Source organism: Triticum aestivum, chromosome 6D (assembly GCF_018294505.1).
Source record: "Triticum aestivum cultivar Chinese Spring chromosome 6D, IWGSC CS RefSeq v2.1, whole genome shotgun sequence".
Taxonomy (NCBI): domain Eukaryota; kingdom Viridiplantae; phylum Streptophyta; class Magnoliopsida; order Poales; family Poaceae; genus Triticum; species Triticum aestivum.
This window is the reverse complement of record NC_057811.1, coordinates 450,316,767-450,385,998: the sequence shown is the minus strand read 5'-3', so window position 1 is coordinate 450,385,998 and position 69,232 is coordinate 450,316,767. Positions and strand designations below refer to the sequence as shown.

Below are 69,232 nucleotides of genomic sequence, written 5' to 3'. Positions count from 1 at the left end.
CAGTTTGTATGTGTCAATTTTTTTTGGTTGAACTTTGACTGAAACCAACTGGATGGCACCTCAATCTGTACATACACATGAATCAGCACCACCCTTGGTTCAGTTTTGTATGTGTCCATTTGTTTTTACTTTGACTAAAGCCAACTTGATGACACTTGCATCTTCTGTATATACATATATACATATGAATCAGCACCACTCTCTTTCTCTTTGAAGCTTGCCTTGAACAACAACTGATGCTTGATAGATACAACCGAAACTGGAGCATCTCTGTACTGTATGTATTAGTAGTATTGTTCGGTTCAAGCACCAACATGACAAGTTATCTTCAGCAAAAGCAATAATTTTCTGCCTTTTTAGTTTGATGCCCCTGTTCTAGGCGATTTTCTTTTGGTAAATTCAATGTATAGATTACATATTCATCCTCATATGTAGGATCTTCGGTTTGTTGTACTGACTGTATGCCACCTCCATCGTTGCAGCCTTGTCTCCCCCACCACCGCCCCTCGGCCTCCTATAATGTTGTTGTGGATTCTTAGAATGGAAATGTTATGTACATAAAAAATATACTATGTTCTGTGGTTGCAAATCCATGGCTGTTGAATCATGTTTGTATAAGCATTTGTAAATAGCTAGCCTTGTTGGTTAATCTTTTTTTTTGGTTCTGGTCAGCAAGTATGCCGACGGCAATGCTGTAGGCATAGATGGCTGTCGTGACACCAGGGGCGCGCCACGTGGCAGGGCTATGCCTACGGCAAAACACGTGGGACGGCTATGCCTACGGCAAAGCCGTCGGCCTAGGTTCCATCTATGCCTACGGCTTTGCCACGTGTTTTGCCGTAGGCATAGCCCTGCCACCAGGAGGCACCAGGGAGTGCCACGTGCCAGAGGTATGCCGATGGCTTGGCCGTCGGCATACCTCTGCCACGTGGCTTCCCGTGAATCATCAGCGCTTTTGACGGCGCCGTCCGTTGCCGTCAGGCGAAAAACACTGCTGACGGCTAAACTATGCCGAAGGCTGACGCCCGGTCGTCGGCGTAGGCCCCTATGCCGACGGCTATACTACGCCGACGGTCTGACAAGACTACGCTGACGTGATCTACGCCGACGGTCCTATGCCGACGGCAGCCGTAGGCATAGGCCGCGAGTCCGGTAGTGTCTTGTACTCTATGTCAACCGGAGACACAACCTTAGTAGGTCATGTCTCAATCATACCAGCTCTTATTGTAGGGAGTACTCTCGCTAGTGCATATGTATGTATCCGTACGTGTGGCTGCCTGTTTAATTTGGCATGTGATCGATCAACCTTGACAGCAGCCAAAGAAAAACGTTTGCTCTCTATTTGGTGTAACTTTTGCAACCTAAATGAGCTGGCCTTTGTGTTGAGATTTCAATCGAGAATATGAACTTTTGATGGGGGAGTGCTTCGGTACACCCCCCCTAAAACGTATAATGGATAGTATGGTCATTTCACATTAGGTATAGGAATACCCACCCGATGCTGTACGTCCGCGCGCGACGTTGTACGCCCGCCCGCGTATGCCGCATCCGTCGTTGTACGTACGCCCGGCCGCGTACCCGCACCCGTCGCCGTCGTACGCCCGCATGTCTCCATGTTGGCGTCGACAGTTATTGGAGAGAGAAAAAAGACACGGTAGCCGCCGACGCCCGCCGTTGAAACCCTGAACCCTAACGCATCCATGCCGTCTCCACGTCGGCCCCCGTCTGCACGAAGTCGCCGTCGCCCGGGTCGCCGCCCAAACAGGCCGCCGCGCGTGCCCCGGCGCCGTTGCCGCCGCGTTCCATTCCCGTCGCCCAGATGGCCGCCCACCCGTGATCTACGTCGCCGCCTCCCTCCACGCACTACGCCTGCTACGACCAGCCATCGTCCTCACGCCGTCGACACCTGCCTCCGCCGGCCAGCAACGTCACGCCGTCATCACGTTCGTCATCGGAGAAAATGGATCCGGCTGAAATCCTCGCCGCCGTGCAAGAGGTTGGTTTGAGACATCGTTGTGCTTGATGAACTAATTGTTTTAGGGATGATGTTACACGGTGTTTGATTGATCTTAGAATTTTTTTAAACATGTATAGTTAGAGGAGGAGGGCGATTATGATGGCGATGATTACGGCGAGGACAACGAAACCTCGTCACTGAATATGGATGAACCTGCTGAGGAGAACTACATGAGTTTGGATGAATCTTATAGTGGCAATGTAAGTGTGATCAATGTTGATAAAAACAATAAATATGATAAACCGCACGGACAATTACATGTTTTTTTGCATCATGCAGCGACATGGCGATGATGATGATATGGATATAGATGATTCATTTGCTGAAAGTGCACTCCGGGTATGTTTTTAAAAAAATCAGAGAAGAAATGACATAATAACCATATGAGCGCTTACATGTATTTTTTTGCAATGTGCGCAGATGGACGAGGACGGGGACTTTGTGAGGAATATTGTGGACGATGAAAGTGACAAATCGCACGTTGATGCATCTCATGATGACAGCTCCAGCAAAGTAAGTTTTGAAACTTACATACATTACATATTAAAATAATAACTGACTGACATAAATGGTTTAATGCATTAATTTACAGGGAGATGTAGATGGTACAAGCGGGAAGGATGAGCATGTTGGTGATGATCTGTTTAATTTTGACATCGGATTTGATGAATATCAGCAAGAATCATTGGACATGCATTGGAAGGTCATGAGGAAGACGTTCAAGTCACTAGGAGAGGCTTACAATTTCTATAACCAGTATGCTTACGAGCGTGGTTTCAGCGTAAGAAAGGACTCACTGAAATATTCGAAAGGTCCTGAGGGAACTAAGCGCTTGAGAAAGTATATGTGTGCGAGAGCTGGGAAACGACAGGCAAAACTTTGTACAATGGAAGGCAGGACCCGCAGGCTGAGAGGGGAGACTCGTTGCTTCTGCGATGCGCATATAACTTTGAAACTTGATAAAGAGCGTGACGTTTGGTATGTCAGCAGTTTCAGTGATGATCACAGTCACGTTCTAGCTAGACCGGATGAAGTCACGTTTCTTCGGTCTCATAATCAGATAAAAGAATATCAGAAAGCTGAGATCTTAACTATGGCAGGTGCTGGAATCAGGAAACATATGATTTATGATAATCTCGTCAGTAGGTACGGGTCATATGCAAAGGCTGGTTTTGGGAGGAAGAAGCTTTATAACATGTGTTATAGAGAAAAAATGAAGTTGCTTGCACAAGGTGATGCAGACACTGCCATTGGGATCATGATGACCAGAAGAGAGAGGGATCCAGATTTCTTCTTTGAGCACACCGTCGATGATGAAGGAAGGCTGAAAAACCTATTCTGGTGTGATTCTCAATCACGTCGAGACTATGTTGACTACGGTGATGTGACCGTCTTCGACAGCACATACATGATGAATAGGTATGGCATGCCATTTATACCTTTTGTCGGTCTGAACAACCACCGTTGCACCACGGTATTCGGTTGTGCTCTTGTGTCTGACGAGACGGAAGATACATATGTCTGGCTGCTTCAGACGTTTTTGAGGGCTCACTGTCAGAAGAGGCCCAGGTCAGTAATTACTGATGGAGATGCAGCTATGATTAAGGCCATCAGAAAGGTACTTTCAGAGGTTTGGCATCGTCTTTGCTCGTGGCATATTGAGAAGAACATGCAGAAACACCTTCATCATAAGTCTCTAAAGGAGTTCAGGTCTCTACTTTATTATGCCACTTCAAAAAAAGTATTTGAGGAGAGATGGGCAGCGTTTACCGCCAAATGGCAGTCGGAGAAAACAAAGACATGGTTACGTAGGATGTACAAGAAGAAAAGGCTTTGGGCTGCATCATATCTGTCTGGTGGGTTTTTCCTAGGTATGCGAAGTAACCAGCGAAGTGAGAGTCTGAATTCATGCCTTCACTTGCATCTAGACTCCGGTATGACTATTGTTGATATGATTGTGCACTATGAGAACTGCATAGTTCGTCTCCGTGAGAACGAGGCGCATGACGATTACACAAACTCACAGACAGTCCCAGTACCAGTATTGGACGAGTGTAAAGATATTGAGAAATCAGCTGCCCGTGAGTTCACTGCGGCAAACTTTTATATCTTACAGGAAGATATGAAGAAGGCACGGGAGCTTGAGGTCCTTGAGAGACTGAGAGGAGCGGACACTCACAGATTCATACTGACATGGAAGGAAAATGGGGATATCAGATTCACTGTGGACTACACCCCAGGTAACTCCGAAGAAACCGTGAAGTGCAGTTGCAGAAGCATGTATCACAAAGGACTTCCTTGCAAACATATTCTTCACGTTCTGATTCAGCTACGCTTACGTGAGATACCTAAGTGTTTAGTACTGCGGAGGTTGAGCCAAGTTGCAAGGGGTGGACTTCCCGTGAAGCGCACTAGCGATCTGTTTGCGTGGGGATGGGCAGGTGCAGGGGACAGAGCTAGGTACAGCGAGTTGACTATCTTATCTGCCGAAGCAACTCATAAAGCATGCCATAAACCATTTTTAGTCGACAAGTTGAAGGCGGCTCTGAGGGACATAATAGATAATGATTACACTGAGGAGGATGAGCCTGGTGCGGAGGTAAAGTTTGTGAACGACGATGCATTTGAGCCTAATCAAGATCATGGTCTTGTTCGTGATCCCGCAAAAGTTAACACCAAAGGCGCACCAAAACAGAATGTTAAAGGCCGCGGTAAGGATGGTCCTGATGTCACTAAAAATGGGCGACCTAAAGCTTTTGATGAGAAAAGCAAACGTCAATGTGGACAGTGCGGTCTTACGGGTCATTATAAGTCCACGTGCCCTCAAAATCCTAAGTATGATTTTCGTATGTTATTGTAAATCTTATTGTTCAAACCAAATTTATTTGTTTATTGTGAATTAACACATATCTTACTGTTTTGGTATGTAGGAACTTTGCTTGAATTATGGAGTATTAAAGATTGCTTCGCCCTTTGATTCAAGACAGTTTTTTGATGGATTGCTATGGAAGATTGCTTCACCCTTTGATTGAAGACAGTTTTTTGATGGATTGCTTCTATCTATGTGATCTTTTATAATTGTTACATTATGTTATATGGGACTTATTGTACTTTGTTGATGTCAGACTATTTGCTACGATACCGACATAAGTATTTGTTTGATGACAGACTATGTAAAGCAAGAAGTATTTTTACTATGTTTATTTTGATGTGCTCATTATGCACTGTAGTGCCGTCGCTGTTTACTGTTGATTTTCTGCACTGTACGGTCGCCGTCGCTTACAACCCCGACGTTTTTCTTTAAAAAAAAGCCCGACAAGTGCGCCGGCGGCACTGTCCCACAGGGCAGCGTCGGACGGCGGCAGCAGAGCGAGTTAATCAGAGGAGTTCGACTGCCTATGTGCCGCTGTGTATATAAGCCGGTCGTCGCGCGCTCCGTCGGGCAAGGTGGGACTAAACATTTCCCGTCGCCCCGCGTAGTACTTGGGCCGTCGTCGCGCCGCGTGGTACTTGGGCCGTCGTCGCTCCGCGGGCTGTGCAGTGTTATTGGGCCGGCCCACGCGGTCACGCGCGTCGCTGCAGGCACGGCGGCTGCGATAGAAAAGGTTTAGTCCCACCTCGCCCGATGGAGCGCGCGACGACCTGCTTATATACCCGGCGGCGCATATGCAATCGAACGCCTCCGATTAAATCGCTACGCTACCCGTCGTTCGACGCTGCCCTGTTTGACAGTGCCGTCGGTCAAGTCTGACCTCAGACTGGCCGGCGCACTTGTCGGGCTATTTTTTTTAAAGAAAAACTAAGAATGTCGGTGTTACAAGCGACGGCGGCAGTGCAGAAAAACAACAGTAAACAACGACGGCACTACAGTGCATAATGAATACATGGGCATTTTTTTTTAACATTTACCAGTACAGGAAAACATGGACTGTTATATCCAAACAATTTGACGACGGCAGAACTATGAATATGAATAATTCAAATTTAAAGACAACGGCATGAAGACAAAATAATAATCCAAATGTCATTCTCGACTTAAATATTCAAAATAGTAGTGTCTTCTTCGTCACAAGATATCAAAGTCGAAATAAATGTAAACATTATTTGAGCCTACAAAATTTTCTAGTACATAAATTTTGCCACATTTATTTCTTCTTTGCAAGCCGGGTAACTTTGTCCTTCACATCGTTGAGCGTATTTCTCTCCGAAAAAATAAGCTGCGCAATCATTAAGTCCCTCGATTTATCAATTGACCCCTGTTAGAACTTCATATTAGTACAATCCAAATAGTATTACATAATGAATTCAATTGAATATAAGCATTTGAAATAAAACCAGACCTGGGAAAAATGGCTTGTCCATTTTTCACCGTTCCAATATTGAAAGCATCGAAGAACAAATATTCCACATGAATTGCTGGTCCATACAAACAACGGTTCATAAGTTCGCATTTCAGGTAAGATATTAAAATAATATGAAAGTATTTACTCACCCGTCTTCTTGTTGTAGCATCGTATACGTGTTGATAGGCCAGGTAGACACATCCGGATAATTCACAGCACCGCTCGCATTCGCATCACGTATGTCATATCCAAGTTGTTTTCTCTGTTCATATATATAAAGCACGGAAAGAATTTAACATAGTTCAGTTACTAAATGATAGTTTCAATATGCTCATGAAAATTTATGCCGTACCAGCTCCTCAACTTTGTCTCTAATTTCACTGTCAAGTTCGGGTCCCATCAAAGAATCAAGAACCTGGAACTCTTCCTTCGGGCGATGCATGACGACCGAAACCCAGTGGGTATTTCCCTTATTAAGAGGAATATAAATCTGCATCACAACGAAAATATGATGTAATCAACACATACTCTCTTATTATTTATATCCCATATATGCATACATTAAGGCAGTTGAACTTACCTTATCTTTTTTAAAATACTCATCGGTGCATCTATTCACGGGTCCATTCTTCTTCGCCACAACTTCGTTGTCATTTTTTCCTGGCTCGGTGTCCGGTCTAAATTCAAGTAACCAATTGACCAGCCAGGTCGGCATTATATGACGATCGTCACCAACAACTCCCAACAGATACGACGAATAAGCATTGATAACCTGAAAATAATTTAAATGATGTATAACAATTCCAATTTGCATTGAATGCTAATAGAAAACACAACAATAACTTACATCACCGGTTAGCCATTGATGGTCAAGAATCTTACAAGCCCTCTCTGCACTGAGACCTTCGCGCATGCCATCATTGAATATTTCCTTCTTTCTATGTTTTGCTGACCGCTCATAAGCACGAACAAACTTAACACTAGCTTTAATCACATCGTATTCATCTTGAAAGACTTCTTTCTCGAATAGTTCTGCAATACATGACGGTAATATGTTAATAAGTCAATGATAAGTAGTAAGTTCAGCTCGAAAACAATATGATAAAACTCACTTGCTTTTGCTGAACGTTTTGCACGCTTTGTCGGTATAACTGGCACATAAGGAGACTTTATAAGGTTTGATACCTTCCGCTTCCGTTTCCCTACAACCTCCTCCTGTACCTCATCTTCTCCAATAGAATCTACGGATCCACGTGATGCGATTTCATATGTTCCTAAAGATGTAACGGATTTCTCATCAAATACCTCAGGAACTTCGATAGGATCTTCTTTATCACCCTTGAAACTATCCAAATATTCAGGTGTGCAATAATAAGGTCTCTTCTCTTCAGAATCATTAATATCATCTTCATCATCCTCTTGCACATTCTTTTTTCCTGGTGTTTTGAAATTGTCCATGTCAGGATTATATACAAATTCTTTAAGAGGTTTTCCACCATAGTTTCTAGTTTCACTATTTTCACCATACTCATTCTCTTCTTCTTTTTCAATATCACCGGCTTTGTAGAATACAGCGCTTTTGTTCAATTTCTCCATGACACTCTGTGATTAAAAATTAGTTGTAATTAGTTATGTGACACATCAAAAAACAAAGTGAACGGCAAAATAAGAAAACTTGTACCTGTATGCATAGCTCCGGCATACGAGGCATGTCCTTACGAATGTGCTTCAGCTCAGTCAAAATCCGATCCATAATAGGGTTCCGGGTAGCTGAAGCCTTAGATGTACTCACACCTGTTCTCCTTCCAGTAATGCTAGACTTTCTCGTACTGGATTTCTTGTTATTTTCAGCCTGTTCCATTCTAATTTTGTTTAATCGGTACTCTTCAGTAATGGTGTCATCGATCTACAACATAAATAAGAATCATACAATCATATTTAATTAATATTTAATTGCAGACTTAAATGAAAAAAAAATATTTAACGTATTACCATTCCAACACCACTACCATATTGAAAGTCGTACTTGTCTCTTTTCTCTGCTGCCGCTTCTGTCCAATTCCTCATCAAGGGGCTCAACAGCGCTAAAGGATCATACCGCGGACCGGTGCTTGGCTGCACCTTCTCCCAATATAGATACTGCAAAACAAAAAAACTACCATTTAGCATGTGTTACACTATTATTACATAATACAAATATTCAATTTAAAAAATAAATCATACCTGCAGAAGTGCTAGGTTGCCACGTGGCCATTCCCTAACACGGCCGGGCTGCAAGACCATACCAATCTCCGACAAACAAAACCGCAAAGTGAATGCGTTCCAGTTGAACTTTTTTATCTGCCTGACATCTTGCACTAGTGCATAATAATTCTTCGGAATGTACTCATCAGACACTGGTGCAATTATAGTCCCTAACAGGACGAGAAACGCCATCCGAACAAATTCATCGTCCGCGTTTTTATTTCTCTCAATCTTCTCAATAAGATCATCAATCAATATTTTACCATTCTTCTTGTTAACAAAACTAGATGGAATTTTTTTATTGCTTTGCCTTGGTCCATACTCAAAAAACTAGAAACATCCACTCCTTCATTCTTCAAACCAAATATAGCGAACACATCATCAGGCCTCAGTGAAATCAACCCTTTTTTTTCAGCTGCCTCTTGGACCATGAATTTTTTACTACTAGGATTGTAACCATGAATCATAAGTGCAACCAAATTATCACGCATCTTGACCGAAGGTATTCTTAACATGCCCTCCATCTCCGTTTCGTAAAATGTAAATCGCTGACTTGGTGTTAACTTATTAACAAGACTAACCCACTTTTCTACGGAACATGCAATCACACCATCGATGTCCATACTGCATATAATAATATCTATGTGACGTTGCATGCAGCTAATGTGTTATATTATGATAAAAATAATAAAAGAAATACCTACCCGACGACGACTAGTGCGGGCGACGGCGACCACAGCGGCTGACGGCGGCGTCTGACGGCGACAGCTGCGGATGACGGCGGGCGCTGATGGCCGGCGCTGATGGCGGGTGGTGACGTCGACTAGTGCGGGGTGACAACGGGCGTTGACGGCGGGGCGACGCTGTCGGGCGGGGAACGACAGTGTGGGCGGCGGCGGCCGACGCAGATCAGATCGGGCGCGTCGTCGGCACGTACGAGGCAAAAGTGCATGCGCGACGTGATTGGGCGATGTGCGCGATTGTCGGGAATATTCCCTCACCTAGCGACAGCTCGTGCAGATATTTGCGGCGTCGGGCCCGCGGCGAATATTAAGTGGGCGACGGCCCGTTGATTTTAATAAGCATATGTCTACAGTATCAGTGTGGGCGACTGCTAGTTTAGTCCCACCTCGGCCGCTGAACGACGCCCCGACCAGCTTAAATAGCCGCGCCAGTTAACCCATACATGGTCATATTTAATATTGTGATATGGCTCTACATAACTGCCTGGCAGTACAACTGCCCGGGCAGTTAGGTAAAGTCACATCGCACTATTAAATATGTATTTATTTATTTCTAGAATTTTGTCATTTTGTGTATTTTTTTAAATTTTACACGAAAAACAAACATGTTTCTAACATTTTTTTACTCCGTCAAACGTCACGAAACTTTTTTCACACGTTGGCATCACCATCCATAGCACCCACGCCAATTTACATATTTTTCCGACGCTCTACGGATTTTCTATGATTTTCCGGGCCGAAAAACCCGAAAACACTGCCCGGACGTGACGCAACGTGCGTTCGTAGTCGGATTTCGTTCATCTCTGGCGTGCGGTACCCGGGCGGGTCCCCACACGCGCTGGCAAAAGTTGGGTGCATTTCGGCAAACCGCACGGGCACTTGCTGTGGAAGCCGGTGGTTTCGGTATGGGTGGAGGGGACCCTCGGTCGTACGTCTCTCCGTCGCATCCGCCAAACTCGCTCATTTTTTTCCACGGGCCACAGTGACCATGCAGGGCACGCACGCCAAAATTTGTCGCGTTTCGACGCTCTACGGATTTTCTATGATTTTCCGGGCCGAAAACCCCGAAAACACTGCCCGGACGTGACGCAACGTGCGTTCGTAGTCGGATTTCGTTCATCTCTGGCGTGCGGTACCCGGGCGGGTCCCCACACGCGCTGGCAAAAGTTGGTGCATTCCGGCAAACCGCACAGGCACTTGCTGTGGAAGCCGGTGGTTTCGGTATGGGTGGAGGGGACCCTCGGTCGTACGTCTCTCCGTCGCATCCGCCAAACTCGCTCATTTTTTTCCACGGGCCACAGTGACCATGCAGGGCACGCACGCCAAAATTTGTCGCGTTTCGACGCTCTACGGATTTTCTATGATTTTCCGGGCCGAAAACCCCGAAAACACTGCCCGGACGTGACGCAACGTGCGTTCGTAGTCGGATTTCGTTCATCTCTGGCGTGCGGTACCCGGGCGGGTCCCCACACGCGCTGGCAAAAGTTGGATGCATTCCAGCAAACCGCCCACGCACTTGCTGTGGAATCCGGTGGTTTCGGTGTGAAAAGATGTGTACGGAACACCTTTTTTTCTGTTACCTTCAAATATGCCCAAATTTTTGTATCGCATTGTATCTACATGAGATTCATGCATGCCAATTTTCTGTGCATTTTGGGTCTGTTTGCATTTTGCATTTTCTACGGTTTTTGGCGTCGACAGTTCAAAAACACTGTTATTAATCAAAATTATTTCATACTATTTTTTTTTAAATTACAAATTCCTTCTTCTAATTTCGTTTTTTTCCTTTTCCTTTCTTCCTCTCTTCATCTTTTCTTTTATCTAATTTTTATTATTCGTTTAATTTTACCGGTAAACTATTTAATTTTCATTTCTTTCGGGTCACTTTTATTTTATAAAATGATTCGCTTTTTATAATAATTTTCATTCCAACATAACGATAGTTCATTCAACATTACGACAGTTCATTTTACATTAAAACATAAAAAAACTTAATTAAACAGGACTTAACCGAAATTAATTAAACATAACGACCTAATCTACTCGTCGTTGTCGGAGGCGGCGAGGTCGACGATCTCCCCCGCACCGACGTCACCGTCGTCGTCATCGTCACCGTCGCCGTCGTCCCAGTAGCTGCCTCCGCCGTCGCCCTCCTCCGGAGCCACCTGCGGCTGCACCGCTTCGATGGCCGCCGCCGCATCCAGTGCGGCCTGCAGCTCGGCGGCCTCTGCTGCCGCCGCCATAGCCGTCGCGGCGTCGAGTGCGGCCTGCAGCTCGGCGGCCTCTCTCGCCTCCGCGGCCGCCGCTTCTGCCTGTGACTCCCGCAGTGCGATGAGGTAGCCGGGGCAGTCGTCGGGGTCGCCGTCCTCACGCAGTGCAAACTGCTCCGGCGGGATCTCGATGACGGGAGGGGAGGTGGGCCGGGCGAGGGCGGGAACCGGACGGCGGGACGAGCTTGGAGACGAAGCGGCCACCGGAGGGGACGGCGGGGCCGGCGCGGGGCGGAAGACGAGCCGCGCGGGGCAGACGACGAGCCGCCCGGGCCAGACGATGAGCCGCCGGTCCGTGACTCCCGACGAGCCTGCGCGACGACGGCCCAGTAGTCTTTGCCCTCCCAAAACCTAGCGCGGCCGACGATGTTCCACCGGCCGCCCTCGTGCCGGCGGAGCTCATCCAGCGACGCGTCGGGCCCCCTCGTCGGGTACCCGTCGGCGGTGATGCGAAAGACGTGCGGCAGACGGCAGCCCGGCAGCACCATCATCCCGAGACGGATGAGCTCGTCGGTCTCCGGCGTGCTCAGGCTCGTCGGACACGAGCCGCCTCTGCCGCCGGACGCCATGGGGGCCGCCGGGAAGGGAGCTCGTCGGCGGTGGAGCGCGTCGGTGGATGGGGTGAGCAGGGCGAGGCGCGTCGAGTGGAGTGGGGGGGAGGCAGACGGGAAAGGAGCGGCGTTTTAAAGACGGGCGTCGGTGGTGGGGGAGGCAGTCCGGTAGGTGACCGACGCCCGGCGTAACGCTGGCATTAATGGCGCATCGGGCCGGCGGCCGCCTCGGGAACCGCCCTTGACCGACGCCTAGACGGCACGCAACCGCCAGTCCCACACGTCGCGTCGTGTTTTTTATTTTTTTCATCTAGCCGACGCCACGTCGCCACGAGTACGTCGCTCGACAGGTCGCGTCGTGTTTTTTTTTCTTTGGTCGTCGTCGTACGTACGCGGACGGCGGCGTGTACGGGGAGTCGACGTACAGCCCCGTCGCGCGGGCGGCGGCTTTTTAAGTGCTGGGACGATCCTACCCTTTTTAATGAAGGGGTACGGAGCGATCTCAGCCGTTGTTGTATTTAGGGATTGTACCGAAGAAGTGACTTTTGATGTCCTTAAATATACTGCAATGAATATGTGCACAAAAAACACGGGAGGGCAGTTTGTTAGATTAATGTTTTTTTTTCTCTTGTCATAAACTCGCAAGTACGTATTGGATTTATAGTTTATATCTATCTATTTTGTGTCGTTATTCTTTCAAGATGAGATAGACTCCACAGCAATGTATCACTGTAATCAGGCTAGATGCACCATTGCAATGGACAAGTTCTCTATTTCGCAAAATAAAAATACGAATGGACAAGTTCTCTGGGTCTTCTTGTGTTTCCTGATGTTGACATTAGATACTCTTCAACTGCTCACGTACGTTTGGTAGTACTCCCTCCGTTTGAAAAAGTTTGTTCTAAGCTTATTTCTCAAATGGATGTATCTAGCATATACTTGGTGCTAGATATATCCATTTGAGGGACAAGTTTTTTTGAACGTCGAAAATCTATTTTACGGTATAGGCGCTTATGACCTCCCCCTCTATGCCTTGCGGTAATGATTCCTCTGAAATTACGACCTTTACCACAACGGTGCCGTCCATGGATCAAATTATTTCGTGGATTGGATTTCACTTGCCGAAGTATTTGGATATGGTAGCTTGAAAAGCAGTTGACACAGTAGTAATGCTAGCTGATAGAACACAGTGTGCTGCTCTTCCAAAAATGCAGGAAAGATGTGATGACTGAGCATACGGATATGCTGAAGTGGATTGGAAATAGCCAAGTATATGGATGATTCTTTGAACATATGTCTAGTGATTTACACCCTTGCATGTTATTTGGATAATTATACCCATAATTATTACATTGCTTTTTCAGGACAAGGGTGAGGTGGTTTTGTCCCATGTTCTGGTTACTGAAAAACTCCAGAACATTTAAAGGGGTGCAGTACCCATTCATACTCGTTGAGAGCGTTCCGATCATGGTACGTGAAGCACATGGCCTTGCTGAGAGAAAAATGAGGTAGGAAATTGGTAGAGTCATCACTTCAGTGTTTGAATGATCATAGCGCCCGGCTCAACGCTGGTATTGCACTTTGGTCCAAACATAGCTACACGCATACTATGGTCATATCTTTGATCAAATCAAATCATAAGCATTAGTGTTGCTATGGAGATGGATGCAAGAATATGGAGATGGTAAACCGAAGGTCACCACTATGTTTTCTGTTTTTCCTTCTCAACAGAGGATTTTTTTTTTGTCGGGTGTGTTTAAGATGTTGGTTTGTGACCCATCATCGCTGATCAAGTCAAATGATTTGATATATTTTATGGTTTACAGTCCGCGGAAAATGTAGATGAATAAAGTGGGATCAAATAAGCTAGTGAAACTTCAATTTCACCAACAGCTTATTTTCTGTACTGCTGTATGTACGGTGTACTTGTTCAAATAATCAACGGGCATCACCATTATCGACAATAATATTGCATTTCTTAAGCATGCCAACACGTGTTGGAAACACGATCATGGTGTAGCAGCGAGGCTCCCGGGCAGCTATAGCGCAGCTATCGCGGCTATTTTGCGGGAGATTTAATACTATATATGGTTATAATGCCTAAATAAACGATCCATCCGGGACAAGTTAGACTTCTGGCCCCAAATGCTTAGTAAGAAAAAACTGTGTATAATTTTTCTATCGGGCACGGGCCGATTAGGAGGCGGTCCGTGATGTCAGCCGGTGGAGGGAGATACCGAGTGACAAGTGAATTCTTTTCTCTACGCACCGCGGCCATGTACCCGTGAGTTAAGTTGAACTCGTTTGACAAATATTGCTTAGTCTTTTAGTGGATTATTAAGAGCATAGTGAACTTCTGTTGTTGATGCGGCTATGGCGGAAGCTTTTGCGTTGAGAGAAGGTCTCCTTCTAGCACAACATGTGGGTAAAATTCCTTACTATTCATATATATTGTCTTCGGGTAGTTCAAATTATGAAGGATGGAGGTTTCTCGGCTACTTCAGCGACAACCGTGTATGCTGATTGCTATATGATGCTTATTTCTAGTTTTAATTATATGCTCGCGTGAGCCTGCTAGGAATGCTCCAGTTTCGACTGATACCTGTATCGGGGACGATGACGCCCCCTAGCTTTATTTTAGAGAGTCTTCTGAATGATGTAACCATTTTATATAATCAATAAAGGCCATGATGACTTTCCTTAAGAAAAAAGAGCATAACGTTCCTGGATAGAGTATTACAAGAACAAGAACAACAATTAATGGGCCAAATGCAACACTTGGCATGGATCAACAACTCAAAGGAGAAGAAATTTGCACTCGATAGCATAACATTGTCATTTTTCTGGATGGAATACTAGTGTTGAGCCACCCACTCTTATTACATAGAGACAGTGTTACTACTCATTCATACCAGCCTCATCACCCAACATTTTCTCTAAAAAAAGATAAGTCACTGGCATTAAAGCCGAGTTTGTTGACTTGACTTTAGTCCCGTCAATCCTTTGCAGACACAAACAAACATGCAACCAGATTCCTTTTACAACCACATTTGCTTTTCTCACGTAGAGATCACATTTCCAACCACTTGAACATTTTGTAACAAAGAAAATAAATCTATGTACACATTTCGCGCTCTGTATGTACGTATATTAAAGAAAAAGAATTGGTGTACAACATCAAACTAGCTTCATTCATATCAGATCAATGGCTTGGACGAATGGTTATGCTTTATTGACTATACAACATCTCATCTTTTACTGTTTGTCTCGCATCCCATGTACTATCTTTTGCACACCACTTTTGTTACCTCATTTTCCTCTAGCAAGGTAATGTGCTTCACGTGCAGTGATCCGAATAGGGGATTTTTTTTATCCTCACTACGTTCTAGCCTTGCTACTACCTTGCTGCGGTGGTGGCTGCTGCTACCGCTTGGGGAAGCTAAACACGAAGGGTCGAGAGAAGCATCACAAGGTGAAGAACTAACCCCAAAAGGCAAATGGCTTATGCTATTATTGTTTTTTACCATTCTTTGATCTTCCGTGCAACAGATTGCACATGGTAGATCGTCTGATCGTGACTTGGTACTGATCAGACTGCAGAAAGCATGCAGAATTGCATTACCGGATTTTGCACTAGAAGTATCCGTGGGTGTAGCCAAGATGAAAACAGTTGTAATCATCCGTGATACAAGGGTAAGTTGCCATGATATTCCTGGGACACAAGCTCTTTCGTTAGCCAAAGTGCAGCACACACGCACAGTGAACTACTGAACCAAAGAACGATAGTTATACCCAGAAAGAAAATGCAGAATCCTGATCCCTCTCACTCCCAAAAGGCCAGGCGAGACCATCATTCTGATCATAATAAGTTCAACTTAATAATTGACCCTAGTATATGTCTTTATTATTCAACTATATTTTGCCTTTCGTATGCTTCACTTCCTTCTCGTGACTATGAAGGGATGCTCATGGCGTTCCAATTTGTAGGTAGTTGGTGGTGGCCCACGAATACTTAAAGCTTGTCTTTGTTTATTATTTAATACGAGCACTCTATAGTCACTCCCTTGGCCTCAGCAAACCAGTTGCGTTGTTATATATGTTGTTGATCACAAATCCAATTACTAAGTTGTACTGTATAGAATTTAAGACTTTGGAACAACCTCTCTTTAAATACACACAACCACCATATATATGTAAATGACAAAACACACAACCACCATATATATATGTGTGCACGCTGCACACAATCAAAGACATTATAAGAGACACCGTGTCTCACTAGATGTAGAGGCACACCATATACAACCTAACATATACTTGTGTCATCTTGGAACTGGAACCTGGTGAGAGAAGCGGAACAACCAAGTTCCCAACGCTAGGCAACATACTCATATTTATTCGTTTGAAAATTATAGTTGATGCATTATTCAAGTCTCCAGTTAGTAATATGCTACTAACCAAGCTCTTTTGGTTTCATGTCTTTTGGGAAATTTAGGAAGTGCCCAGCAGTTATGCTACTAACCAAGCTCTTTTGGTTTCATGTCTTTTGTGAAATTTAGAAAGTTTCGAAGCGTATCCAAACTACCCAGAGAGAAAATTATGTCTTTATTGTGCTATCAACCATACTATATTTTAATTAAAGTAAAATGTAAATAAATATGGGGAGTTTTGTTTTTTACTTGGGAGTCGTTAGATAACTTTCATCGATGTGATTTTTTTAACATGAAGAGTCCTTAGATAAGGGAGGGTAGTACCCATTCATAGTGGTTGAGAGGGTTCCAACCATGGCCTTGATGAGAGAAAAATGAGGTAGGAAATTGGCAGACTTTGGATAATGTGATGAGGCAGGAGGTTGTGATCACTTCAGTGTTTGAATGAGTATGAGTGGCTAGCTCAACACTTGTATTTGTAGTTTCACTAGTAGGAAAAGGGTCAAATGTGAAGCACATTAGTGCCGGTTTGATTTTGAGCCGGCACTAATGTGTCGGTTCCAACGGCTAGGCGGGCAGAGATCATTAGTACCGGTTCGTGAGCAACCTTTAGTACCGGTTCGTGTCACGAACCGGTACTAATGAGGTTGCGTCAGGCTGTGGTCAGGCTGGGGCCCCACGGGCACCTTTAGTACCGGTTCGTGCCATGAACCGGTACTATAGTTTTTTAGTAAGCTGTTTTTTAGTCCCACCTCACGAAGAGAGAGGCACTAGGAGCGGTTTATAAGCCCTGAGTGCAGAGACGATGGAGGAGAGGCGCAATACTCATCTGCACGTTGCTTAGCTTTAAGCCTTGAGGAATAGTGTAGACTGCACGAAGCTATGTGCAGTGCAGTTTGCACTATTCCGAAAGGCTTGAAGCTAATTAACGAGCATTGTGCCTCTTTTTATCTTTAATAACTTATTACAACTCCGGACTTCTTGTGTTACGGCAAAAACTGGACGCACTTCGTGTACAAACTGGACAATCTCTTTCGAAGTATCAGGGTTTCTGACGAGAACTCATATGTTACATGGGCACTGCATTTTTTTAAACTTATTACAACTCCAGACTTTTTTGCGTTCCGTACACACCATTCAAAGCGACGTCATCAATTTTCAAAACTTTCTGACATCATTTGCTATTTTTAGTCATTTACCGATTTGTTTAGAGAGCTAAATGACCGTGAAATTGAAAATCACTACAAAATGAACTCTGAAAATGTCGAAACTTGGCATGGTATCATCATTTCACCCACATAGTATGTGCAAAAGAGTAGAAAGGGTTACGGCAAAAACTGGACGCACTTCGTGTACAAACTGGACAATCTCTTTCGGAGTATCAGGGTTTCGGACGAGAACTCATCTGTTACACTGGCACTTCATTTTTTAAACTTATTACAACTCCAGACTTTTTTTGCGTTCCGTACGCATCATTCAAAGCGACGCCATCAATTTTCAACACTTTCTGACATCATTTGCTATTTTTCAGTCATTTACCGATTTGTTTAGAGAGCTAAATGACCGTGAAATTGAAAATCACTACAAAATGAACTCTGAAAATGTCGAAACTTGCCATGGTATCATCATTTCACCCACATAGCATGTGCAAAAGAGTAGAGAGGGTTATGGCAAAAACTGGACACACTTCGTGTACAAACTGGACAATCTCTTTCGAAGTATCAGGGTTTCTGACGAGAACTCATCTGTTACACTGGCACTTCATTTTTTTAAACTTATTACAACTCCAGACTTTTTTGCGTTCCGTACATACCATTCAAAGCGACGTCATCAATTTTCAAAATCTTTCTGACATTATTTGTTATTTTTTAGTCATTTACCGATTTGTTTAGAGAGCTAAATGACCGTGAAATTGAAAATCACTACAAAATGAACTCTGAAAATGTCGAAACTTGGCATGGTATCATCATTTCACCCACATAGCATGTGCAAGAGAGTAGAGAGGGTTACGGCAAAAACTGGACGCACTTCGTGTACAAACTGGCTTTCAAAGTATTAGGATTTCTGACCAGAACTCATCTGTTACATGGGCACTTCATTTTTTTAACTTATTACAACTTCAGACTTTTTTGCGTTCCGTACACACCATTCAAAGCGGCGTCATCAATTTTCAAAACTTTCTGACATCATTTGCTATTTTTTAGTCATTTACCGATTTGTTTAGAGAGCTAAATGACCGTGAAATTGAAAATCACTATAAAATGAACTCTGAAAATGTTGAAACTTGGCATGGTATCATCATTTCACCCACATAGCATGTGCAAAAGAGTAGAGAGGGTTACGGCAAAAACTGGATGCACTTCGTGTACAAACTGGACAATCTCTTTCGAAGTATCAGGGTTTTTGACGAGAATTCATCTGTTAAAATGAACATAGGAATTAATAGAACATGTATTTATAAGTCCTCTAACATGCAAAGCTACAAAAGAAATCTTGTTCAGGTAAAATTTCCATGCATACGTATTCACTGCAAAGAATGTTCAGACAGAGAAACTCGGGCTGGGATTTACATTGGTATTTAGGTTTTTCTTTTGAGACAAACATTGGTATTTAGTTTTTTTTTTGAGGATTACATTGGTATTTAGGCCCACTGCCAAAATGGACGGGCCCCTATTAAATTTACACGTAAACGACGTCTTCGCGAACGGGCCGGCCCAGCACGCAGAGGTGGAACGCGGCTTATCAGTCCCGTGCTGAAAAAAAAAAACTCACGCGCACACACACACCGGGGAATCGAAACCCTCGTCTCTCCTCTCGCCCGACCAAGGGGCGACGCCGCCTCCGCCGTCCCGGCCCGACCTCCTCCCCGTCGCCGCGCCCCCTCCAAGTTCAACCGCCGGCGACGGCGACGGCGAGGGCCCCGTGAACCAAGTGACGTCTTCCTCGCCCTTTTCGTCATCCCTGCGGCGCACCCCGCCGCCGCCCTCCCCGTCGCCGTCTCCAGATCCAAGAAGGTGAGCTCCTCTTCCTACTACTACTCCCGCTGCGCTTGTCAGCGGTATCTTCTGGGAGATATATGGCCGGCTGCTGATGGAGTTCTGGGTGATTAATTTGACTCTGTATTCCAGATCTTTGGAAACTGGGAACGCTATAGTCTACTGCGTGCTGGCTTGCGGTTTATGCGTCGATTTGGTTTTCATGCCGTGTTAATTTGCCGGTACAATATGCGTAATCTTGGCTGTTAGTTTGTCAGCCATCTATTCTGGGGTTTAGGTTTAGTTAGCACGGTAGAGGGGATTTTTTTTTTTGCCCACCCACTTCAAAGTTGAGATCTTTAGATGTCGTGTTAATTTGCCGGTACCATATGCGTAATCTCGGCTGCAAGTTTATCTTGTATCTGTTCTGGGGTTTAGTGAGAGGGGGTTGTTTTGTTGTTTGATGAACTCAAGTGCGCCCCAAAGTGGAGATCTTTACGGCTTGGTCTCGGCAACGCAATGGTTTTCGGGTTAGCGTGAGATAGTTCTGTGAGCTGCGGATGGTGGGCTAAGTCTTTCCTTCTTTCTTTGTAGGTATAAATCACCTGTGAATAATGTTGTTTATATATATTTGGATTAGGTGACGTGTTGCGGCTGTGTGAATGTATTGCTGAATTTATTTAGTTTGGGGTGTGGATACCATATCGTGCATGTCTGTAATGGGTCTTTAGCCTTCAAATGCATGGGCAACCAAAAAGTTGTTTCGTTGCCCGCAATGCGGAGTTCTATATGTACAATGGTCCTATTGAGAGTGTTCTTTTACTGTTTACATAAATGTTTGAGGTATAAGTGTCTAAATTTTGCCCATGATCAGTTCTGTCTATATTCCGCTTGTTTAGGTTGTTAGTTTATCAGTTCCCCTTGTGGCTTATGTTGGTCGGTTGGCAGTTTGTGTATGTTATTCCCCTTAGTGTTATTTAGACCCATCAAAGGAGTTGTTTTGGGTTTTAACAGTTTTTTTCTTCTCTTTGTCAGATGGAAAATAAGTTGAATATAGTTCAATGATTTCTGTTGGGACATCAGACGCTCTGGAGCCGTTCTGTCAACTCAGGACAACTTGGGGTACAGTTTCAGGTATGTACTTCAGTGTCACATCTCATTTTATCCTTTCTCTAGGAGCAAGCGTGGATCTTTTTGTTATTGTTTGCACACTAGCATGATTCTGTGGGCCACCATAATTAACTTTGTTTGCCATCCTTCCAATAAATTATGGGTTTTCTACGAGATATATAAATGCCAAACAAATGCAACTCAGCTGCATATTTTTTGTTGGTGTGGTTTTTCTTTTGGACCTTCCCCCCCCCCCCCCTTAATTTGTGATGCATTTGTTGTTAGCAGAACACAGCTGCCACGTTTTAGTCATCTGTGATATGCAGAGACTGTTTCCTTAGAATCTGACTTAAATGTGCAGTTAAAGATGACCCAAACTATTGACAAAGTTGCGATAATGCTTAATCTTGCAACCAAAGGTTTCTTTGTACCTATAGATTACAAGAAAACGTAATTTACTTGGTTGACTTTTAGAAGAACCAGCAACGGTGGTTGTTTGGTACTTGGGTACTTTAAACAATGTAGGCTTAGGGTTCCGACGTGCCTAGAAATCACTGGAAGACAATTGCAGTAGGGAGAAAACAATAAAGGAATTCATGGGAGCTGATAGTTATCTTTCTCCTATGCAGGATTATGTAAATGCCAACTTTTGGAGTTTGTGCCCTTTTGGTTTAGTCATCAAGACACTAGCTAGCGATTATGTAAAGAGAGAAATGAACTGTTAATTGCCACCAAGTTGGCGAAATCAATGGAACACAGCAATTGAGGGGAGACTAATGTCAGTGCCCAAGGTCTCTGCAGTCGGAGACAGTAAAAATTAAACTTTAGTATTCATCAAGTTTGGCAAAACCGCTGGACCAGAGTAATCGAAGGAGAAACTTCGACTCAAGTTGTTGATGCCGAAGATTTCTGTTATTGCTGCTTCAAACATCCGCTTGATAGGAAGCCCTAGATTTTTAGATTTAGCATTCTTGCAAGTGTAGAAAGAAAGCAGTGTTGTCCCTTGTTTGCCTGTAAAGTGTTGTTGTAATGAGATAATTTTACATCAGAGTGTTATTTGTCTATGGATCTTGATCGTGACTTGTTCTGAACGAGTAAACAAGTAAAGATAATAATAAAGCATGATTGTGACTTGTTTGGCTTTGTGTGGATACCTGTCATTTCCTGTCTGGCTGTTTGGTCCCAGGCTCAGCAGTAAAATAAATCATGGATATTTACCATGCTTATATGTTTTTTGGGGGCAAATAAAAACTACTCCCTCCATCCCATAATGTAGTGTCAAAAAATGTCTTACATTATGGGACGGATGGAGTAAATAGAAGCCAATTTTTTTATAGATCTTCTCTTTCAGTGTGTCTGTAAAGAACCCCTGTATCAAGCGTGGAATTTGAAATTTCTCAAAAAAAAAAGTGTGGAATTTGGAATGTACATGTGACATGACATGTCCCACATGGGATAGTTTTAAAACACTCTCAGAACAAATCCCCTACGAGTGAAAATCCATGCCCCTCTAGAATATGATTTTCTCTGTCGCTTGTTCTTTGACCGTACTTTGTTATACAACCGTCTGTCATTTAAGTGCCTTGGCTTGTCATTGTTTCTTTTGAGCTCATTCTGATCAAAATCTTTTGCACATAGTATGCATTTATGCTTTATCTGCATAATGTTGAAGTAATGTTTTTTTGGTTGACTGTATACATATTTTTTGACTATTTCAGAGAGCATCAGAATATTGTTGGATAAGCTGGAAGGGAGATCCTTATCAGGGACTATTTAACATCCGCAATTTCATCAGACTAATAAGGTTAAAATGGCTGGTGTTGCTAGGAAAGGGAGGTCCAAGTGGGACACACAGGAAATTTCTCCTGATATTGTTGAGATCAGTGAAGACGACTCTCCTCCTAAGAATACAGATGATCGCCGCAAAGATGTGATCCCTACTCAGGATCTCACTAATGATAATGGAAAGCGACTTGGTGAATCTTCTAACCTAAAACCTGATGCCTTCATGCACCAAGGCAGTACTGAATACGAGCAGGAACGCACTGATGGGTTAAATAAAGATGTCAAGGAAAGGCAATCTAAAGCGTCATCTGAAAGGTCGCATGCTCCTAGAATGGCTGAAGAGGCGCATAATAATGATGACTGGGGTAAGTTAGCTTCTTTGGAAAAGGCAACTGGTAACCAAGCTATGAGCAGAAATGCTGATGACAGAAGACGTGGAGATGGATGGGGCACAGCTGCTAGCCGTGGTTATTCTTCTAGGGTGTCGTCTGGTCCAGATGCATGGAAGCAGCGCACTCGCAGTCCATCTCCAAGAGGTGCTTGGAACAGGTCACGCAGGTATGGTTGAACAAGCAGTTGCTTCCCTTCTTAGTGACTTTTTGAGCAATTAATTCCCTTTTTTGTGAGAAAAGTAACCAGCTTTTTTTACTGTGCATGTATTGATACTTTGGTTATGTGTTCCATGTATATCGTTTTGAAAAGCAACTTTTTGAGCTAATTTGGAGTTGAAGCTTTGCTATTCCTGGAAGTATCCAAGATAGAATTTATGGGTATGCTGCAAAAGTAAATCAGGCTAGGGCCTACATGTCTTCATTAGGTTTACTTGTTGATCATCTCTACTTGTGCACAAGCACCATACCATATCATCTTCTTTGCAGTACAAATTAAAAGAAAGAACTACATAAGTTGGTTTTTATTATTTGTATTATACTGGCGGTCAACATCTATTATTCATTTTGATTTGCCAGATGATTTGTTGATTTAAGAAATCTTCTGAATTTCTACTAGAAGATGATTGTTTGAAATATTGTTGTAAGATTCAGTTCTATAGATTTACCTTTTCTCTGCTACATTTTTCTAACAGGAACAGAAGTGGCTCCAGAAGCAGGAGTAGAGAGCGAGTTAGAGGGAGAAGCAGAAGTCGAAGTCGGAGTCCTTATTTTGACCGTGGATCTGATTGGAGGGCTGAGAGAGGCAGAATATCTGGAGGGCCTTCTTTGCTCTGCAGAGATTTTACAGCTGGTAGATGCAGAAGAGGCTTGCATTGCAGGTTTCCTCATGAAGATGGTGGGCGAAGGCAGTTCGACGAGCCTTATCCCGCAGACTCGAGGGAAAGGTATGGCCATCAGAACAAGGATTTCATGGATCCACGAGAACCAGATGACTATGCACGGAGCAGGCAACCTCGAGGTCATTTTGATGAAGGTACTTGGGAAAGATCTGAACCCCGAAGAGATTACAGGTCTTCTGATCAATGCCATGAGTTTGTCAAAGGAAGGTGCAGCAGAGGTGCAAGTTGCAGATATGTTCATGATGAGTCCGCTTCTCATGCTGGATGGAGAGATGATGCTAGGGAAACAGCTCATGTGAGAGGTGGTCCTGATTCATCCTTTGGGAATAGGACAGAGCACCGTAGAGAACAAAAAAGGCCCTGTAAATTTTTTGCTGAAGGTCGCTGCCGTCGTGGTGAAACTTGTCCATATCTCCATGAGGAAGCTCCCCAGAGTCAAATGGGCCCAGGTGCATCCGATGAGCCTCCAAAATACAGTGGTGGGCGCACACCAAGAGGAAATTATTCGAATTGGGGCGAAGAAACTAATGCCACACATGCGGGTTCTCATATTTTATCCAGAGATGACAGGGAAAACACTGGTTCTCAGCATACTGCCAGAAGTGATACTGGATATGGGTACAAAAGCCGGCAATTGGAAGATGCTGGAAGGGATCAGTACCAGATAATTCCTCAGGAGGATTTTGGTTCACAAGGGCGAAACAAACCTGAAATGTCTGCTTCAAAACAGCCACAGTTTTTAAGTCCTATCCAAACAAGTGCAGATAGCATGAACAATGACAAGGTATCTGACATGGATGGTCTGAGTGCATCTGCTACCACTGGCAATTTGAGTATGCAAACTGGGATACATGCTGCTAATCTTTTAGGTGGGCAGAGCTTGAGCCAAATAGCGCAGAGCCAAGATGCAGTTCCTCAAACTTCTGGGGCACCAATTCATCCAGTCACAAGCCAGCAGCAGGATGCTACATCCGTGTTGCCTTTTAATATCCAACCGCATGAAAGCAACTTTTCATTACATCCGAACAGGCAAGACCAGTTTAGCAACTTCTCATTACATCCAGACAGGCAAGATCAATTTGTAGCTTCTCAGGCAACTGCAAATAACTCAGCTCCTAGCATGCAGAATCAGCCAGTAGCCGCTCCTTATATGGGACACAGCCAACACAGCTACACTCTAGGTTCACAGGCATTGCCTGCATTTAATGGACATAATTTCAGTGTCGCTGGTCAAGTTCCGCAAGATCGCCCAACGCCTTTCTATGCTGGGCAGAGTCAGGCAACCGTTGACATGTCCAATCCTAACCAAGAGAGTGGTACTCACAGCATGCAAAACACACATAGTTTCCAGCCTGTTGCTCCAAATATGCAAGCTCGCAGTCAAGCCTTGCAGGGGCTATCTGGAGTGCCTGGCCAAGATACCGGTACCCAAAGCATACAGAACGCACACAATTTCCAGCCTGTTGCTCCTCCATATATGCAAAACCGGGGTCAAACCTTGCAGGGTTTATCGATATTGCCAAGCTCCAGCTCAGCTGATATGCCTGGTGCTCCCCCTGTTCCTCCTAATGAGGAAGAAATCCGCCGTTCATTAACATCTCTGGCGGCAACCCTCATAATGCAGCCTGGTACAGTTGCTGGACTACAGTTGCCCCAGCCTATTCTGAATCCGAGCTTGATGGCCAGTTTGTCAGCTGTTGAACCCAGTCAGTGGCCTTGGGCACAGCAGCACAAGGCAGGAACAACCCAACTCGCACAGCAGCAACAGGCAGGAATGACCCAACTCGCGCAGTCTGAACAGCAAGCTCCCCAGCAGACATTGCCGGCACCTTCTACGGCAGTTGGCAGTAGTAATGGCAACAACCCAGCGCAGTCGATCGGTCAGACCGCTGCGACATCAGTGGTTACCGCGCCACAGGCTGCAGAAAATAAGAAAGTAGAAGCCAAAGCCAAAGATAACGATGGCGAACAAGATGGCGACAAGAATAAAAAGGGCAACAAGGAGGAGTCCAAGGCGCTGAAGATGTTCAAACTCGCGCTCGCAGACTTTGTGAAGGACGCGCTCAAACCTACCTGGAAAGAGGGCCAGCTGACCAGGGAGGTTCACAAAACCATAGTGAAGAAGGTCGTCGACAAAGTCACGAGCACGGTCGAAAACACCCCTCCAACAAAAGAGAAGATCGATGTCTACATGTCCTACTCGAAGGAAAAACTGAGCAAACTTGTACAGGTATAACCCCCTCACCCGCTATTACTCCTGTTGCCCACGGGCACTTTCTTATGTCGCCTAATAACCGGTTTGGTTTGTGTGGCAGGCGTATGTCGGCAAGTATGTCAAGGCGTAGCACCACCCCGCCGGCCAAAATGGCGACATCGGGCGTCTGTCTGTTTTTGTGCCTTGTGTGACAGGAAGAATGGAAAGCAGGGTTTAGGTGGCAAGGGTTTCTTTTTGTTCTGTTTCAGGCGCCTTGTGCAAATGTTGCCTAGTGTTGTATCATCGTCTCCTCCTTTTGTACAACAACACCATTTGAAACATGAACCTTCTGTAGCGGTAGATAGATATAGGTTATGCAAAAGACGTGGGTCGGTCGTGGTCGTCTTCATGAACACCGGGCGTGTTCCGTGTTTGCATGCATGTAGAACTTGACTTAGCATGACTGCCAATTCAAACTCTGTCCTCTGTTTGTCTGGTTGGTTGTTTGTTTCTGTAGCCTTTTCTCTGAAGGAAATTGCCTGACATATGTGGAGGAGAGAGCGGCGCCAGCGCTTGCTAGTATCTTTGGTGAATGGGGGAAAATAAATAGGTTGTGGGAACAAACTCCTGATCCGAAGCACCGTGCTGTCTGATGATCTGGTATGTAGCAGTTCTGCATTCACATGTGCTGCAGTACAGTACATGTGATAATATGCAGCTTTTGCCAAAGCCATGTTGTTTGGTCGAGCTTATCTGCTGCTGGTCGCGGCACGAATTTATGTCCTTCTCAAGTGCTGATCTCAAAGGGACCGACTGTTTGTAGGTTGCCTGAAATTTTATTTTGCAAGTTGATTTTCTGAACTGTTGGATTAAGGTCCAGTGCAATGGCCATTCTTGTTTCTTCTTCCTCTACCTTCCTTCCTCCTCCATTGTCTAATTCGAGCAGGAATCAGTACTAAAAGGCACCCACCCTCATCGGCCAACCCCCAAACGCGCCTTCGCTTGAGACACCGTGGCAAGGCATGTCGTCTCTGGCTCGGCTTCGAAGCTTCAATTCATCCTTTTTTTTTTCTTCTCTCATGAAATTAACGCACCTAAATTGCAAATTCAAACAACTTGCATGCAACCATTGTGGATCGCAAAATATAACCATTGATAGTGAGGTGTATGTAGTCACTTCGTTACTCTTAGAACTTGGTAACTTTAAGCGAGGTATCTACGATGACTTGGTTTACCTTAAACCTCGCCAACTTCAATAGATGTGTGTATATGCCTTTTTGCTCAAAACTTGCTAAAATTACGTACTCCCATTTGTGTGTTTCATCAAATGCTCTCCCCATTTGTCCGTGGTGTCCACCAAAAAGGTTGGGTTCAAGAGCATCTTTTTTAAGCTATTTTCTCATTACAGGGCGCACACTGAACGATAAACACTAATCACAAACAATTTCAACGTGTCCGCCGACAAAGCAATAAGCAGAAAACAATTCAACAAGTCGATGACGAGGGGGCGGGCATAGAAGAACGGCGCCGACAAGGTGGGTGCCAGCTGTGGGCCAGGGGAGGTAGAGCGGTGGAGAGGTGCCTCCGATAGCGAGGCGTGTATGTTGACTTCACTTGAAATGAGACGTCGATACAACTTTCTTGAGAGTGCAGCGAGGGAGAAGCGGGAGTCGACGGCGGGCTAGAACCCTATTCACTAACATAGCTCGAGACAGAAAACCACGGAACAAGGCCAAAAACTAGTAACAGTAGAGCCTAGGATGTAAATGCAAAACTGCTCTAGAAGTCCGATAAAACTGTTGAGCCCGCGAGCAGAAACTCCATGCCCCGCATGTCTCCCTAAGCACGGAAAATTCCATGGCAGCGCCATGGGTTGTGTTCAAGAGCATCTTTTTTTTTCAAGCTATTTTCTCATCACAGGGCACACACTGAACGATAAATACTAAACACAAACAATTTCAACTCATTCACCAACAAAACATTAAGCACAAAACAATTCAATAAGTTGATGACGAGGGGGGGGGAGGTGGGTACGGAAGAACAACGGCAACAAGGTGGGTGCCGTCCACGGGCCAGGGGAGGTGGTTGGGGGTGGATTCGGTAGCGAGGCATACATGTTGACTTCACTTCAAATGAGATACATATACAACTCTAAAGCTCTTGAGAGTGGGGCGAGGGAGAAGCGGGAGTCGACGGCGGGCTAGAACTCTATTCACTAACATGGCTCGAGACAGAAAACCACGGAACAAGGCCAGAAACGAGTAACAGTAAATCCTAGAATGCACATGCAAAACTGCTCTAAAAGTCCGATAAAACAGTTGAGCTCGCGAGCAGAAACTCCATGCCCCACATGTCTCCCTAAGCACGGAAAATTCCACGACAGCGCCGTGGGTTCCCGAAATTCACACAGCTAGGGATGGATCAGTAGCTAGCTAGCACCATCTCAAACCTCGTAGGGCTACTACTACTGGAGCTGTAGTACTGGTACCAGAGCCAAAGAAGGCATATATGCTCGAGAAAAAGGAAAAAAAAGGAGAAAGAATCAGCAGCTAGCATAGCAATGGACCGAACCGCAAAAACGGGCACTCCTCATGCAACAGGGAGGGCGCTCGCTAATCACTCCCATCGATTATCTTTCCTTCCTCTCTGGTCTCTCCCCTCTCCCCTCCCACTCCCATCTCCTCCCCCCCTCCGCTCCCATGGCGCGCCCCCCAAAACCCTAGCTATTCCCGGGACGGAACGGAACGGAACCGAACAGCCCGCACCGCCTCCTCCTCCCCCTCCTCGTACTGGGCCGGCGCCGGCGGCATGGACCACCACCACCACCACCACCACAAGGCCGGGGTGCGGGGCCGCCTCCGCGTCACCGCGGCGCGGCGCCGGGCGTGGCAGCAGCAGTCCGCCTGCTGCAAGCGGCCGGCGCGCCGCGACCCGGTCGACACCGTGCGCAAGTTCATGCGCCGCGAGATCGGCGGGGGCCACCGCCGGCCCCCGCGCCCCGCCGCGCCCTCCACCTCCGCCTTCTCCTGCCCCGAGAAGTTCCGCAACTTCCAGCTGCAGGTCCATCCCTACTGCTCCCCCCCCCCCCCCCTCTCTCTCTCTGCACTCCGCACTTAGGTCTACACCTCCTAGGATTATCTCAGTGGCGCTCTGGAATTCATCTACTCTTGCCCGCTGATCGGAGATTTTTCTTAATGTGTTTAGGGTTGTTAGTTTAGCTGATTTATTCATCCATGCGATCCCTGTTAGCAAGCAAACTGCGACGCTTATCAAATCACACTAGTGTTTTGGTGGACTGACTGACCATGCTTATAACGAGGTGTGGATGCGGCTGGATCTGGGAATTATGTAGAGAACATCGACTGCCAATGATTGTATTCTAGAAAACTCACAGTCACCATATGCCCTCTCCCTAGTTTTCTGCACATAGGAAGTGTCAGTAGCTAGTGCAAAAGTTTTCTGGCTTAAATCTAGGTTTTCTCTTCTATCAGTAATTCAGAGGACGGTTGTTGTTGGTTGCGTGGGATTCTTTGTAGCATCATTTGCCATAGAAATTCGTGCAACAATTGGATGGGCCAGGGCTGAAGAATGAAATGGCTGAAAGTAACTTGACAATGAGTTGTAATCAACTGTCTGGAGTGGTTCATATATATTTAGCCCAAGTTTTGAAATCCAGAGCATTGATAGGTATGTTTGGTTCTAGTCCAAGTTTGCACTAGCACATATTTCATATTTGGCTAGCCAAAATTTTGGTTGAGCTTTTAGTTGCCCAAAAGTTGGAATGGCCAACATTGGCAAGAAAAATGAACTAGAGTGGGCAAAGAATCATGGGCACGCCAAAATGTTGGCAACCATCCGAACAAAGACCAAATGTTCGGTCATGACAGAAAAATTGGTAGGGTGAGCTTTAGTCACCATACAAACATAGCCGTCTGGTTTAGCCACAGGTCACTAATGTTTGTTTTATTACCTTCCCAACCATACCTGATGAAGTCATGAGTTCAGAATCTGGTTTTGGCTCCATAAATAAAATATTAGAGTTTGCACTCTGTATTTCCATAAGCATTTTTTTTGCCTGAAAATGGTCCCTGGGCTGAACCAAACCAGTTTTTTGGCTGCATAGATAAAATATTAGAGTTTTGCACTCTGTATTTTCATAAGCTTTTTTTAATTACATTTTTGGCCTGAAAGAAGTCCCTGGGCTGAACCAAACCAGTTTTTTGGCTGCATAGATAAAATATTAGAGTTTTGCACTCTGTATTTTCATAAGCTTTTTTTAATTACATTTTTGGCCTGAAAGAAGTCCCTGGGCTGAGCCAAACCAGAAGGCACCATTGTCAGTTCCTGTTGGACCACTGGTTTGATCTGGTATTTTAATATACGGCTCATCCCTTGAGAGAAAATTATCAGTTACATGCAAGCACAACGTCCTGTAGCGAATCCGGCACGACGAAGTGTCCCGTCCACCAAAGCGACCAACAGTGCAACATCTGGATGGTGCCACCCAGTGGCAGGGATGCGCATGCTGAAATCTAGAAAAAAATGCATATCAGCCAGGCATTAATCACATATGCTCGTGCGTTGCAATGGGAGAGAAAATTATGTGTTATGTGCAAGCACAACGCCCTGTAGTGAGGTTCACTGCGAAAAAATGCTAGCTGTCCCGTCCACCAAAATGACCAACAGTTCAAGATCCGGATGGTGCCACCTGACAGCAGGAAGGCGCGCACCAAAGCCTAAAAGGGAATGCATATCAGCTAAGCATTATTTTAGGAGCAAAGAGAACCGACACATGAGAAGATAAAAAAAGTTAACTAACAACACACATCTTTTTGCGCACCGACACATCCATTCCTTGATTGTGTAGGCAACTCGAGAAGGAATATCATCAACTCGATCTTTGCCTTTACTCCAGCCCACAATACTTCCTTTAGTTATGCACTTCTTTTCCAGCCCACAAATCTTTATTCAATTTACTCCAGCCCATCTAATCCTTCCTCTTTAATTATGCACCTTTTTTCCAGTCCCCGATCCTTCCTTTAATTATATGCGTCATGCAATTAGTTTAAATAGCAGGAAGGCCACCCGTTCAGCCCACAAACACCCACGTTTTATAGCGCTGTCATGCAGCGTGCAAAACCTCTCCACCTTGCATGTGAGGGATCCCGTTTAATTAGCTCACGGCAGACAATGGCGTTGAACGTATATAAATTGGTGAAATTCAGTTTTGTGTAGCGAGGTGGGACCATTCAACATGAAATATCCATGGTTTTTGTCCGCTGATGATGTTTGCGTGTGCTGATGGAGCTGGCCCAGTTGCTTGGGCGTAGGCCGAGGCTCAATACAGCTCTGTGGCCTTTGCGTTTGTTTGAATATATATATAAACATAATACAACCTTTGGTATTCAGAAGTGTATGGTGGCCTAGTTGGTTAAGAAAGTTAGAATGCCATGTGTGGTTTCTAGTTCGAATACTACCCAGGCTTAATTTTTGTCATTGAATTATTACTATATTAAACACATTCCGTGGGCTAGACATGGTTGAAGGCCCAAGTTAGCAGTGCGAGACTGTGAGCGACGGGCAAAAAATAGGCAGTGCGAACTGTTTTTTCACCTACGAAACATTATTTTTTGGACTCCGGTTGATTCTCATAAAGGACAGGGGGTTTTCTGCAAAGTATCATGACACCTGGAATATCACCTTCCTTTATTAGTACGTATAGATATATCAGTTAAACGTGTCAATCATGAACTGGATGAGCTAAAATGTAAATAAATACATATGGAGAAGGGTTCCATGGCCCCACAAAGTTTGATCCAGCATATTTTATAGTCTGTCTATACTGAGTAAAAATCAGATTAACTTATTTATGCACAGATTTTTCAAATATCTAGTAACTTGCAGATTTGTAAACCGTGTAAAGGAAGTATGTCTTTCATTTGGTTTTGCAGGAAGAATATGACACATATGATGATCCGTTTGTCCAGCTGCCATTGGCGTGGAACAGAAGGAGGATTATTGAGATTGTAGCTGCAAGAGATTTGATATTTGCACTCGCCGAATGTGGTCTTTGTGGTGCATTCAATCGAAGTAAGTCTCATTCTTCTACACTATTTGATTTTGCTCTGTTATTTACGTCTGTTATGTTCCTGATAAACCTTCTCATCATGTTGGCAGCAACAAACAAGCGCATTTGCCATTTGAATATAAGCCCGGATGAAGTGATTAGGAGTCTGTTCTATAATAAGAACAACGACTCACTTATCACTGTTTCAGTTTATGAATCAGATCGTTACAGTTCACTGAAGTGCAGAACAACTCCAATAGAGTAAGTGACCTTATCTATTTCTTCTCAGACTAGTTTGTGTGTTCCAGTAGTTTTAGTGCAAAACTGCTTATCTTCTTTACTAATTTATCTTCTCTCATTTCAATTGCATTTTAGATACATCCGGAGAGGCCAGCTACATGATGGATTTCCTTTATTTGAAACTGAATCGCTGAAATATCCTGGCTTTGTTGAGTTTGATGATGTTAATGGCAAAGTATTGACTTTTTCTGCACATGATAGGTAAGTTACATTTTCTGCATTACAGTTTGGCAGCAGTCATATGTTGAATTGTTTAAATGTCCCCTTGTTGCAGTACCTACAAGGTTTTTGATCTAAAGAATTACAACTTTCTGTATTCTATATGTGATAAGGACATCCAGGAGATAAAGATAAGGTTTGCTTGTTGCTAATTACTGATATTATTCATCCTTGAAGTAAATAGTTGATGAAATGTTCTTACATTCATGAATCCTCTCTCACCAGCCCTGGGATCATGCTTGTTATATACCAGAAGGCAAGTAATCATGTCCCACTAAAGATATTGTCAATCGAGGATGGAACAACACTGAAGACCTTCACTCAGTTGCTGCATCGAAACAGAAAGGTTGACTTCATTGAGCAGTTTAACGAAAAACTTCTTGTGAAGCAAGACAAGGAAAACCTGCAGATTATTGATGTACGTTGCTATTATTATTTTGTCTACTCGTGGCAGCTACATTGCTACCTTAATTTGAGCTAATGTTTTCTTAGCAGTGAACTATGAGCTAACTTTGGTCTCTGGGCAGGTCAGAAACTCTGGTCTGATTGAGGTGAACAAAACAGAGTTCATGACCCCTTCAGCGTTCATCTTCCTGTATGAAAATAATCTGTTCCTGACATTCTGCAATAGAACGGTTGCCGCTTGGAATTTCCGTGGAGAGCTGGTTACATCATTCGATGACCATGAGTTGTGGCATCCCAACTGCAACACCAATAATATATACATCACCGCCGACCAGGACTTGATCATCTCATACTGTAAAGTTTCAGGAGGCGGCACAAATGACGCTGACGATGAAGGCCGGGAAGGTAACAATTTCGCTGTGCATTGGTTTTACATGCTAAGGCCTGCTGTATTCAGTATAGCTTCAACCTGACTGAATTGCTGCATTCATCATGGCTTTGACCTGACTGAATCCCATCCTCAGGTTCCCGCATGGGATCGATCAACATGAGCAACATCTTCACGGGGAAGTGCGTCGCCAAGATCTCGGCCCTGGACCCGACCCTCATGGTCGCTCCCCGGAGAAAAGGCGACACCAGCAGGTCCACCATCCGTAGCAGCGTGTCGGACGCCCTGGAGGACATCACGGCGCTCTTCTACGACGAGGACCGCAACGAGATCTACACCGGGAACAGCAGGGGGCTGGTGCATGTGTGGTCTAATTGATCAAGTTAGTCTCTTCGCCGCACATATCAGCCCCCCAATCTCTGTACATACACTTGTACCTGCATTTGCACTCCCTTGTCGCATACGCCAGTCAATTGTAATGGCCACTCCGGTGGCCGGACTATAGTGGGTGGGATTGTACCTTGACTTGTTTTGTGTTTGTTATCACACCATTGGTTAGAATAATAAATAATAATCTGATGTGTAGATTGGTTTTTGCTGACCTAGAATGATCGTTGGCTGTAGATTTTTTTCCCCTTTTTGTTGCAAATATGAAGTTTTCCCTCTGATGGACCCTGTATGTTGCGTTCTATCTTATCTATCCATGCTGTTAGACTGTTAGTTGTCTATGTCATGCCATAGCTGCTGTATGAATACTGCTGTTAGAAGAGGTTAAAAAGAAGTTTGTTGCTGTAAGAAGGGAGCGTCGGTACACCCGACTTGCAAGTGGATCATATTCTGTCGGTGCAGCAACAAATGTTGCCGGTACACTTGCAAGTTTGTTGCAGCGGCGCAGTGTGGCAGCAAATCTTGTCAGTAAATATTTTCTGTCAAGTCAAGCCCATCTTTCGTGGTATGGCATCTGCAAGTGGAGTAGTGGCAGGCAGCATCGTAAATCATCCCAGCAACTTGGTAGTTTTCGGCGAACGCTAAGGCTTGGTTGCTTACCCGTTTTCTCTTTTCAATGGAGCCACTTGTTTATTAGCCACCTCTGTATCCTGCAAGCAAAAGGTTAAGGTTAGGCCTCCTTTGATTTAGAGGGATTTTTTAATAATTCTATATAATTCTTTTGCAGGGTAGGAAAAATTCTTTTGATGTCCTTTGGTTTGTACTCTAGACCCAAAGGAACAATGTGAAAGTTCCTATTATTATGAATCAAATGACATCTCTTCCCTTATAGAAACTGAGGTACACGTCATCTCATTTTCCGTGTTTTTTCTATTCCTATGATATCACTACTGGCCTTGCTGTTTGTTTGGTCATTAGTGACAAGATATAACAATATTGGATATTATATAGTATCATAAGCTGCCGCAAGCCTTGATTTTGTAATGTTCTAAAATAAAACCAATGCTTCAAAGTACTTTGAAAAACGGACTTTTTTGTAGTATCGATTTTGTTATTTTTTTCGGAGTATTAAGAATGTTTTTCCTTCACGGAATTTTGTACTTACATAGACAATTTATGAATGGTTGTTGAAAAAGGGATTTTCTTAACATTCTTTTAAATTGTACTCTCTAAACGCTCTTATATTAATTTACGGAGGGAGTAGTACCTAGTGATTTAAAAGATCTTATATTAATTTATAGAGGGAGCATTATTTATTTATGAGTGAGCATTTGAGCTCGCGACTGTGTCCGTCCACTAGCAGGGCAATTTTGTGCAGTAGTGTCAAGTGGCAATGGCACGGCAGCTTTGCTTTTCACATCGTGGCGTGGAAGCGGTGCGCACGAGGGACATGGGAGCCGTGGGTAGATTCCTCCCTGAAAAAGAAAGAAGGGACGTCTTGCACGGCCTGCCCGCCCTAATCATTGAGTTGAGGCCTCCCAGTAATTAATCGCAGTAACTACAATAAATTACTCGATGCGTCAACTTCACGTGACAGACAGACGGCGAGTTCCTCAGTCCCAGGCTCGCCTCTCCCGCACGCCCACGGCCTAAACCTTAAGCCACTGACGCCCTGGACCCATGCGCCTGGACCCCACCCATCAGCAACAACCTTCCAAGCCACACCACCCACCGCGGGGGCCCCGCCCGGCCGCCCTCTCCCTGTGTCTTATCTCGAAGCCGCCGGGAAAAAGAAACCAACGCAACAAGAGACACTCCTCCCTCCCCTCCCCCTCCCCCTCCCCCGTCCGACTCAACAGCAATCGTCAGGCACGCGGCGCACGTCTCCCTCCTCCCCCGCCGCGGCCTAGACGTAGACCAATCCGGGAAGCGAAGCGAGGCCAAGTCAGGCGGGTCGCCGCCGCCCTAGGGTTTCCGATGGAGCCCGCGGCCCCCTCCGCGTCCTCGGCCTCGGCGGCCGCGTCCTCGGCGGGGAGGCGGAGGGCGGCGCCGGAGGCCGCGGAGCTGAGGGTGCGGCGCAGGACGCTCGAGACCGTGCTCGAGCAGTGCCAGCGCGCGCTCGAGCTCATGCGGGACGCCGAGGGGGAGGACGGGGAGGAAGGGGAGGGGGAGCGGGATCCGGAGGACGAGGGGGAGGGCCGGGCTGGCCGAGACGTCAGCGACGGGGAGGGGCAGCCTCCGACGCCGGAGCCGTCGGAGGCCGACTACGAGACGGACGAGGTGAGGGAGATCTCCCTGATAAGCACGATTTGGTGATCCATTGGAGGAGACTCGGGAATTGGGACTATTGCGATGGTCATGGGCTGGGTCGAGTGCCGACTTGGGACAATCGGGGGTCCTCGGAACTGTAGCGATTTAGTTGTTGGAATTGCGGGAGGATTATGATAGCAATCGTTTGGCTCAGCTGCCTCTGTTTATTTGTTTAGGTGCTTAGCCTAGTTGTTGTTTTCTTCTTATCTTCTTATAACAATCAAGGTGCAAACGAGTTAACTGGTGTCTACTGCAGTATTACTACTGTGTTCTGAGACATGAGATGGAATGCGTCAAGGAAATTACTGGGTAACACGATTTATCTAGCTAGCATTTGATTTGCCAAACTTAACAATAAGTAGCTGTCTGTTTTGCACCTTCAAAAGCAAGCACATCACAACAAGTACATTTGATCTGACGGTCCGTTGGAGAACTGAGACTGCGATTGGTTGATGGGCTCGATTGATTGGCGACTTGGGACAACTGGGGGTCCTCGAAACTGTAGCGATCTAGTGGTCTCTTGTTGGAATTGCGGTGGATCATGACAGTACCAACTGCCTTCACTTTGCTGTGCTTGGCTAGTTGCTCTTTTCTTATTAATCTCAGTGAAACAAGTAAACTAGTGTATATCCTGTTCCGAAACACATGACAAGGAATGTTTGAAGGAAATAACTGGATAACAGAATTTACTTTTATCATTTGATTTGCCAAACTTAAGAACTGATGTTTTGCACCTTGAAAAGTAAGCACATCACAGCAACCATAACTGAGCCTTTGGTTGGATAGAATACGGCAGTACCCTGGAATTAAGCCAGATTCATGTGAATTTGTTTTACTGTTTGAATCGACTGAACTGTTCTCTGCTACTTTTGGATATCAGTTATTGAGGTGATAGTAAAGATGAGACTAGGGAGAGAGGGAATGAGAAAAGGAGCTTACAGTGCACTTATCTTATGCCGTCTGTTCTGAAACTTTCTTAACTTTTGCACCTCTCCATTTACTTATGCAGCTGTGTAATCTTCTCAAATCGAGGGTCGAATCACCTGAATTTCTAGAAAAGCTTGATAACATTCAGAAGTCAGTATACCAACATGGTGCAGGTGCGCATTTGCCCAAACTGACCTGTCATTCATTTCTTTCTTGTCTCCAAAATTTGAACAATACGTAAACTGACCTTGCCACTCCATGCTACGTACAAATGCACGTTTATTTGCTCATTGAAATCAAACCTGTCAACTGAACAGTTCTGCCATTACTCATGTAACAGTAGATGAAACCATATCATGGGATATCGTAAGCGCAGCAGATATATGGGATGATAAGAGTATGAATGTCAGTGATGATTCAGAGGATGGATATGTTCTAGTTAAGCAAGAGGATATAGTTGATGGGATTGCATGCTTCATGGCTGCATACCTACTATCGCTGAAAGAAACTAAGGTATGCAAAGTTCAGTTCACCTTGGATTCGTGATTTCTCTTGAATTTTTGGTGTGCTTGGCTTTTCTTATGCAGTCCTTCATGAATATCAGTCTCAGCATTCAAATGTCCATGAAATCTTGGATTCTGAAAAAAAGCATGTTTCTTTTACAGTGATTATTGAGGTTCTGGATAATTAAATAGATTCCTAGAAGTGGAGAACATGACTTAGTGGGATCATGGATTACCATGTCTACTCTTCTTGTTGTAGGCTTCATAGTTCACACTATTGTCCTTGCACCATCTAGATCAACATGGGAAGGCCTGTCAATATTCGTTATTGTACCTTGACTGCTAGTAGATTGTACTTATCATGGAAGAGTATTTCATATCGCTCATTGAATTGAAATCTTCGTACTTCTAATGCTGGAAATTTCATGTTCTGCAGGAATTGACGCCCAATCAACTTCAAGAAGGTAACCTTCTCTTTTCCATTCTTAATTCAGATGAATTTGGTTGGTTCTAAGTTTTCTTATGTTTGATTCCCCACCCTTCATTTTTCAGCCCTTAGCAAGACTTTTTCAACTAAAAAGAGGAAAGGCAAACTTCAGAAGGCATGGGCTGGAACACAAGTTATTTATAATGTAGCATCATGGAGTGCGACAGCTATTGGGTAAGTTATTCTTAGTAATTGGTAACTTCAAGCACAGCTTCTTCCCACTGAATGGGTGGGACACAGTATTCTTAGTATTGTGGATTTGTCAGGGTAAGCCTCACGTGCTTTTAGAGGCTCCTTGGAGCTTTGCCCAAATAATCTGCTCTAGGACCCTTGGGAGGAAAGGAAAAGTTTCTTCCCTCTGAAGATTGAAAAGGCAGGACAGAATGCCATCAAACTAAATGGGCAACAAACATAAACAAATTCTCAGCTCAAGAAAACTGGACATCATCACTTCACTTCACGAACAAAGCATACACTAGATTAGTCAAGATACGATATGACAAGTCTGATTAGTTGCATCAGTTGAAGTTTTACATATTGATCAAATACACTTTTTCAGCTTGCAAACTTCTGTAACAATATGTACACCAAAATTAGCCCCTGCACAATATTGTGCTGCAGGCAGTAACATAAATTTGAGGCCATCATTTCGCATGATCACACAGCTCCAATAAGTTTCTATGACCACATGGGTGTTTGCACTTCCTGATGTTTCTCCCGCGTCACTCTCTTGCAGTATCTACCAGAATCCGGCGATTCTAAAAGCAGCAACAGCGGCCTTCTGGACGTCCTGCCGCGTGGTGTCCAAGTTCCTGTGAATAGTCATGAGATCCTGTACACATTGTATGATAATATGAACTTCCCTGTACCTCCATTGTGGGAAGCGCTGTTGTCAAACCCTGGCACGATGTGATCATCATAGGTTACTCTCAACAGTTAGATCATGCGTCAGCTCAGAGTGAATAACGAGACTGGCTGATCCTTGGTGTCTGTCTGATCTAGCTGCTGAGTGTAGCTTTCCTGTGTGTTTTACTTATATCATTCATTTGTATCCAACCTCCGATTGTGATCTCCTCCTTGTATATATCAGCTGTACAACTGAACTGAAACTTGGCCGTGCTCTGTCCAACTGTAAATACACCGATTCGTTTGAGTGGCGTGCTCAGCTCATCATGTGTTGTGCTGCTCCTTTTTTCGCTTGGGAGTTGGGTCATTATCTGAACTGAACTTAGATGGTACGTATATCATGAGCCTGGCCGTCTATGTAAAAATATAGGTTCTCTTTTCACTAGCTCGTCCTCAAATGCAAAACTAAAGATTAGGCCTACAAAAGTACTTACATAAAACCTGTTCTCTTCTACGAGATGTTGATTATAATGGAACGATTCTTCAATATGTATGTTGGTTGTTGGAGAATGCTTTGCCTAGTGGATTGTTAAATTTCTTATACATGATCCCTGATTCAGATATATCATGGTGAAAACTTTCCTTCCACCGGATAATACTACTCCCTCCGTTCCTAAATATAAGTCTTTTTAGAGATTTCAATAACGACTACATACGGATATATATAGACATATTTTAGAGTGTAGATTCACTCATTTTGCTCCGTATGTAGTCCGCATTGGAATCTCTAAGAAGACTTATATTTAGGACCGAACGGAGTACAAGTTAACAATGGGTAATTTGTGCTTGCATGACATTTTTCCTTCGATGAGCAGAGGTTTGTTTTACTGGACTAGTTTTACTGGTCTGCACACTATATATTGAGAATATAACCTGTCTGAGATATGAAGTTAACCTATACCTTATAGAGCCGGGTCAATGTGGTGGCAAGGTGATCTTGAACAATTAATTAACTTATTATTTCTAGTTTAAGGAGGACCTCGTGCGCGGTTCACAGCTCCTGGTGCTTATAGACGTGGTTCACTTAGAGTTTTGATTTTCGGTTTGTATATATCACCGCAAGATTAGAACCCACTACAGTGGCGACAGTTTTTCCCCGTCACTAAGATTTTCGTCACTAAACAGGCAAGTTTTGTAGTGAATAAACGAGGATTGAAGCAAAATAACAAGCGTGGAAAGTAATAAAGAGCTTAAAAGTAAAAGGCTAAAAATAAACCGTCGGCTTGTCTGGGGTACAGAGGTTAGGCGCGGGGAAATTCTGAATATGGTGTACATGAAGTGTGGTGGTGCAGTGGTAATACATGTTACCTTGTCATGTGATTCTAGTTCGTAGATTGTACTTTCAGTAAGTGGTTCACCCTTGGGTAGTTGAACTCCTCCATGATTGGATTGTTCTCCTCTATTGTCTTGCATCAACGTTGCCATATGCATGGTCATTCAACAATTAAGGCCATGAGACCATACCAACGCTTTAAGTGTCATGGATTTCCACTATCCTCATATTGTCTTCGCTCCTCGTAGATACCAATGTCTATCACCTGGAGGTCACAGATTCACTAAAAAAAATATGTATTACCTGTGTAGGTCTTTGGATCATGTTGCCTGGGCCCTTAAATTAGACAACACACATTATGCTGACCATAGATAAACAACTTAATAATCAATCATAGGACTAGTTTCACAAATAATGACATCAAATATGCACAAATGAATCTCATCAATCCCCTACATCTCCCACACCTATGGGAGATTACCCATGCACGAGAGAGGAATAACAAACAAACACAACTATCAAATAGGGGAAAACCATATCGATGATATTGCAACTTACCGCAATAAGATGATTCTTCGATCCGATCTTGATCTCCGATAAAGTATGAATAGAGTTACAAACCTAGCCTTACAAGCGGGAACTACTCTCTCTATGGTGCCGAGGTCGATAAATGAAGGGGGTGTGCAGTTCTTCTCCCTCGATCTAAGTGGAACGAATCTAAGTGAAGTTCTTCTCCCCCGACATCTCTTTTCCAGTGTTCAGATGGCAATTGCAATATGTTACTCCTCTCTATTGCCCCCCTAATCTTTATGAAAATTGTTCGTATAGATGAGAGGGAGAAGACGACGACTGGTACGAGCACTTGCACTGTCTTCCCTCCTGATGCGCAAGATGAAATTCCACCAAAGAGGGAAATCGTTCCCCATTGTCCCATTTGTTCTGATATTAATCCATTTCCCTCCAAAAATGTCCAGACCTGCTCAACAATTAAGGAAATAAGGTTTCTTCGTTCTCAAAGTGTTATCGTTAGTAAAAAGATGAGAACATGCAAAAACTCTTCGAAAAATCGATCGAAATACCCAATTAAAAGTGTCAAAATGTGGAGCCATCAAGTATACAGATCCATGTGGTAGGGAACTTTGCCAGTGATAGGTGAATATAAATGCCCGACATTGCTAACAATAATACCAGCGGCGGGCACGACGCCCGCTACTGGTAACATGTTATAAGTGGCGGATACCTCCCACCGATACTGGTATGTTTTCTCCACCCTCCATTGCCACGGATTGGCCTTTTGCACCCTCCATTGCCACGAGTAGGTCTTTTCCACCCTTGAATCTTTCAATGTTTTCCCCTCTTCTATGGAATCAACAAGTAAAATTGAATTTAACAAATAATTTGGAGAGGGGGGGGGGATGTGTCCCCTTGGGAAAACACATTATAAGTTTAGATGCATGCAATTTTCTTTGTAGTACTCATTATGTGTGATATCATCCTAAAATGGCTCAAAAGCTAATGGTTTTAAAATTTGGGATTGAATTTAAAATGCATGGATTAATATGAGGAGAGATATAATCTAGGACATAGACAACGAGAAAAGCAATTCTCCCATGGGAGGTCCCATGCTTGGGTCAACCGTTGGATTTAGATGGAGATTCAGATGCATTTACACCTCTTCTAGTTGTATTCACCCATTAATCACATGGTCCATGCACCCACTCTTTCCCATGCAGCACACTACACACCCATGCTTTTTCATATGATTTCAAAGTTTGAAATCATTTTATCTTATGAACCAAAAGCCTCATTTAACTTTCGTTTGCGTATTTATGTTCCTGGTGACGAGGACTTTTAAACAAGATCACTCTTCAATACATTGTGATAATTTTTGAAACATGATAAATCCTTACAAAAGATGATGAAACTCCATGAAACATGGTGTAAAATTCTATGATATAGTCTGTGGAACTCATTTCATGTCAATTTGTTTCGATTGAGGAACACAAAGACGCACTCTAGAACATCATATACAGTTTTGTAATTTGATGGTTTTATATTCTATAGTTTCACCAAGTTTCAAAATTCTTATTTAAAAATTATGGAAATATATCCATGATTGATCTTGTTCAAAAAAAAAATCTCCTTTCCAGGACCCCAAATATGCAAACAAGCCAGAAATCAAAATTTTCATTCAAAAACTACATGGTTTTAAAATTTCAGACTCAACTTGAAAATGCATGGGTTAATATGAGAAGGGAAAGAATCAGGTAGGGTCATAGGTTGGACTAACCACAAGTCATCATAGCATCATAGGTAGTACGGTGGGACACTAGCATGCAAGGGAGCAGCGGCGGAGCTACGTGCAGTTATGGGGTGGCCACTGCGCCCAGCCGTAGCCTAATTACCGAAGGGAATTTTTTTAGAGGGCTCGCCACTGCACGGGAGATCCCGTGCATGATAGAAAAATCATTCTCCATAGACAACACAAGTGCACAACGGGGCACTATAGTGGGACAGTATGCATGCACGGGAGATATGTGGGAGTATAAGGATGAGTACGAACATTCCGTGGACTAGCATTTTGGTCGTGATAATGGTTCGCATTGAGGATATTTCGGGGATTTGACGATTCTACTTGGGGAGAAGCTCAGGAAGCCCCTCCGAGAGGCTTCTCTCCACTACAGAGCAACGACCGTGGCTTCTCTCCACATTAGGTTTTTTTGCTACGGTATATTTTCCATAGCTAAGTCGCTGGCGTAGTACTCAATGCAACTTCAATATTTGCTGAAACAAAGACTAGTACAACATTGATCGCCCTCTGATGCGCAGTTGATGCACAATTTTGTTGTAATTTTACTAATGGATCCGTGATCTGTGATGATTTTCGTGATTTTGCGATGATTGTTATGCATGGATAAATCAATATTCGCGGGGGGGGGGGGGGGGGGGGGGGGGGTAAAACAGTTCAAACAACTCAATGGTGCCAACTCGGCACACAATTTCCATGAAGATAGACATTTCATCACGCGGCTCATACAAACAATCTTACAGCACAGTCTCTGAAAAGAACCGGAGGGCTGATTCTTTGGGCAGTTTTCCAGGATCCGATTCTGGAGAATCCGGAGTTGAAGACCTAATCAGTAGTGCACACACCCATTTGGTACATTCTGTATATGTACCGAGTGCTCACAGAATTGTCATGCGATGTTTATGGTTTCCTATGTTTATTACTCTCTCTCTATATGTAAACCACGACACTTATTTTGAAACGGAGTAAGTATTTTCAAATACCATGGAGAGGCAGAGTAATAAATATTCCATCTTATGCCCTGGATGCAGATGGGGAGTAATAAATATTCCATCTTTTCAGTGAGTAGGTGTGGTTTCTTCATCAGCAACGAAAAGAGTACATATGGATGGACGGTCAACGAGACCAAAGCAGGCATTTGGTGACGGGCTCTTCCTAATCCTACCGGATCGGATGATCTCAACCATCGACACCTCAATACTTTTTTATTCAAAAGAAACCATTTAAGGGACAGATGACGGTTAGTTATGGTAGCTACACTGGTGCAGCTACCTTCTGATCCAGTACCACCAGCACGACACGCCTCTGCACGTATATATAATCGCACGCGGCCAACAGACGATGCATCACCACAGCCTCATCGATCCACGCTCTTGATCTTCCCTCCAAAAACACTACTACCTAGTATAGTATCGCAATGGACCCCAAGCTGCTCGCGCTCGCCGCGTCCGCGGCCGTGCTGCTGGCCCTGGCCTTGCCGGCGCCGGCGTCCGGGCAGGCCGCGGCGGCGACGCCGTCATGCACGGCGTCGCTCGTCTCCAGCTTCACGCCGTGCCTCAGCTACATCACCAACGGCAACAGCTCGTCGCCCACGGCGGGCTGCTGCCGGTCCCTGTCGGCACTGGTGAACGCCAGCACGGGCTGCGCGTGCCTCCTCCTCACCGGCAGCGTGCCCCTCGGCGGCGTGCCGGTCAACCGGACGCTCGCCGTCACGCTGCCCAGGGCCTGCAACTCCATGGCCGTCCCGCTTCAGTGCAAAGGTACGTCCATCCTGCCCGCAAGCAAGGATCATCAGTGTTATATAGTATTGTGTGAGGTGAGGTTTCCATTGACGATCGGAGTTGGCGATGAACTGCAGATGCGTCGGCGCAGCTCCCGGCTCTGGCTCCAGCTCCGGGCCCCGTCGCGGCCTCGGCCTCTCCCGCCATGCCCCCGCTGCGTAAGAAACTCAACCTGCCACACCAACTTTCTCTTCTTATGTCGCTGTTGATTCTCACTGATGATTCTGTACGATGTGCAGCACCGGTGGCGCCGGCGCCGCCGTCGCCGTCGGGAACCACCACGGCGACGCCACCGGCGGGGAGCCAGAGCCAGGGGCAGACGAGGCCGCAGGTGGCCTCTGCCTGGAGAGACGGTGCTCATGTGCCTGCGTTGTTCGCAGTGATCCTCGCACTTGGAGCCATGCTGGTTTGAGCTGAGCTGGGCAAGCACTCGACGTTGCTGCACTACGTGTTTACTACTATGTGTTTTGTGTGCTTGTTTGGTAGTAGGAGAGTGTACATTGGCTCTTTGTATACGCATTCTTTTGGTTGTGAATTGAAATAATAATATATTGATACCGCGGGTGCCTAAATACAGTAAAAATGTCGGAACAAAACTAAAAGATTGGTCTAAAAGTGGTCAGACAGATTGGTCTAGAAATGTCGGAACAAAACAAAAGATTGGTCTAAAAAAGAGTGTCGATTATACCGGGGGAAAGCGCGTCATTTACACTCTTCAGAGACAAAAGTTTGTCTCAAAAACCTCTGACGAAGACGATGCTACTACTACTGTTTTTCCTTGTCTAACAATGCCTGCTAATTCAGGAAACCTAGCCGTCAATCTGATCTACGGATTTGTCTCTGTAGTTCCTCGTCCTGAACGAGAACACGGCGCAGGTGTAAGCTCCGGTCATGGCTATAACCAACACTCCAGCATATGTGCACACTGTCGCCGCGCAGACGTAGAGGTACCTATTGCCAGTGGGGAACGAAGCTTGTCAGATAGCAGTAAAAACCAGATGTAAGCATAGGCAAGCGATCTATACGCTGGAGCAAGTAAACATGTATCCACAATAACCATCACAACCAGTGAAAACAGTCTGACGCCGGCCCTTCTGTTGATCGCTTAAAAGATAGTAACTAACCATTATGCTTGTAAAGGTTTCATTGCGCACTTACTTTGGCGAGAACACGCTCCACACAAACAAGTGGTTCCTCATGAGCAGCAGGACAATGGTGTATGAAGTCAGGGCAATAGAATTGACGAGCAAAGGGAGCAAACAGGGCAGTGCAATCATTCTGCTCAGGACGCTGCTCCATTGCTGCGGAGTGGAGATATCATTACTATCTTTTACCGACATATGGACCACCATCCCGAGGTATAACAGCAGAGGCGACCCATACGTAATGATGAACATCAGAACCCCAGAGAGGACCGTGGAGTAGCTTGAGATGCCCTGTAAAAATTAGATGGTTAAATATGAAGGAAATTGGGAGAAGAGGCACTTCGTCAGAGAGTTTTATGTTGAACTTACAATGAAAGCTCCAGCAACATCGATGCTGGCGAGGCTATTGGTGTTCCCAAGGCCAAAGTGGCCGGTCATTCCCAAGAATTGCATTGCGACAACCTACGCCGTTTATTGCCCAATTGTTAGCCAACGAAAATAACCACTTCCCATGATTCCATCAACCTGGGGAAAAGAACATGGTGGTCTAACAAAGATCATAAAGAATAAACTAACCTGCACCCATTGCCTATGCAATGATTTCTCCAGAGAAAAATAAATCACACTCGAGATTATTTGCAAGAGAATAAGCAAAACAGGGACTGCATTTATGGGTTGTTGCAGAAGCAATTGAAGAAGGCACCAGAACATTGTATATGTTACTCCAGTCAAGAACACTGAATGATTGAGGCCATGCGCCTTTTCAGGATTGGAGCCGGAGGAGGATGTTGGTTCTGCTTCTTTAGAATGTGTTGGAAATATCCATGGCGATAGAAGAAAAGTGCAAGTTACTGAAATACTTGCGATGACATAGAAAATCTGAGCTATTGATGTTGTGCTATGGTTGTTGATTGGTACCGAAGTATCGACCTGACTTTTCCAGATATGAAGCATAACTAAAAGCCCACATGAAAGGTGACTCAACCATAGCCCTATAATAAGAATTCTCCTTGTTCTCAGTAACATGAGCGAAACTGAATATAATACCACAACTGCAAGAACTGAGATAGTTTGCAGAGACTTCACAATAGAAGAGTCCGACTGGTTCAATATCTTTGAAATGTCAGGAAAGTGAACCCAGTTAATCCCACCTTGATACCAAGCTCTTAGAATTCTCCCAGCCACAAGAACAATAAGGACAGTATATAACTTGCAACCATCTTGCTGTCCTGGGATTAGCTTATAGCTGGCAAGATAAGAGGAGTTATTTTTGTGAAATGTCTTTGTTTCCGATCTATGGACTAATGTTGAGTTTGATTCTTTCAATATCGATTGGACTGTCTTGATGAGAAATATTAAATAGAGAGTAGAAGTGAGAAAATGCCATATATACTGCTCTTCTTCAACAAAAGAGCTTGAACCAAGGCTGGCAACATAGAGGAAAATCCCCATTAGAATGAAAACCTCATCAAGGTGCCAATTTTTATCCAAATCCAACTCAGAATGGTGTTCAACTTTAATTTGCGACTTCCCCTTAAATATGCAAGAGATAATTCCGGCAAGAGAAAAACATGAAATAATCATCAAGGAGATTGCAGAGGCAAGCAAATAGAGTGGTTTCTGCAAATATAAACAGTGAAAGGAGATGAGTCACTCGGAATAAAGGCAACTGCAAAAGTAGGGTATAAAATTATAACACTGCAAAGGTAGTAAAATTACATCAGTCGCTCTGTGAGACAACCACTCACTCGCATGTCTTAAGAAGCCAGAGTAGGAGTCCACAGCAGCCCCAAAGAGCCCAGCTGCTTCAACGGACCTGGAACAGCAGAGTTCTTTTAAACGTTGGTGGGTGATCATATTCATAACTTTTTAGGAAATTAGGACCATAAACTCACCTGAAATTAGAATCTCGATGAAGAAGTGAGGATCGATGAGAAGCAAAAGCCTTGGAAAGCAAACGGCACAACTTTTTCTCAGTAGATTCAGGAAGCATATCAGCTCCAAAGTCATCCTTTGAGTCAACACAGTCTTCAGAGCAGAAAGCAGGTCTCTGTTTTTGTAACAATCTTAAGATTTGCCACGAGTTCAGTTCTAGGGTGCGCAGTTTTTGATCATCTGAGACAAGATGCAGACACCGTTTCAGAGCTGATAGCTGAGAGTACTTAATCATGTAACTTGCACACCAATCCAATATTCTCACATAATTGAGAATATAACAATCAAAACGGCATGTGATTATACATCGAACAGGAACTTAAACCTATTGAGATCAATATGAAGTCCACAAGCATAAACATCTACTTCTACATCCAGAATAAGTGTAACACAATTGATAAACATATGTTCACCTGCCAAAGAATTAAAAAGCTCCGGAAGCAAGACACCTATATTGTTTTTTGGAATTGGTATGCCAAAGAGCAGAGCTAGAGTTGGGGCAAGGTCAACCTGGCAAAAAAAGGTGACTGGTCAGAGTTGCGTGTTGGTATCTTGAAACACTATCCATCAGATATTACTGATTTCTTTAGCTTGAGTGCCAAGGAAAGTTTTGTGATAAAATAATCACAGACTGCAACAATTTCTATCAAAATTCACAAGTGTACTACAAACTGAACTAGAGCTTCAAAATATCTAGGGATAAGGCTGAGAGAAGTATATATTCATACTTGAAGTGCTTCTTTCTGGTCATAAGGCGAACAATGTGAGCTCTCAACACTGTGTCCTATAAAAAGGGCAAGGGAGTCGGTTTCTTCGTAAGAAGATCCTCCATGATTACCAACTTCAGTCATTCCATGATCACTGACCACAACCTGAAATGTACGGGCAGAGCAAAAATCCTTATGAGAAAATAGTGTAGAACCTTTATCTTTTCAGATGTGGCAGCTTGGAGATTCATGTTTTTTGGTGGATTGTCTTGTTTTCAAATCAAATGGAAGGATCACATACCAGAAGTGTTCTGTGTGAATTATCCTGAATGCTCGTAACTGCAGCATGGATCCTTCTAATGACATCATCCATCTCCTTTAGCTTTGGGGTCATCAAATTACTGTCATTTTGATACTTGAATTCAAACTAGGCATTGCTCAAACAAAAATACATGAAATTGATATGGAATATACCTCTGGCGGCCACCTATATGGCCAACATGATCCAAACCTAAATAGTGAAGAATCTGAAAATGTCAAATAAAGGAATTTCTCAGTATTAGCCTAAAAGATTGTAGTTAACTTTGTCAAACAACCAAAAAAAGCTAAGGCAAGTAAAGAAAGTTAGACATCAACCATAACAAACATTAGCTGGAAACTTGGCTACATGGTTGGAACCTAGAGAATGAGATAGCATTATCTGCCATAAGTGATAAAAGAAGCAAACATGCACGGAAGCATCACTAAAAATGTACCAATGCATCCCAGTCTTTTGCAGCTAGCTCAGATTCCAGATGACGAGACACATTGAAATCAACCTCAACCGTATCTTTAACCTGCAATATAGTTACAACTTACAAATCATTAAAGAAATTTTAACTCATGATAAACCAGGCTGTAAAGAACAAACAAATCACTGTTATTAGCAAAACTTAAGCAGCAATTCATACGATCAAGTGCCTAATATACAAATATCTGTGCACAAAGGTAAAGTAGTCGATACGCTCCATAAAGAGTGTCATATGTTCACCAGAGAAGTAGCCCGAAAGATGGCAAGGAGATCTCAAGCACATAAAATTTAAAATGTTGAAATTCGGTCTATCAGCAAATGATTTCAGTATATATTTTCATTTGTTCTGAAAAAAAAACGCAGGGATGAAATGATTTTTTGTTGTGAAGTAATTGTTAGATCAGTGCTTCAGATGATAGTGAAACCAAACTTATCAGCGTTTAAACCTGCAATTTATGTACTTATCCTGCAATAATCAATGCTCATCAAATCTCATTGCAAGAAAAGCATGTGAAGCATGAGACAGGACTTACATAAAAACTGCTCACTCCATCTTGTCTGTAGAACAGTGTTGGGAACAATTTGATCCATGTCTCATCTCCCAACATCACTAATTTATAACCAATCGTATGAAGTTGATCTGTGACAAATATAAAAGTGTAACCTATAAGCAATTCCTTATTGCTAATTTGGCATACAAAGTTGGACTAGCAAGAGAGAGAGAGAGGAAGGTAGCAAGAGGTTCTAACCAAGAAGATTGTCATCCAAGAAGGCTTGAGTATTGAAGTTAAGTGCTACATCTAGAAAACCTCCAATTGCCCCTGACACCATTGCCTAAAAGAAACTATACTTAGGATTGCTCAACATTTGGCATTTGTACAAATAAAAATTTCTATGTAAAGTAAGTCATACTTTTAGTCGGGGCATTGTAACGGTTGGAGGTGCAGCCTTTGCATGATAACCCACTGCTCTGCAACCAGCTAACAGAGACTGTGTGTATGGCATTGACTCCATCATTTCTTTGGCTGGAGGTTTTCCACCTCTCCCCAGTACAAATTCAGCAGGTAGCCCATCTATCACCTAAATTGACATTCATAGACTCAAAAGGCCAAACATTAAAAGGTAAGACAAATAGTCATACAAATGTACAGGATTATGCTGCCAGTAACAGGCATATAGATTTAGGACATACCATCAATACCAAGCGATCATACACATGGGGGACCTCTGAAAGTACCTGGAATGAATCATACACAAATCACAAGCATTAAAAACCATAAATGCATAACTTAAACTGAGTACATAAGAAGCTCTAGGAAAGCTAATAAAATGCATAATAATTTGTACTAAATTTGAGTACATACGAAGTTCTGTATCAGCATAGAATGTGGCAACCCTTGACAATATTTGCAGTCCTTTAAAATCTTGGGCCATTATAACATTCTATAACACTAAAACAGTAGTAAATTAGGATTTGACGGACGAACATCAGAACATTCTGGAACTAGTGGCAAAGCTTCATTGGGGTCAAGGGAGGCCAATGACCCCCGAGCACACGGAGGGGCATCGACCAGAAAATGAATTAGGCAGTAGCCTTCTTCCTCCAGTTCACCCCGTTCCCCGCCTCATGCTTTGCTGATTGTATCCTAAACTCTGATTCTTACATTACCTGCTGAATCGTTTATGCAGTAGTGTTGCAATCAGTAGGGGCATGTAATAAAAAAGAGCTTAAGTGGTTGCTGCTTTGAACTGCTTTGGCTGCAGCCTGAACTGTTCTCTGTTTCCCTGGAGTGTTTTGCTGGGGGTAGTTTTAGGTTTGATCTTTGATGTAAGGCTTTTGCCTGGATGTGGATTTGTGGTTTCGCTGTTTGCTTCATTAATAAAAAATGGAGCAGGGGGGGGAACCCCTTTCTTTCAAAAAAAAAAAAGTCTGTTGTACTTGTATTGCTGTGTTCTCAATCCAATCATAGGGTGGGATGATCCCTTGACAAAATTAGGATTTGTTGGACGGACATTAGAACATAGCAAAGCTTCATAAGGGCCAAGGGGGGCCAACGCCCCCCTCCCGACCCCCTACATTTTTTTGCAGTTGTGTAAAACTAGTCATGATATTTGGAGTATGCAAGTGATTGAAGAATCAAGAGTGGAGACAATCATCCTAAATTACTAAATTCGTGCGTCTTCTGATGCTGGCCCCTCCTTGTTGCTGGTGCAAGCTCCGCCACAGGACTGAAACAGTACGAGGCGGATCTGCTAAACTGTAGAGCGAGCAATCGAAACGGAAGCAGTGCCGTACCCTGTACAGCGATCTGAGCTGATCCGGAGGAAGCGCCGGCCCCTCCCCGCAGCCGACGGGGCCGCACGACGGCGCCCGGTAGCTCTCCGCGCCACTGCAGGGTCAGCAACCACACACCAGACGCGCGTCAACCGGAGTAAGCAAACACCGCCTGAAGGCTCAAGAGAGAAGCAGAGACGAGGAGAGGCAGAGGCGCGGACCTGAAGCCCGGGAGCGTGGGCTTGACGGGGAAGAACCCGTAGAGGAAGAGGGAGAGGCCCGCGACCTGCAGAAGCACCGCCGCCACCGTCCACTCCGCCACGGCGGCGCCCATGGCTTCCCTCCCTCGGTCGGCGGTGGCGATCGCCGCCGCTGCTCTGTTCTTTTTTTTCCGCCGCTCGGGAATGGGTATCGGAGCCGAGGAGGAGGACGCGGCCAGGCCCGTTTGACATCCAAGTTACGGGCTGAGTTGACGACCTGGGCCTCCAAGCCCATTGTAGCCCACGTAATCTTGACACACATGGGGCCGAAAGATGCACTCGCGGCCCACCAGAAGAAGCCCCGGTTTTTTTCGGGGACGATGGATGGATAAAGCGCTCCCCTCCCATTTGCTGCTACTCCGCTGCTGTGCTCATCTTCTAGGCTAGGGTTTATCTTCGGATTATTACGAGCAAAATCCTCGGGCAATGGCGTCGGTGCAGCTCTGCGGTGCCGCGGCCGTCGGCGCGGCGGGGTTTGCCGGGAAGGGGGCGGCTGCCGTCGAGCCTCGGCGCGTCGCCGCGCCGGCGGCCCGGCGGGGGGCGCTCCGCGGGCTCGTCGCCAGGGCCGCCACCGTCGTCGCCCCCAAGGTGCGTGCTCCCCGTGCAATGCGGCATGGTTTCGCTGCTTGTTTTTCGCGAGGGGTGGTGGTTCTCGTGCGCCCTCTTACATGCGCATAGCAGTTGGTATGGTCGAACTGTAGAAGAGGGGACTAACTGAATAATGAGGTTGCCGGAGTATTATGCTTGCGGATCTGAAACAATCTCCTGTTATTCCGGTGGTTGCAGTACACGACGGTCAAGCCCTTGGCCGACAGAGTGCTTCTGAAGACCAAGACTGCCGAGCAGAAGACGACCGGTGGGATTCTGCTCCCTTCAACCGCGCAGTCTAAACCTCAGAGTGGTGAGGTGGTTGCTGTTGGAGAGGGAAGAACCATTGGGGATAGCAAAGTGGAAGTCGGCATTAAGGTATGGCTTGTGCAGTCAGTTTGTTACAGTCTTATGAGCAGTGTTTTGGTTGTAGCAAATCCAGTCAGAAGCATGCTAAAATGCTTATACGATGAAGCTTGCAACACACTTGTGTTAACTATCTGGATTCCTGGATTGCACATGCTGCGCCAGTTTTGTTGTATCTGGTTTGGTCCTTTTTATATATTTTGCTGTGATAATTAGTTTGCAATACAGTCAGTATGCTCCAGTCTTATTAGTAGGATTTTGGGATATAACAAATCCAGTCAGAAGCATGCTAAAATGCTAATATGATGAAACTTGCCTTACTTTTTTGCATTCTAGGATTTTATGCGTGTTATGTCAGTTCTGTGTCTGGTTTCATCCTTTTACTACATGTCTTCTGCTGTGATAGTTGTCAATACAACAAGTTTGTGCCAGTGGTTGGTGAGTAAAGGCAGATGTAACATGTATCATCTGTTGTGTAGGTTGGGGCTCAGGTCGTATATTCGAAGTATGCTGGAATGGAGGTGGAGTTGAATGATTCCAACCATCTGATCCTAAAAGAGGACGATATCATAGGTATTCTGGAGACGGAGGATGTGAAAGACATGAAGCCTCTTAGCGACCGTGTTCTTATCAAGGTAGATATTTCACATACATTTATTCTGTACATCTGGTTACATGCCTTGGACTGTGCGCTGGTGTCAGTTTAGTGGCTGTTTCTGTCTTATGTTTTTTTAGTCTTGTTATAATAATCATTTCATGCTTTTCTACCTGTATAACAGGTAGCTGTAGCTGAAGATAAAACTGCGGGGGGGCTGCTGCTGACTAACAGTGTCCAGGAGAAGCCATCTGTTGGAACGGTTAGTCATTTACTAGTTCTGTTGGACAATTTTGATGTCTATGATGCCTATGTTTCTGAGCTGCACGGGTCATGTTGCAACTGTACCTTGGCATCTATCTAGCTCGAATCAATCTTACTTTTGAGCTAATGTCATGTTCACTTGTCGGAGACAGGTGGTCGCTGTCGGCCCGGGCCATCTGGACGAGGAAGGCAAGAGGATCCCGTTGCCGGTATCCACAGGCAATTCCGTTCTGTACTCCAAGTATGCTGGCGCCGAGTTCAAGGGTGCCGATGGCACAAACTACATCGTGCTGAGGGTATCTGACCTGATGGCTATCCTCTCTTGAGCTGGATTGTAGCGCAAGGCGCGGTTTTCCTGATCCTAAATGTTCCAAAGGCAGCTTAAACTAGATGAAGAGAAATGAGAATCCCCTTCAATGTTTGTGGCTCTGCACCAAGCTGGTTTTCCTCACTGATTTGAACTCCTGCATTCTATTCTTTGTGCCAGCCAAGGTTGTTTGTAGAATTAGCTGCCTCTGATTACGAATCGACAGTCCATGATCTTATAAATTTAAATAAGAAAAACACATTATTTCTACCCTAGAATGGTTTTCAAAATCCAATATACTACAAGCCATTGGGGTAGATGTATATAGTATGTATGTATTGTAGATGCCCTTACAAGAAATACAAAGGCACAACTATTGCTGTATTGCCAACATGGATTTTGTTACACACAGCTACGGAAAGATTGCTGGTCATCAATCAGGTCCTCAAAACATCGTCAGTCGTGCGCCTCGGATCTTATCAAACTTCGCCCGAACAATTTCACCAATGTCTGCAAACATATCACCAAGTTTCTATTAAGAATTATGTACTTGTGATGTTTCAGTCACAATACAGATTTATATTGGTGAAAGCTGTGATTACTGAAAACGTATAAATAAATCAATATACTGTGTTGTGCTGCGTATAAGTACCCAAAACAGTACACATTTAGCATAGACTGGAAGCCAGCCATCAGTTTCTTCTCACCCAGGTCAGCTGCGAGGAGGGCCTTGCCCTCATAGTTGGGGCCTGCCAACACTGCCCCAGATGGCGAGATGATGGAACTCCCTCCAGGGCAAACCGCGGTGTGCTCTGTTAATTTATTTATTTTTCTCAGTGGTATTAACAAGAATGTGCATTGATAATGAATCACACCATCAACTAGAAGAATAACAAAGAAATTTCACAAATACAGGTAACAAGGTCAAAGCCGCAAAGGTTTTGTCAATTATGGAGCTCTACTTGAAATGCTGTAAAAGACAGGAACAGAAATCAAATATCATACACACTTCAGTTGAATAACATAGCAGCTGTAATTTATCAGTTTGTTTGAGGTTTTGCTTGATTGCTTTTCTATACACCTTCAGTTCAATAACATAACAGCTGTCAATTACGATTGCTTTTCTTACACTAAACATTCTATATATTGCGAATGTAATTGCTTCTGCGCATGTATAATTAAGAAGAAGAAAAATCAGATGTGACATCAACATCTGCCCCCTTGATATCCAAAATGGAAAGTTTATACCAGATCAGCAGTCTCCCATCAGCAAGGGGAATTGTGTGCCACCTAAGAACATAACTGCAATTTTCTGCCTAATGTGCTTGTGTCGTACATCAAACACCTCATTTTCCAAGCAAGAAATTTTTGTCTATGGAACTTGCCACTAAGACAATTAGTCAATTACACCAACTACAATTCAAGAAAACTGTCAATTCCTTTTCCACCTAGTCCATTGACATCGGAAAAGCACAACTCTTCCTTTGTACATATGACCATAGTCAATGAAGGAGAATAAAATAGCTCAAGTTTGATTGGCACACCATTCTTACTATTTCGAGGCATCAGTCCGATAGATCACAAAAAAGCAAGTCCGTGCTAGTGAGATAAGCAAGCAAGCAAGCACCTAGCGCTCAGCACCCGATCCAAACACACTAGCGAGACAAATGATCGAACACCATACGAGCTACTAGCAACAACAGGGAAACCAAAGTCAGAGCACGTACCGAACGTTGCAGGGGTGTCATGGAACATCCCACAGGCCTGCACAACAGTGGCCCGCACGGTAGTGGCATCCTGGTCGGTGCCGGCGTTCATCTCCATCTCCGCAATCACAGGCCTGACGCTGGGGCTCATGGGGCACAAAGACATCGTTGCCGAGCAATGGACCCGGAATAGGAGAGGATGCAGGCTACTTGTCGTGCTTCCTGCGTAAGTAGTCGCGGACAAACTGATCGCGGGCGAGCGTGCGCTCGCGCTGGGGCTCGATGTGGACGTAGGAGAGGTGTGCGCCGTAGGTGAGGAGCCCTGCGCCGAAGGCGAAGAGTGCGACGGTGGATAGCAGCTGCCGGGGAGTGGACGGGGAGCACCAGCCCATCTGTGGGGAGTTTGGTGGCAATTTTAGAGGCAGGGCCACTGAGGAAGAAGAGAGGCGGGGATTGGTGGACTTACTGCGGCTTGTGCAAAAGTGGCTCACTATCTAGCACAAGGAACAAAGCAAAAGAGAATGCACAATTAAATAAAGAGCCTACTGTCCAATGCACAATGAAATAAAGAGCTCTGGTCTAGAATTTTTGTTTATGTTCATCAAAACAAGCTCAATTTCAAGACCATGTACATCAAAACATGCTCATTTTCAAGGTCATATACATCAAGATGAGCTCACTTTCAAGATCATATACATCAAAACAAGTTCACTATCCAATATACAATGAAATAAAGAGCTGACTACTGTCTAATTTTTTTGTTCAGATCATAGCATCAGTGCACACATCAGAAAATGCGAAAAAATGAACAGATCGTAGCAGGTGGCTTACCTCGCGGAGCTGGTCGGGGAGCTGCTGGAGTGGGGCGTCGGCGTTGGGTGGCCGGGCGGTGGCGGCGCCTGGAGTAGAGGGCCAGCTGCCGGAGTGGCGCGTCGGCGTCAGGTGGCTGGACGACCGGGGGCGACGCGGGGCGGCGCAGGATGAACGCGGCCGACGCAGGACAACCGGTGAGAGGAGAGTGGCTAGCGAGCAGCGGGATCCATGGCGGAGGAGGTGCCGCAGGCTGAGGCGCGGCGGCGGCGATGCGGTGGGGAATGTATAATTTTTACCAAGTTTTTAGCCCAATTTTTTGTAGGGGAGATACGGCGCAGGCTCGTATGGGCTGTGTTTTTTTTAATGTCTTCTCATGGGCTGTTGTCTTTTCCTGTTTTTATATGGGCTGCTGCGTTCCATTTTTTGTTGTTTTTCTTTTCTTTTTTCTGTTTCATTATTATTTGTTTTCAATTATGAACTATTTTAAATTCATGTTTTTTGGTATTTTATTTATATTTTCTAGTTCCTTCTTTTCCATTTTTATTTTTCTTCTTTATTTAGCTGTTTTAAATTCTTGAACCGTTTGCTTTAAATGTCATGCAAATTATGATCGTGGGTTGTGTTGTCGCGCGCGTCTTGTGTCACGTTGTATGTCTGGTATCTACTTGTTAACCTGCTCGCGCGTGCATCTTTTGTTGGGCCATTTTCGCGGCGTGATCTCGGGATCCCGTATCGGATTGGTTTTGCTAATTCTTATTTAGAGGAGAGTTAACAATGTCGCATCTAACTCATATGCCATTAGATATACATGCTTCTGGGTTGTGCTCGTTGCCATTGTGTCCTGCTTTTTGTTCATTCGTCATGAAGTAGTGAGGCCAATATGATTTTTTTAGTGGGCCATTTTTATGCTTTGGTATTGGGTTTATTTGTTGGCTGCAACATTTTTTTGGAGGGCCACATGTCTTTTCAAGCATAATTGGTTTGATGCCAACATTTTGCATTGCCAATATTTGGCAAGCCAACATTTGGCAAAATCAAAAGTTGCCAAATGTTGACAACTTTTTGTGAGGTTGACAAGAAAATATGGTAGCCAACCAATCACTAGCCAACATTTTGTATTTGCCAAATATTGGCATGGCAACTTTTGGCATCGAACCAATCATGCTCTTCATTCCCTGTTTTGTTTATTTTGGTTCAATTGTGTAGCCAGAGGATATCGTAACTAGATTTTCTTTTCTTTCAGATTTGCTAAATTGCATCTAGATGAGATATAGTGATGTCTCATCTAAGTTTGTAACCATCCGGTTTGTTTGTTTTAATCTTCGCACAAACCCGATCATCCCTACCCACGTGAGCTTGTTATTTTTTGTCCCACGTCCTATTGTTTTATTTTGTTTTGTATCGGTCTGTTCTCGTGTTTCTTTTCACATGGGCCTATATATGTCGCCGGCGGCGAACATTGTCTTTCGTTCGTTTTCGTTGTGTGTTTTTGTGTGGCCCAATGAAGAGTTTGTAGGTCCATCCTCAATTTATAAATGGGCTCATAGGCAAATCCACCATCGACTCACAACTTGGCACATGTTTTATTTTTCATCTCAATTGTAAATCCATGCTTGGCTCGCAACGGGGCTCGTAGTTTGTTATTGTCTCAGTTGCAAGTTCACCCTCAACTCGCAAATGGTATCGTATTTTTGTGTAGTTGTCTCAGTTGCATGTACGCCCTCACAACTAAGCCCGTAGTTTGTTTCATCCCAGTTGCAAGTCCCCCTTGACTCGCACTGGACTTGTAGTTTCGTAGTTTTCTCAGTTGTAAGTTCATCCTCGACTCGTAACTAGGCCCATAATTTTATGAGAAAAGTATGTTTTTGGTCCCTCAAGTTCCCACAAAGTATAGACATGATCCCTCAAATTTTTTTGGTATACATTTGGTCCCTCAAGTCTCAAAACCGGATAAGCTTGGTCATAAACCAGATTTTGAGCATGTTGACCGGGTTTGACCGCCACAAAACCGCCTGATGAATAGTAAATTTGAAAAAAAACTTCAAAAAAATGACAAATTTTTTGCAAGAGCCCGTCCGATCTCATTTCAGGACAAAATTTTCGTCGCACCTTGCGCACTTAAGCATATTGGACCCCAAAAAAATTCATAATTTTTTGATTTTGTTTTGATTTTTTTCGAATTTACTATTCATCAAGCAGATATTTTTGTTTTCTTTTTGCCACGAGCTCCTCGCGTGCCGAAAGAGCTTGAAATTTTGTTCGCATCTTGCGCATGTAAGCATATTCGACCCCAAAAAATTTCAGATTTTTTGAAGTTTTTTTTTGAATTTACTGTTCATCGGGCGGTTTTGTGGCGGTCAAAACTGGTCAATATACTCAAAATCTGGTTTAGGACCAAACTTATCCGGTTTTGAGACTTGAGGGACCAAATGTATACCAAAAAATCTTGAGGGACCAAGCCTATACTTTGTGGGAACTTGAGGGACCAAAAACATACTTTCTCTTAATTTTATTGTCCCAATTTCTAGTCCACTCTCAACTCACACCTCGTAGCGTAGTTTTGTGTAGTTGTCCCAATTGAAGTCCACCCTCGACTCGTAACTGGTATCGGAATTTTGAGTAGTTGTCCTAGTTCCAACTTCACTTTTGACTTTCTACTAGGCTCATAGTTTGTTTCATCCCAATTGCAAGCTCACCCTTGACTTGCAACTCGCCCTATGTTTTGTTTTACATCCCAGTTGCAGGTCAACCCTTGACTCGTAACTGGGCTCATAATTTGTTTCATCCCAGTTATAAGACGATGCTTAACTCACAACTAGGCTCATAGTTTCGTAGTTGTTTCAGTTGCAAGTTCAGCCTTGACTTGCAACTAGACTCGTAATTATCCGAGTTGGAAGCCCACCCTCGATTTGCAATTGGAGCATTTTTTTTGTTTTTCACACAGTTGCAAATCCACCCTTGACTCGTAACTGGGCCTATAATTTTTTTCATCCCAGTTTCAAGTCGACCCTTGACTCACATTGGGCTCATAGTTTCGTATTTGTCTCAGTTGCAAGTCCATCATGAACTCGTAAATGGGCTCGTAGTTGACCCAATTGTAAGCACACCCTCGACTCGCAACTAGGTATGTGCTTTATTTTTCATGCCAAATGCAAGTTCATGCGACTCATAATTATGATTATAGTTTGTTATTTGCCTAATTGCAAGTCCACCCTCGACTCGCAAATGGTATCATAGTTTTGTGTAGTGGTCCCAGTTGCAAGTTCGTCATTGACTCACAACTAGGACCGTAGTTTGTTTCATCCAAGTTGCAAGTCCATCCTTGACTCGCAACTTGGCTCGTAATTTTGTAGTTGTCCTAGTTGCAAGTCCACTCTCGACTCACAACTGGCATATGTTATTATTTTTTATCTCAGTTGCAAGTCCACGCTCGACTCGCAACTGGGCTCGTAATTTGTTATTGTCTCAGTTGCAAGTCCACCCTTGACTCACAACTGGTATAGTAGTTTTGTGTAGTTGTCCCAGTTGCATGTCCATCATCGACTCGCAAATAGGCTCATAGTTTGTTTTTCATACCAGTTGGAAGTCCACTCTCGACTGGTAACTGGGACTGTAAATTGTTTTTATCCTAGGTGCAAGTCCACCCTTGACTCGCAACTAGGCTCGTGGTTGTCCCAGTTGCAAGTCCATTCTTGAATCGCAATTGGTCTCGTAGTGTAGTTGTCCCAGCTGCAAGTACACCCTTGACTCACAACTCGGCCTATAGTTTTGTTGCTGTCCCAGCTGCAAACTTCACCCTCGACTTGCAACCGTAGCGTAATTTTGTGCAGTTGTCCCAGCTGCATGTCAATTCTCGACTCGCAACTAGGCCCATAGTTTATTTTTTCATCCCAGCTGCAAGTCTCCATTAACTCGCAACTAGGACCGTAGTTTTTTCCCATCCGAGTTGCAAGTCCGCCCTCGCCTCGCAACTAGGCTCTTAGTTGTCCCAGTTGCAATTCCACTCTCCAGTCGCAACTGATCTCGTACTTTTGTGTAGTTGTCTCAGTTGCAAGTTGACCCTCGACCCGCAACTCGACCCATAGCTTTGTTTTCATCCCAGATGCAAGTCCATCCTCAACTCACAAATGTGATCAAAGTTTTTTTTGGCTGAATTTGCAAGTCCATCTCGGGCTTACAACTAGCACCAACGTTTTTTGTTCTCTGCTCCTAGCTGCAAGCCCACTCTCTACTTGCAGTCGGGCTTTTTTAAAACATTTTTATTTTTTGGCTTAGTTACAAGCCCTCCCTCGTTTTTAGGAGTAACTAGTTCTTTTTTATTCTTCGCCTCAGTTGCAAGTCCACCATCGTCTTGCAATTGGGCTCCAAGTTTTTTTTTGTTGCAATTACAAGTTCACATGAACACACAACTGGGGCAAGCGGCCATTTTTGTATCTCAGGTACAATTCCATCTTCAATATGCAAAATGTGAGCCCCGACATTGACAGTTACTATTCCACTTTCTTTTGCCATTTTTAGCTGCTCAACATTGTTTTTTTGGCCCAACCCATTTTTTTAAATGTCCCAGTTGCAAGCCCATCTTCGACTTATTTTTTGAATACTTTTTGAAAGATGTGCAACCAAGTCAGAGGGACCCAAGATTTCCTGTGTTTTTCTAAGCCATTATTTATGTGATTTTTAGTCCCCAACCCATTGAGTTAGTTCCCCACCTTTTACGAAATCTCATAGTTGTATAGAAATGAGACACACCCTTTCGAGTCATATCTTTTTTGTCTATAAGGCTAGTTTGTTCACGAATTCAAAAAATATTCGTATTTTCAAAAAATGTTTGGAATTTTTAAAAAATGTTCACCTTAAAAAAGCTATGTTCAAAAATACAAAAAAGTATTTATTGTTAAAAAAATCAGAACTTAAAAATATGTTATCATTTTCAAGTTTGTTTACAAATTCAAAAAATGTTCGGGAATTTAAAATTTTCTTCACAGTTTTAAAGATGTTCAAAAAATTCATAAGTTATTCGCGTTTGACATATAATGTTCATAATTTTGAAAAAGTGTTCAAAATGTGCTCACAATTTTGCATTCAATGTCCAGTTACGCCGCCGCCATTAGTTCTTTAGACCTCACGCTACTCATTTGTCATGACAACTCGTCGTTTGTAGTGGCTAGCAAGATGTGTGCTCCAGCAGGAGGTATGTAGTTAGAATTGTAGTACCCGCGACACATTCTTCTTTTTGCGCGCAACGGCTCGCTGTCAGTTTGACACCAATGGGTCAGACCAATTGAAGAAGCTCCCGTCGTTTTGGGCTGGTGTCGTGGAAGACAAACAAACAATGATAAAACAGGACAAAACAAACAAATGATGCAACTGTGGGGCTTTGTTTATCTGCTGATGTGACCACATGACACATGTGGTAAGCAACCAAACTATTCCAAAATTGGTTATGTACCAATGTGGCATTTTCAAATTTTGTTTGAAGTTTAAAAAATTGTTGATGTTTAAGAAAGGTTCCTATTTTTCAAAAGTTATTCAAAGATTCAAAAAAGGTTTGCGTTTTAAAAATGTTCGAGTTCTTAAAAAAAATAATTTTTTGAAAAGGTTCACATTCAAAAAATACTCACTATTCTTGTAAAAAAATATATATCATGTTTTAAAGTTTCAAAAGAGACCCAGATCTTGTCGCTGCTAATGACTTCATCAGGTTCTAATACGCTACATGTTTGCCACGAAGTCGTGTCATGTCAAGTGGTTAGCCAGGCGCACTGACAATCAAGCAGTCGCGCGTTAGATCCCTGCCGCCACTCACATTTTGGGGCTTTTAACGTTCGGACTGACACAACAGGCCGAAAAATAATCTCGCTTAACAAAGGAAGAAATATACAGAGAGCCACAAACAAAGAATATGTCACATCTAGATGAGTCCTAAACACACTCATAAATTAAAGAAAAAGTCACATTACATTTTGGATTGCTGCAGTCTCCGAATGCGGTGTTGGGTTTTTGTGCGTAGTCCGACTTGTCTGGCGATAAAACCTGAGGTCTACTATAACCCGTACGGTAGAGAAAAATGGCCTTAGATAATGGATATGACGCTTTAACCGCTAGCTCAGGGCGAGCATCGAGTGGTAGAAATAAACAGCTAGCAGCGGGAGGAGCAGTTAAGGAACGATAAATCGTCTATCCTTACGTCCAGTCCACGAAGGTACTCCCTCCGTAAATAAATATTAGAATGTTTAGATCACTACTTTAGTGATCTTGGTGATCTAAATGGCCTTATATTTCTTTATAGAGGGAGTACTTCTGTACTCTACCCGGCCCTAACGTGCTTCTTGTAGGTTGTCACCGTCAACCACGATAGGCCAACCTAGCTAGCTAAGGCCTTTCAACGCCGCCGTTGCGAGCCCGCACCGCCGTCCAGCTCCGTCGGTTTTCGAGCAGATCACGACATGGTCAGTCCGGGGAGAGGGAAAACTGTCCGAGGACGGGAATGTTTGGTTTCTGGGTGTATATACACCCTATATGAAAAATAAATTAGCAATTCGATAAAAAGTAAAAAATATCTGGAAATATTTTTGAAATAAACTTGACCTTCTACTATACTTGTGAGAAAAATTTCACAAAAATAAAATCACCCTTTGACTTCTTTTCAAAAAAGACAAATTTTCGCTCAAAATGGTGTGAATAGTGATCTATAATAGCAAATGAATTTTATCTTTTTTGGCCTGAAGTCAATGTTGGTTTTCTTTTAGTGAAAATTTATATACTAGTGCAAAACAAAGTCAAGTTTAATCTAAAAATACTTTTGCACTATTTTGACTTTTTGTTTGATTATCAAAAAAAATCTCCATATAGGGTGTATATACAATCAGGAACCAAAGTGTATTTCTCCGTCCAGGCCGGAGTGTACAAGGGACGACGGCAAGGATAGATAGCATTGGGACGATACCCTCCGTTCCACAAAAGTTGCCCGCCGGCAAGATCCGCGTCCAAACCGAGTCTCACTGAAGTGTATTATGCCCAAGCAAAGATGTGAGATCTATTTGACTGCGACCGAAATGTTTATTATTTACTCATACAAAGAAAGAACACTTTGTACGTTATCCAGAGAGAGAGAGAGAGAGAGAGAGAGAGAAAATAAAACGGGTCAATGGATCAGCGTAGCGTATAGATCGAGTAGTAGCATGCAGGTGGGTGGAGACGGCAGAGGGTCAAGCAAGAAAAATTGGCGCCAGCAACAGAGCGCGCACGATGCGTACGAGTAGGACCGGGCCAAAGGTTAACCGTCGGGTCGCGCCCACGTACACCACAAACACAAAGGTCAACCGGCCAGAAGTAGATCTTCATGCACGCCGCCAAGTTCAAACTCCACCTCCGTATATAGCTCCCTCCGTTCAAAAATAGACGACTCAATTTTGTATAAAGTTAGTATAAAATTGAATCATCTATTTTAAAACGAAGGGAGTAACTCCTAACCTTCTAGATAGAGAGACGAGGAGGGACCGCCACCACGTACGGCTAGAGCTCGACCGGGTCAAATCGACGGAGTGCCAAGGAGACGCCCGTCACCCTCGCACGTACGCGCTCATGCAGTGGCCGTCGGATAGCATGTCTCCACCACCACTGTCCAAATGAGCGCGCGGCTGACCATCCATCTCACTGTCGTCGACCTGCTGGCTGCTGCTCATCGTACAAGGCTGCCCAGCACAATAAACACAGGGTGATAGTGAGTTTCATTCATCTCTATATATCCAGCCTGGTTACAGTTTTTCTTTTTCTTTTGCAAGCTCATGCCTCGTTGTAGAAACAGTGTATGGACGATAGTGTTAGAGTTATGCATGCTACCTGTTCTCTTCCTCCTCCAATGCAAACAAGCATGTGTACCGTACATTTTTTCTTTTTTTTCTTTTTGCGAGAAAACTTCTGATCTATTCATCATCAATCATGACAGTACAACGAACACCAGAAATAATAAAATTATAACCAGATCCGTAGACCACATAGCGACGACCACAAGCACTGAAGCGAGCCGAAGGCGCGCCGCCGTCATCGCCCCTCCATTGCCGGAGTCGGGCACAACTTGTTGTAGTAGACAGCCGGGAAGTCGTCGTGCTAAGGCCGCATAGGACCAGCGCACCAGAGCAGAATAATGTACATCGAAAGGATCCAAACCGAAGACAAACGTACATGGACGAACAATGAAGAGATCCGAGCAAATCCATCAAAGATAGATCCGCTGGAACACACCTCCACACGCCCACCAACGATGCTAGACGCACCACCGAAACGGGGGCTAGGCGGGGAGACCTTTATTCCATCTTCAAGGAGCCGCCGCCGTCTCGCCTTCCTAAGCAGGACACAAACCCTAACAAAACTGAAAGAAGCGACTAAAAACGGATACGAAAAAGGATCCAATGGATACGAACACATGTTCCTAGGGATCAGTTTGCATATCCAACGTCCCAAAAAAGGCATCAAGATCACCATGCAGAGAAGCCAGCCTAAGGGCATCTCTAAGGTGGATCCGGAAACCGTTTACATCCGTCCGGACCGCGCTATCCACCTGTATCTGTTTTAATTCTGTAATTTATTCTACTAGTTTTTTCTTTGCCAAATTGTCCGGATCGCGGAAGCCATCCAATGCGGGTCCGTATCGGTCTGCGGGGCGGCCCGAACGCAATTTCTCTCGCAAATGAGACAAAGTGGTGGGATGTTTGCGAGAGTCCGGACACCTGAAACGTAGGACTCCGACACCCCTGGCCCACCCAATCTCCCCTCCCGGTCCCATTTCCTTCCACTCTGCCCTTCTCTCCCTTGCTTTGCATCGGCATCCTCCACCTCCGCCGCCGCCGCTCTTTGTATCCGTCCGCCAAAGAGGCATTGTCGGGATGTCCACAACCAACAGTGATGCGCCCGCTCGCCGTTACGACAGAGCTGCCCACCCTGGAGCCGTTTTTACCCTGGTACACTCCACCCCCTGTTGACGACCTCCATGGCGGTCACCACGCCCGATAGGTGTTCGGTCAAATGCCACTGAGCTTATAATGCTATATCGATTTTTAGAGTACGAAGGATGGTGAGCTACTCGACCATGGGGGACGAGTTGTTGTGCGATGCGTGGCTGGCCGTATAAGTGGATTTCATAGGCAGGAGCAGAGGGGAGCCCTTCTGGAAGAAAGTGCATGGAAAGTTTCACACACGAAAGCACATTGCGTGCTACGACATGTAAATCATTCAACCACACAACATGAGGTCGTTGTCGTATCACTGGCATGCTATCTAGATCAGCGTCATCAAGTTTTGCAACATGGTTCAACAGCTCGAGGCAAGGTGACAATTCCACACGGCATAGGACGAGATCGTAAGTTTTAGTTCATCTTCACTACTAGGGAAAAGCCTAGCAGTAGCGCGGGTTTTAGGCCTACCAGTAGCGCGGGTGCAGGCGCTACTAGTAAGGCGCTACAGCTAAAGGTTAGCAGTAGCGTGGGTCAACCCGCGCTACTGCTATATCCACTTAGTAGCATCGCTTCCTGTAAATGGCGCTACTGGTAATTACGAGTAGCGCCTCTCGCGGCCCGCGCTACTACTACTATTCTGTATTATATTTCTTTTTTATTTCATGTTGTATTCATACACCTTTATATAAGTTTTCATACAACAGCAATTTAGAGATTGTTTTTACATCATAATGAGTTATTACATCACTGGGTGAAAGAACCGTGGACTAGTTTCAAGTGGATGGACATCCACTTGAAACTAATCCGCGGTTCTTTCACCCAATGATATAATCAATATCATCATCATCATCATCATCATCACATCATTAACAACTTATCATCATAATACATCATTGCACTACTAGAGAAAAGTCTAGCAGTAGCGCGTGGTGCCGCGCTACTGATAAGGCGCTACAGCTAACATGTACCCAGGGGCGGAGCCAGAAATTTTGTGAAGCATGGGCAAGTTTAAGCCTAAGTGTAGAATCTGGAATTTTTGGTGTTTGGCTCAAGTATTTTTTTCTTGATGCGGGGTTTTCTGTAGGAGGCGAAAGAACCGGTTTTTTGAAAATTCTCATTTTTTTTGGCTTTTTTGCCTAAAAGTTTAAACAAACTTTTAATTTCTAATTTATTTATAAGCGGAAGATATAATATTTAACCCTTTGTATACACAAATCTCTTTGCATTCTAGTGGTCAACACACGTCAATCCTTTCCCTAATGCGCGGGTTTGACGCCTCGGTAATCCTTTCCCTAATGCGCGCGTTTGGGGTATGCTGGCAAGACGGGTAATTGATCATGCGACCTCGAAAGCACTTCCACCGGCCTATGGGTTATTTTGTGTTAAGAGATGCATACGGATTTTATTTCACAGTACCTAAATGTGCAGCAAAAAAGATCAGGTTCCAACGAAATATAAGGTAATCCATTGGTTTCCAAAATTTCTGACCAGTTAAAGTAAACCTTGATTTGATTACAGAACATATAAAATAGCACCAAAATCCCAGACCAATTCTACATTAAATGACGAAGCGAAATTATGAACACAGTTGTCATACAAATGCAATTTTCAATTGAAGTAAAAAATAACCTCAATGATGAACTCCGCACGCTCTAACCTCGAAATTTAAATCCTAATACCAATCTTTAAAAGTTAGCAATCTTAAATAATGAGTAATCACGAAGGAACGGACAAACAGCCACTGGCCGATGATGTAACAAGCCGTTCGTGTGATGGATCAGCTCCGGCTCAGCCCATCGCCGGCCACACGCCCAGCCCAGGCCAGAGGAACCAGGGTGCCGCCGTCTCGAACAGAGGAACAGACGGGGTCCTGGGGAGGTGGAGCGATCGACCAACCATCCTCTTGTTTTTCTAAGAAAAAGATCGTGGCCCTTTTCGTCTGGAGTAAACAACAGCCGAACGGACTGCTTACTAGGCCATGGCCCAGTACGCCTCCCACGTCCGATATGCAACATATATGGTTGAGCAACAAAAAAAGACAGACTTGACAAAAATAGAAGCAACATATCATAAGTATAAATAACAAAGTTCATCGTACCCAAAATGCCCTAACCAGAGTGATCTTCGCTAGTTGAGGAGGACGGTTTAATTACATCACAAATAAAGTTTCGTCGTGCATAACTCAAAGTTTTGTCATTCAGAAAGTATGGACTAAACGAACACATTGTCATATATCGACAATCACTCCAACATGTCATTCCATCCATCCAAGTCAGGGAGATAGTCCCCGAGCTTAGTGAAAGGCTTCAGGTCGAGACGCTGAGCGGCTATGCGTGTTCAAACGTCTTCCCGCGACATTTGCCCTTCCTCGTAGAACAGACCTGGTTTGTCGAGGACCTCCTTCACGATGACTTGGGCAAGTTCACGCTGGATGTGATACAACTCACCTCAAAGTCGATGATCCGGGATAGTTCCTACGTTCTTTGCCCATTGCAGAATATGGGCATCGCCGGATTTAGGTGACATGCGAAGGTTCGCTAATCCCGTCTATACTCCAGCATGTGGTGTAGGACATAGAATCCATCACTAAGAGTATCACTCGGTTGTTGGATGCAGCAGAAGTCGGTCTTATGGCCGAAGGTGGGCCTGCCGTCCCTTTTTTTCGTGTCCTTGATCTCTCCACCCCGTACGCCGTAGTAAAAGATAGCACTGTCGAGAACAGACTTGATGTGGGTGTAATCCTTTCTGTTCATGTTCTTCGACGTATCCAAGTAAAGAGCGTGGGAGTATCGGGGATAAAGGATGATGAGGACGGCGCACCCGCCGCTGCGCAAAATAAGTACACCTCAAATTAATTAGCCTCCACCATGCAAATGAATGATTGAAATCGAAAGAAGGATATCCGCGCAGATGACTTACAAGGGATGATAAGGCACGAGAATCGTCTCCTTGTCCTTATTGGCGACCATGAAATCGACGATCTAGTCCCTCGCGTATTCATGGTGCTCTGCGCAGACTGCCAAGAAGCCCTCGTGCATGAAGTACGTGTCAGCGACATAGATATTGATGTCGCTTGAAACTACGTTGGTATTTCCCCAAAGAGGAAGGGATGATGCAGCACAGCGGCGGTAGGTATTTCCCTCAGATATGAAAGCAAGGTTATCGAACCAGTAGGAGAACCAAGCAACACAACGTAAACAGCCCCTGCGGCCTGCACACAAATAACAGCCACTCGCAACCCGACATGTTAAAGGGGTTGTCAATCCCTTTCGGGGTATGGCACCAGAAACGGTGCGTGGACGGGAAAAATTGTAATAGATTGAAATAATAGATCGCAAATAAAATAAAGTGCAGCAAAGTATTTTTGTTTTTTTGGTTTAATAGATCTGAATAAAAAGAGCAAATTGTGACGCCCCCGATTTAATCGTACACTAATCATGCACGCAAACGTCTATGATCAAAATCAGGGACTCACTGGAAGATATCACAACACAACTCTAAAAGTAAAATAAGTCATACAAGCATCATAATACAAGCCAGGGGCCTCGAGGGCTCGAATACAAGTGCTCGATCATAGACGAGTTAGCGGAAGCAACAATATCTGAGTACAAACATAAGTTAAACAAGTTTGCCTTAAGAACGCTAGCACAAACTGGGATACAGATCGAAAGAGGCGCATGCCTCCTGCCTGGGATCCTCCTAAACTACTCCTGGTCGTCGTCAGCGGCCTGCACGTAGTAGTAGGCACCTCTGGTGTAGTAGGAGTCGTCATCGACGGTGGCGTCAGGCTCCTGGGCTCCAGCATCTGGTTGCGACAACCGTGAAGAAAGGAAAGGGGGAGCAAAGCAACCGTGAGTACTCATCCAAAGTACTCGCAAGCTAGGATCTACACTACATATGCATGGGTATCTGTGTAAAGGGGCAATATCGATGGACTGAACTGCAGAATGCTAGAATAAGAGGGGGATAGCTAGTCCTGTCGAAGACTACGCTTCTGGCAGCCTCCATCTTGCAGCATGTAGAACAGAGTAGATGGTAAGTTCACCAAGTATCATCGCATAGCATAATCCTACCCGACGATCCCCTCCTCGTCGCCCTGTGAGAGAGTGATCACCGGGTTGTATCTGGCACTTGAAAGGGTGTGCTTTATTAAGTATCCGGTTCTAGTTGTCATAAGGTCAAGGTACAACTCCGGGTCGTCCTGTTACCGAGGATCATGGCTATTCGAATAGATAAACTTCCCTGCAGGGGTGCACCACATTACCCAACACGCTCGATCCCCTTTGCCGGACATACTTTCCTGGGTCATGCCC

The 69,232-nt window shown here is 44.3% G+C and overlaps 6 protein-coding genes, 1 long non-coding RNA gene and 1 pseudogene across 13 annotated transcripts in view; 6 read left to right on the top strand and 2 right to left on the bottom strand.

Annotated features, from left to right (window-relative positions):
• LOC123145776 (uncharacterized) overlaps positions 1-649 on the top strand; it is a 3,692-nt gene extending 3,043 nt beyond the window's left edge. For 2 of the 4 annotated variants that reach the window (XR_006472430.1, XR_006472434.1), the window contains exon 5: positions 483-649. This is a non-coding gene — a long non-coding RNA (uncharacterized lncRNA). Of the gene's footprint in view, positions 1-216 lie in introns of all 4 variants that reach the window. The other 2 variants (XR_006472432.1, XR_006472433.1) reach the window with 2 other exon arrangements.
• An 18,724-nt stretch (positions 650-19,373) lies between these two features.
• On the top strand, positions 19,374-26,443 carry LOC123145775 (zinc finger CCCH domain-containing protein 55). Of its 2 annotated transcripts, XM_044565263.1 has the most exons (6): positions 19,374-19,612; positions 20,609-20,707; positions 22,402-23,004; positions 23,553-24,054; positions 24,090-25,989; positions 26,075-26,443. In XM_044565263.1, the coding sequence occupies exons 3-6, from the start codon at positions 22,494-22,496 to the stop codon at positions 26,102-26,104; spliced, it is 2,943 nt and encodes a 980-aa protein (XP_044421198.1). In that variant the 5' UTR covers positions 19,374-19,612; positions 20,609-20,707; positions 22,402-22,493; the 3' UTR covers positions 26,105-26,443. The 2 variants fall into 2 exon arrangements, with proteins under 2 accessions (XP_044421198.1, XP_044421197.1); XM_044565262.1 differs by having other exon boundaries at positions 22,402-23,026; positions 23,553-25,989.
• Positions 26,444-28,619: 2,176 nt separating this feature from the next.
• LOC123145773 (uncharacterized) lies at positions 28,620-34,000 on the top strand. Its single transcript, XM_044565261.1, has 8 exons — positions 28,620-29,013; positions 31,905-32,043; positions 32,131-32,281; positions 32,396-32,521; positions 32,595-32,675; positions 32,765-32,957; positions 33,067-33,349; positions 33,469-34,000. Exons 1-8 carry the CDS (start codon positions 28,762-28,764, stop codon positions 33,708-33,710), a joined length of 1,467 nt encoding a protein of 488 aa, XP_044421196.1. The 5' UTR covers positions 28,620-28,761; the 3' UTR covers positions 33,711-34,000.
• A 1,384-nt stretch (positions 34,001-35,384) lies between these two features.
• On the top strand, positions 35,385-39,099 carry LOC123145774 (uncharacterized; annotated as a pseudogene).
• A 4,694-nt stretch (positions 39,100-43,793) lies between these two features.
• LOC123145772 (non-specific lipid transfer protein GPI-anchored 16) lies at positions 43,794-44,769 on the top strand. Its single transcript, XM_044565260.1, has 3 exons — positions 43,794-44,193; positions 44,292-44,372; positions 44,454-44,769. Exons 1-3 carry the CDS (start codon positions 43,851-43,853, stop codon positions 44,624-44,626), a joined length of 597 nt encoding a protein of 198 aa, XP_044421195.1. The 5' UTR covers positions 43,794-43,850; the 3' UTR covers positions 44,627-44,769.
• An 85-nt stretch (positions 44,770-44,854) lies between these two features.
• LOC123145771 (GPI ethanolamine phosphate transferase 2) lies at positions 44,855-51,499 on the bottom strand. 2 transcript variants are annotated; one of them, XM_044565258.1, is made up of 17 exons: positions 51,288-51,499; positions 51,088-51,181; positions 49,984-50,028; positions 49,704-49,871; positions 49,541-49,625; positions 49,325-49,431; positions 48,757-48,837; positions 48,476-48,528; positions 48,303-48,402; positions 48,023-48,166; positions 47,708-47,804; positions 47,255-47,474; positions 47,079-47,175; positions 45,936-46,979; positions 45,729-45,821; positions 45,373-45,650; positions 44,855-45,165 (listed from the first exon to the last, which is right to left on the bottom strand). In XM_044565258.1, the coding sequence occupies exons 1-17, from the start codon at positions 51,398-51,400 to the stop codon at positions 45,024-45,026; spliced, it is 2,961 nt and encodes a 986-aa protein (XP_044421193.1). In that variant the 5' UTR covers positions 51,401-51,499; the 3' UTR covers positions 44,855-45,023. The 2 variants fall into 2 exon arrangements, with proteins under 2 accessions (XP_044421193.1, XP_044421194.1); XM_044565259.1 differs by lacking the exon at positions 51,288-51,499 and having other exon boundaries at positions 49,704-49,890; positions 51,088-51,187.
• A 158-nt stretch (positions 51,500-51,657) lies between these two features.
• Positions 51,658-53,716, top strand: LOC123145770 (20 kDa chaperonin, chloroplastic). 2 transcript variants are annotated; one of them, XM_044565257.1, is made up of 6 exons: positions 51,677-51,755; positions 51,846-51,914; positions 52,113-52,292; positions 52,760-52,915; positions 53,060-53,137; positions 53,292-53,716. In XM_044565257.1, the coding sequence occupies exons 1-6, from the start codon at positions 51,753-51,755 to the stop codon at positions 53,463-53,465; spliced, it is 660 nt and encodes a 219-aa protein (XP_044421192.1). In that variant the 5' UTR covers positions 51,677-51,752; the 3' UTR covers positions 53,466-53,716. The 2 variants fall into 2 exon arrangements, with proteins under 2 accessions (XP_044421191.1, XP_044421192.1); XM_044565256.1 differs by having other exon boundaries at positions 51,658-51,914.
• Positions 53,717-53,759: 43 nt separating this feature from the next.
• LOC123142683 (lysine-rich arabinogalactan protein 19) lies at positions 53,760-56,254 on the bottom strand (the record flags this gene model as incomplete). Its single annotated transcript, XM_044561483.1, has 5 exons — positions 53,760-53,956; positions 54,154-54,258; positions 55,174-55,544; positions 55,619-55,646; positions 55,984-56,254. Coding segments are annotated over 5 exons (840 nt in total), but the record flags the coding sequence as incomplete, so codon positions are not given.
• Between the last annotated feature and the right edge of the window lie 12,978 nt (positions 56,255-69,232).

Excerpts from the sequence above, each read along its gene's own strand:
- LOC123145775 (XM_044565262.1), top strand. The coding sequence starts at position 22,494 with ATGGCTGGTGTTGCTAGGAAAGGGAGGTCCAAGTGGGACACACAGGAA. Across the intron at positions 23,027-23,552 it reads GCTTGGAACAGGTCACGCAG|GAACAGAAGTGGCTCCAGAA; the intron begins GTATGGTTGAAC and ends TTTTTCTAACAG. Across the intron at positions 25,990-26,074 it reads AACTGAGCAAACTTGTACAG|GCGTATGTCGGCAAGTATGT; the intron begins GTATAACCCCCT and ends TTTGTGTGGCAG.
- LOC123145773 (XM_044565261.1), top strand. The coding sequence starts at position 28,762 with ATGGACCACCACCACCACCACCACCACAAGGCCGGGGTGCGGGGCCGC. Across the intron at positions 32,282-32,395 it reads TGCAGAACAACTCCAATAGA|ATACATCCGGAGAGGCCAGC; the intron begins GTAAGTGACCTT and ends ATTGCATTTTAG. Across the intron at positions 32,522-32,594 it reads ACTTTTTCTGCACATGATAG|TACCTACAAGGTTTTTGATC; the intron begins GTAAGTTACATT and ends CCCTTGTTGCAG.
- LOC123145772 (XM_044565260.1), top strand. The coding sequence starts at position 43,851 with ATGGACCCCAAGCTGCTCGCGCTCGCCGCGTCCGCGGCCGTGCTGCTG. Across the intron at positions 44,194-44,291 it reads CGTCCCGCTTCAGTGCAAAG|ATGCGTCGGCGCAGCTCCCG; the intron begins GTACGTCCATCC and ends GATGAACTGCAG. Across the intron at positions 44,373-44,453 it reads TCCCGCCATGCCCCCGCTGC|CACCGGTGGCGCCGGCGCCG; the intron begins GTAAGAAACTCA and ends TACGATGTGCAG.
- LOC123145771 (XM_044565258.1), bottom strand. The coding sequence starts at position 51,400 with ATGGGCGCCGCCGTGGCGGAGTGGACGGTGGCGGCGGTGCTTCTGCAG. Across the intron at positions 49,432-49,540 it reads CTTGGATGACAATCTTCTTG|ATCAACTTCATACGATTGGT; the intron begins GTTAGAACCTCT and ends TATTTGTCACAG. Across the intron at positions 48,529-48,756 it reads CAAAAGACTGGGATGCATTG|ATTCTTCACTATTTAGGTTT; the intron begins GTACATTTTTAG and ends TGACATTTTCAG.
- LOC123145770 (XM_044565256.1), top strand. The coding sequence starts at position 51,753 with ATGGCGTCGGTGCAGCTCTGCGGTGCCGCGGCCGTCGGCGCGGCGGGG. Across the intron at positions 52,293-52,759 it reads AAGTGGAAGTCGGCATTAAG|GTTGGGGCTCAGGTCGTATA; the intron begins GTATGGCTTGTG and ends TCTGTTGTGTAG. Across the intron at positions 52,916-53,059 it reads GCGACCGTGTTCTTATCAAG|GTAGCTGTAGCTGAAGATAA; the intron begins GTAGATATTTCA and ends CCTGTATAACAG.